The sequence below is a fragment of the Thalia democratica genome, chromosome 8 (genome assembly GCF_965202585.1).
Source record: "Thalia democratica chromosome 8, ktThaDemo2.hap1.1, whole genome shotgun sequence".
Lineage (NCBI taxonomy): Eukaryota > Metazoa > Chordata > Thaliacea > Salpida > Salpidae > Thalia > Thalia democratica.
Genome location: NC_139172.1, coordinates 48,988,943 through 49,061,031, shown reverse-complemented (window position 1 = coordinate 49,061,031; position 72,089 = coordinate 48,988,943). Strand labels below are relative to the sequence as shown.

Here is a 72,089-nt window from a genome sequence, read left to right as displayed (position 1 = left end):
TTTACATTTAAAACCTCGATTTTTTAATTCATTTTCGTACGGTGCTTTTATTTCGTTAAATATCTTTTCGTTCGAAGAGAGGGTACTTAGACGTTTTTGTGTCATTACCGGGAGGCATTTTTTTACATGGTAAGGGTGGTCAGAATTAATATTGATAAAGTTTAATAAAGAATTCGGTTTACGGTACGGACGGTAAGTATTATTAGATAAATTTAAAGTAACATCTAAAAAATTCGTTATTTGCGCTCCTATTTCTAAAGTTATTTTAAAACCGATATCAGACATCAATCTAAACGTTGACTTTTTAATTTTTTCGTAAACAAGAGGTTTTGAAAGATCAATAACACCGAGTCCATCATCTCTATACAACCCACAATTATCAAAAATACACTTTTATAACAAAATTTTTAATAGAAAGACAGTTAAAATTTCTTATAGTTGCATGAGTAATGTTAAAACTTTAATACAATCGCACAACAAAACAGTAATTTCAAATTTTAAAAATAGACATATCAAAGCTAATACAAATAATAACTCTAGTAATAAAGTTAGTAATAACGTAGATATGAACAATATTTCTAATTATACTAATCAAATTAATAATAACAGTAATAATAATAATAATAATAATTTTAATAACAGTAATAATAATAATAATCCTAATAGTAAAAATTTTAATTATGGTAAGAATAATGTAAAATATATTAAAACTTTAAACATTAAAGATATAAGCTATAATGATAACTTTAATATTAATGATAATGAAAATATCGATATCAATAATACTAACAATAATGTAGATTATAATAATCAACGTATAACTAGAAGTATTTCTAAAATGATAAAAGAAAACTTAGAACAAGTAAGTGATAATAGCGCTAAAAGTATAAGCAAAATGCATAACAATAAAACTATAAATAAATATTCAAAACCAGCTAACCCTAATAGTAATAAGTTAAGTAATATGCCTAAAACATGTAATTGCCGTAAATTAAACAAAGATAACTGCCCATTAAAAGGTAATTGCTTAATTAAAAATGTAATTTATAAAGTTAAAGTTGAAAGTAAGGGCCCAGATAAAATTTATATCGGAAGTACAGCAGGTAGTTTCAAGGATAGATATGCTAATCATAAACATACTTTTAAAAATATAAATAAAAAACAAAGCACGCGTTTATCGGATTATGTCTGGAGCTTTTTTCACAGGTACGGTAAAAGGCCAAACATGGAGTGGAGTATTGTTTCAAAGATAAAACATACATCCAACGGAGTAAGTAGAATTTGCCCAACTTGCAATACAGAAAGAGCAGTAATTGCAGCAGAAGATAAAGACCTACTTCTGAATAAGCGGCAAGATTTATCGAATATCTGTCCCCATAACCGACGATTCTACTTTAAATAACTCTGTCTATTTATGTACTAATTTATTTCACAAAACTTATATATTCTTGCAAGTTTAATACTTCATGTTTTCAAGCTGTATAAATTATTGAATAATTTGTTAAAATTATTATGACGTAACATTTCTGCACAACTCAATTTAATTTTCATTTTTAAAATCTGCCTATTCTTAGAGCTTTTTGAGGTTGGTGCCTACTTTTATTAAATTTGTTTTTTTTTGTAGACAATTTTATAATTTTACGCTTTTATCCCAAACTTTGTTTTTAAACCATAAAGTCCATTTATAGTTACTACCTAGATAAACACTATACATAATTATACATGCTTTTTTCTGCTTTTTTTCTAATGTGTGTTAACATTTTATAGACTCCGTAGATCTGTTCTTAAATTTATTTGAGAGCAGTGAAACGCCGTTAGTCGGAATAAAGTTTTAGCACAAGAACATCTGTGATATATTTTTAACTTATATTTTTTTGTAAAAATTTTAGTTTAAGAACTTAATATTTTTCAATTTATATTTAAAAACCAATTATGTCAATAAGTTATAAATTTTCAACTTCAGATTTGAAAAATTTAAGATATTTTTTAATCTAATTTCTATGTAACCAATCACTTAAAATTAAATTATAAACTTTAGTATTTTCATGTATACTAACCAATCATATAAGTTAGTTTTTAAATTATTTTACTTTTTCTTATTTACACTGACCATTAAAAGAAGTTTAAATTTAAACATAAAATATTTAAATTTTTTCTTATCTATTCTTATCTAACTAACCAATCAAAGAAGTCAAACCAGATGCGATTGAGTCTGAGACTGCCGACTGTTGCTGTTCTTGCACTATAATATTAATATCTATAAATCATTGCTATCATTAAAAATTTAAAGTATCATTTTTATTTTAACAATTTTTGTACTCAAAACAAAATTAATTCAAAACTATTAACTATTTATATCTTTGTGAACTTAAGTACCATTGTTAATTAATGTTTTTATAATGTTAAGTATATTTGTATTGATGTCTTGTAATTCTATATATTACTATCTATATTTAAGTAGTACAGTTTAACTGTTTTGTCATCTGAACAAAAAATTTAAGTTTATCAAATTTGAAATAAAAAATAAGTTTTATGTCAAATCAATATAATTATAGTACTATTTTGTAATTGTTTGAAATCAATAAATTTCATTTGTTGAAATTCTAAATAATTTACTTATTATTACATTTCACCGGGTTTAAATTTATGCTTGAAAATTTTAACACATTTTATAAAATCTTATAAAACATAACTGATTACAAAACACTTTTTATTTATAATATGTATATACGCTCTATGCACAATATATCATCTTTGGCACAAGTGCTACTACTTTTGAAGCGTAAGAGTATTTGAATAACAAGAACAAACATAATAAAACTAGTCGAATAACAATGCACAAAATAAAAGTGATATGTTTAAGTTTGAGTGTTTATGAAAATTATATGTTTGAGATTATTTATATAATGTTTTCAAAGGTATAATATAGTTATTCTTTTATAAATACTCAACAAACTTGAACATTTCACTTATATTTAATGCTTATATTATATTTTTTAGGCACTTATTTATACTAGACATATGATAAAATTTTGTTTTCAGTTTATAACTTGACAACTTCTGACTAAATGTTATAAAATTTAGAAGTAACATATTTTTAAACTAGAAAATATTGTTTTTGTATCAAGTATGAATAATACAGTACATGTAAAACGACAATGTCTGACTATATTTTTACATAATCAAATATATGAATAATGTTATGATTAATGTATGACGTTTTTTACGAGTAATATTGTGCATTGTTTAACATAAATTTGCTTAGTAAAACTAAACTAAATCTCATAACTTGTATTGTTGCCAGCAAGTTAAAACAATACTTACAAGTTGAATACTTTAATTTCTTATAAAAAACTTTAATACAGCTAATTACTTAGCGATAACAAATATTTTACTTAACATGCAATTTCTAAAACTTCATAGAAAAACTTCATTTTTTAATTAAAATTTTGTGTTTTAAATTAACATTATGCTAAATACACAAGCACTAAATTGTACTACAAAATTTAACAATTTAACACATAGGTAATGGTGGCTTTCTTATCTTTAAATGTCATTTATAGGATGTACCGGCCTTTAGCAAATAAAACATGAATTTAGCAAACAAACTAAATTAGACTATTAGTAATATTTTATTATGCGCTTAAAATTTTTTCAAGACCTTAATATTTTGTTCTTATACTCTTAATTTTTATAGTGATTCTGTACAACTTAAATAAACTTTTAGCAGTTGTATATTTTATTTTAACTTAATACAATAACTTTCAATTATAAAATCAGACTTATAAGCTGTAATTTTTAAGCTGTTTTAATAAGATCTAAACTAGTAAGGCAAAGACTTACACTCAAAACCACAAGGTTAATTATTATTTTTAAATATATATTTGGTTTTAAACAAATGCAAACTTTAAATAATACGAATCTAAGTTTTAAAATAAACAAACTTTTCTTTTTTTTGGATTATTTCATTTAAATTTTTTAAAACGGAGTTGCATTGGTATAACAGTAAAATTTATTGCTACTTTTTACATTTTATCGAAATTTAAATTTTTATACATTCAACTCATAACTCAAACTTTAGATAATTTTAAAGCGTCTTATATTTAAATAAAACTAATAAGTCATTATATAACTCCTAATAAAATTAGTTATTACGAGCTTGACTAACTTAATTTTACATGACCATAAATGTTTGTAAGATTTTATTTGCAGATTATTATCTTTATATTTAGCTGTTGAATTTAAGAAACTAAATTGAAGCTCCTTTTTTAGTTATTCAATTGGACTAATTATAAACAGTTGTTACATTTACTGATTTTAGATATCACAACCAACAACTAAAATTTTAAACATTTTGCAATTAGAAGGTAAGAACAATTTTGAGCATTTAATTATTACAACCTACAGTATCAACTTAACTTTGACTATAAACTTAATATTTTCTAAACTAGATTGTTCAAGTCAATTTAATCACTACTGCTTTCATAAACTTTTTTTTTATCTGTAAGCTTTATTTTAGTTCTAAAACTAAATAAAGAAATTTGTCTGAATATCTAGGTAAGTAACTTTCTAAATACAATCTATCTTAAAATTACAACTGACCACAACTTTCCATATCGTCCGAATCCGAGCTGGAAATCAAATACTCCCTGTGCTTGTCACTACCCTTCGCGCAAGTACCTCTTATCTCACTGAAACTGTCTTCCCTGCAACTATCTTCCGGCTCCAAACTCCTGTACGCTTCCCTTGTACTACGATCTTCTTCAAGCGACTTGTAGCTCATGTGTTCGAAAGTGTCCTTGTAAGTGTTCTTGCACTTGTCAAAAGTGTCCTGGCAACTTTCCTGGATGTCGCTGAACGTGTCTGATTTAAAAGCGTCCTTGCACTTGGTGGAACATTTTAAGACTGTCTGCGCTAAACTGTTGATCCCTGTGGCTGCGTTTTTGAATGCTAAATAAGCTACATGTGACTATTTTTACTAAAACTTAACTCACTAGCTACATCTGCTTATTTTACAACTTATACGTGAGCTAAATACTAACTTAACTACTGCTATTATTCTCAATAATTAACTGCATAGTGCAAAAGCTACTTGCAACTAAATATATGTACATTATTTCTATTTTAAAATTTCATTTTATTTTTTAAACCAACTTTAATTTTATATTTACATCTCAACACATCTTCACACTGTAAAATTTCACAACTGCAAATTCCTCTAATAGTTATTATTTAATTGTAATTCTTTATTTTTTTTATCTACTGTTTTTCAGGAAGCTTGTGATAAATATAATATTAAAACTTAATTACCAACCTTCACCAGCGAGTTTTCCAGCCTGATCAGACAAGACCCCGAGCGCTTCATCAATTTTGTCCTCGTTCTTCAGCACGAAAGGCCTGATGAACTTCTTGTAAATCAGTGTTGATCCGTTGCCCGCGAACGGGAGTGCGCCCATGCACCATCCGAGGAAGACGCACTGAAATATGGGCTTGAATAGAAACAAGAGAAAATATTGTTAAATGATTTTTTTTTACTCTATTGTATACTCTATATTTTTAGTATTTATTTTATAGTTTAACAAATAACAAAAAACACGCTCAAAATATTTGGTCTTGGGTAAGCCCATGCACCATCCGAGGAAGACGCACTGAAATATGGGCTGAGGTGAGAAACAAGAAGATAAATATTGTTATGACAGTAGTTTTTTAATAAACAATTTATCAAATATATTTGTTTTATCTATCTCCATACACCAACCCAGAAAAATGCATTTTAATTGTAATATTGGCTTCAATTAACAAGAAAAAAGTAAAATTGGCATTAGTTAATATAATTATGGAGATTATTTTTATGGTTTCACATACCCCATACACAAACCCAGGAAAATACAATGTAATATGGGTTTGAATAAGACAAGAGAAATAAATTGGAAGTTGATTTAATTTTTTTATTGTGTTGCACTCATATTTTCTAGTAGTTATATTATATACCCCATACAGTAACCCAGAAAGATGTACTGTAATATGGGCTAATAACAACAAAATAAATAAACTTTTAATTTGTTCATATAAACTTTAAAGTTATTAATCATTTATTTTTTAAGTATTATTTTCATTCACCAGCTGAGAAAGAATCTTGTATGTACAAGAAAAACAATATTTTCGTGTAAAAAATTAATATGTTATATTTGAATGTTTTAATCGTTGATTATCTGTTGTTGATTTACTTTATAGCTTATCAACGATTAATTATAAGCGTTTATAGATAAAGGTACTATAACAATCCACCATGACATACTTCTAAAATGTGGTTGATTTTAGCAAAGTGGATATCTTCTAGTTTTGATGAATAGAAGTATTATCTAACTTGAAAATCGGAAAACACTGGGAAATTAGCTTATAAAACAAGAAAAAACATTGTTAATAGTTTATTGTTTAGCACAAACGAAATTGGTTGTGGCAACTACTTGCAAGTGATTGTTTAATGCTTTGTTTACCAGTTAACGGTAAATCACCATCAGAGAAATGTTAAATAGTGATAAGAGAAAAAGATAGATATAACAAATGATAATATTATTAATGCTATAAAACATTGATACATTTTAGTTTTTTGTCAACTGTAAACAGTTTAGTTTTTCTCAAATGCAGCGCACCAACAACTTTTTCAATTTAGAAGTCAGGATGCAAAAAAAAAAACTAGATATTACTGATAGTTAAAACTGATATATTTGGTATAATTTATTTTTTGTCACTTAATTTTTTATTTGATACATTGGTTCTTTAAGCGGACTTTATAATGATGAGTAAGTTATTTTTATTTGGATTTAGTTCAGCTTACTATTTAACATTTTAAGTTTGGTATAATTTTATATTTTGCAAGAATGAACCTTGTTATTTTAGTTTAATTTGCAATTAAGTATTTAAGTTTGTATTAGCTTTCAATGTAAGTTTATTCAAATTAATCTGGAGACTATTCAAAACAACTGATATTAAAATAGCTTACTTTATAATTACGTAAATGCAAACGTAAATTTCGTTTAAACAATTATTTAACTTATTACTAATTGTGCAAATATATTACGTGTACTAATGTTAAGAAACTTTAAATTTTTGTAACTAGTTAAATATTGAAATGAGAAAGTTATGTATGTTGTGTAACATAACTTACAACACCTTATTGCAGTCATAAAACTTAATTATAATATCATTATTCTTCATAACAATTTTTTACTTGTATTATGTTAAAGCTATTTATATGTTGTTAATTAAAATTTGAAATATATAAACATATTTTCATATTTGTTCGTACTAATAAAAGAGTATTTTTGACAGATAAGTATAAATCACTTGAATGGTACAAACTAACACAACATCTATTCATGTTAAGTGAAGTGGTATAATGTATATGAAGATACTTTTGTATTCATTCAAATCTTGTTATTTGTTTTTATATTGTCATAAGCAAGTATAACATTTATTGTTGGATATAGGTTCCCAATTTTTATTTTTTTTTATTGCGACATTCCGTTAGTTTATAAAATGGTATTAATGAAGCACAGAGTGAAAGTAAAAAGTATTAAAGTAACAGTGAATTTTATATTTAACTGCTTGTAAAATTAATTTTTTATCAGTCGCATTAAAGTATGATATTTAAAACTATTTTTATAACATAATGAAACTATTAGACAGCCAATTATTTAAACAATATAGATGTACAATTAATTAATTAAGAAGTTTATGTTTATTTAGGTAATTAAAGTAATTAAATATACCAGAAACAAAATTAAACAAAAGTTTTATTAAAAGCATGTTTATTAACTATTTCAAAAAAGATTATTCAAAGCTAATAAATATTATAATTACTTTTTCAAACATACCATAAGTACATTAAGTTGCCTTTAGAACAAAGAAGTAATTTTAGACTACATACTATTTCAACACACACTCTTAAATATAATGACAATATTTCAAACTACAAGTGATCTTAATACCTTCAGAAAGTAGTAGAATGGCAACCAGGAGAGAATGATGTCGGAAAAGAACTCCAAACAGCTGAATGAGGAGTAGACGACCCAGTACATGAGCCACGCAGTATCATCACTAGTACCACGTGATTCAATTGCTTTCACACTATTGATATTAGAATCATGTATTGATTAAATTGCTATTACTTAATAGTACAATCTTTATACTCGAATGTTATAAAGTTGTTTAAAAAAACTTTCTTGTGCCTAAAAATGCCAATCAATATACAAAATTTATAGTTAATGCTATTTAGTCGTTAGTAAGTCTTGATTTAATTATTTTTACATTGAAGCATTACTAATTATAATAGGAAAGAATAAACAGTTAATCTAAAAGATATAAATTGTTTCACTTAAATGTTCATCACCTTGTGGTGAAATTCACAGTTCATTAATTTCAAATGGTTTTAGCTTTTTGCTTTTATAATAACTTATTGACTTAAAAAAATTTTATTCAATTTATTTTTTTCAAGTTTTTTTACTTAGTGCAAACATTTTAGTTTTATTATAATTCTTATCTATTAATACCAGAGTATTGAGTTAATTCAATTTAGTTGTTAAATAAAATTTAAAATACAGTCAGAAATGTTTATCAACTTAACTCAGAAAAATTAATGGTGAAAAAAAAATTATATTGACAGTTCACATGCATTTAAATATAAATTATAACCATATGTGATTGAAACATGCACGACTAATATTATTAAACATTTTGAATTTAATGTAAGACTTTAAATTTTACTAAAGTACTATTGCAGAGTAGGGTTGCCACTTTTCAAAGAAAATTTATCAAATTTTCATATACTTATTATTCATAAACTTATTATTCATGTATTCATTTTTTGTGCAATACAGGAAAAAACTTATTAACTCGAACAGAACATATTAAGAGACATTACTATATTTTGATAAAAACAGCTATATTTAAATTAAACTTAATCCAATAATTTCAAACAATAAAAATTTTGTTAACCAGGAAACTTAACTTTATTCCTTTAAAACAAACAATTAAAATTTACCCACATACTTAATTTTTTTAATAACTATATTGTACAATTTAAAAACAAAATTAATTGGATCTGATATCTAGTCACAATTTTAAAATACATTGTCATAGAAATATAAAAACAGAATTTTCAAACTACCAAAAGAGAATGTCCTAAAAAGTGACAACCCTGATAAAATGTAAAATAAACTTGAATGAAACTAACGATTGCCACAGTGGATACCCGATGAGTATGATATTGAAAATCATGTTTGAAAAGATGATAAACGCAAAGCCAAGGCAGATGCAAGAAGCTGAATTAACGTAAATCAAGTTATAAGTGATATTTCATGCAAATTATTGTGAAATAAAAATTAAACACCCTTAAATCAAAGTACTAACTATTTAAAAAAAAAAAAAAAGCTTTTGTTATATTACATGGATAAGTCTATTTTTTACTTACTTTTTTAGTAATCAAAGAAAAAACTATACTTTGTTTGAGCTTATAAAATGCCAAGCTTATGGATAACCAAAAAAAAGTTTAAAACATTAATAACAATCAATCAAGGTTTAACTAAAAAATTAACACATATTTAGTCCAAAACTTTGATTAACGTTATTACTCGCGTTAATAATTATTCTTCTCTTTATACAGAGTGAATAATCAAAAGCAGTCTACTTTTATAGCTAACCAATATTTTTTTGTAATCAAATCAAAAGCAGTTTAAAGTATTTATTGTGTTTACAATTACATTTTTATAAAATAAAATCACATATTTCTTTAGTAAAGTATCGAATTAGTAAGAAACTAATTAAGTCTTATAGGTGCGTCTAATAATTAATACAGCTTAAAAACAAATTGTAAAACACAAATGTTTAAATGTAAACTAAAACAGATTTAAGATTTATAATACCAAATGTATATTTTTTGTAATATTATGAACATAAAGAAAAGTTAAAACAAAATAAAATCTACAAACATATTAATTACACTAGAAAATTGAAAAAAAAATTATCAAAAATCATTGTGCAAAGACTATCCACACTACAAACATTCAACTTAAGCATTTGTTAACAATAGCTTAAGAACCAATTAAAATAATTATGTAATTCAGACTTTTAATGGATATCACCAGCATACTGACCAAATTATTGAGCAGTAAATGTAGTACAAAGAATACACTACTAGCTATCTACATGCAACTAAAGCAAAATGGCAAAAACTAAGTTTTGTTACAAAACTAGCACAAATCAATGATACAGTGAAACAAACTGGTGATAAATAAAAGCTTTCCTACAGATTCAACTTACGAGCAATATGCTGGGTACACGAATCCAATAAAATTACAAACCAGGGGAGCAGCATAACCGACAATCAAGTAGACAACCATGAGAAGCCATACAGCTGTTATTTACAATAAGTATTGTTAGTAGCAAGGTATTATTAGCTTGAAGTGGTAGGGTTTTTAATTTTTGTTATACTAATGGTATTTAATGTTTTAAACCTCATAGGTATTTTAGTGAAATTAATGACAATCTAACAACCATGATAAAATTTAGAATATTAATGTAAATTTTGTTAATAGGGTATCAATAGCAAGCTAGTATATTTAACAATGTATTAGTAACATTTAAGTTTTATAAAAATTAATGTATTATTCACATTTTGTTAGGGTGGTTTTAGTAACAAGACAATACATATAAGTCTAAACATTAAAAGTTGTTATGTATATATGTATATATAAATTAAATGATCTATAAAATTGAGGATTATGTTTGTAACAATACTTATTTGACCATTGAAAACTTAAAAAAGCTGAAGTAGTTCTTATAACTAGTTTGAAAAAACTTTAATGCTAAGAAGTAAGTGATTTATTAGCTGGATTTTGGTAAAAATTAAAATAGAAACTAGCTTAATACAGACATTTCCACTAATAAAAACAAATACATGTAATCTTAAAGCTTTACAAGATTGCAGTACAACAATGTTTACATAAATGAACTTAAAAACTATAACATTCTATTACATTCTCAAAAAATTACTAAGAGCTTCAAACAAACAATAAACTATCCATGAACTAAACAATCAACTATCTACAAACTTAAAAGCTATTTTTACATACAAACAATACTAACTCTGAAGATAATACAAATTGTGCTTCAAACACCTCAAACTTATATCAAAAACAAAACTAAACAACCTTAAGTAAACTGTATTTTTGTGTATAGTCTCAACTATAACAAATAAATAAGCAAACTAAGCTCTAATCCTAATAATAGCTCAAACCTACCAATCATTCCAAATGAGTTGGAGTATTCACCATGTGTGAAAGAGTAGTAATAATAGTTAGCTAACTGAAGTATTCTGTCAATATTGTTTGGTTCATTTTCAACTTCACTCATATCATAATAGTGATGATTGCGCTGAGTTCTATGGTATGTGGTCTGGTGCTCTGCCATGCTGATGTACTTTATACTAACAAAAACTGACAAACATTTACAAACTATCTGAAAAAATTAGTCAGGCTGGTTACAATCTACACTATTCAACTATCGTTATGCTTTGCTTTATACTAAGAAAAAATCTATTAACTAACTGATAGTGCTTGATCTAAATTAATGATATAACTGCTCTCATCACAATTGCTAACAATCATAGAAATTGCTTTATTTATTTGAAATTAAGCAATTGTTCCAACTACTATAAACTTACAAAAACCAACAAATATTTATAATTTAATTTAAATATTGGTCTTTCTATACAACCAGGTCCTTTGACAAAAATATTTGAGTCATTTTTATCCTGTTCAATAAAGTAATAAACAATAAATCAACTTTAATATCTGCTCTCATCATAATTGCTTCACTATGCTACAACTTAAAATAAGTATTGTATTTACTATGATACAAAAATTGAGGCAGGGAGGGGGGTAAAATCACTTTGTAAAAATTTAGTCTAATTTTTACATAAAAAGCTAAGCTACCAGTTGTTCTTAGTAAAATCTGTAAAAAGTATCTAGTAGCTTATTAAAAACTATATTATTTAAGATCAAATTTCAAAAAAAAAAAAGAGTTTTACCCCCTTATGCCCTTAATGAGTTTTGATATTTACAATATGGTTATACAACTACTTTATCTTTACACTCAAAAATGAAATTAGTACTTTTGCTACTTTTAACTTGCTATTTTTTATATTAGTTTTAGAACCTTAGTATATATTAATTAATCTAAAATTTTTACTTTGTTGATTCTAAAAAAAGTGAGTTTCAACAACCTGTAATTTCTGTAGTTTTCAACTAGTGTTTAAAGCTTTGGTATTTAAGGGCAAGGGGGGGGATAAAACACTTTTTTTGAAGTTTGATTTTATTTTATATAATTTTTACTGAGCTAAGAGATGTTTTTCACAGATTTAAAAAACGCAAAATAAATTTTGGAATATATCCGGTCAAAGTCAGAGGCAACAATAGGATCATTATGGGAGACGCATACTAAAGCAGCAAATAACTAGAAATCACTAAAAATCTATCTCCTTTTACGTTTTTTGAGATAACTACCTCAAATTTTCAGTCTCCTTGCAACATTTAGAAAATTCTGTGGAAAAAAAAAATTTTTAATTGAAAAATAAAAAATTTATGACAAAAAATTGTTTTTTGTTCATTTTTTATACAAAATTTATATATATTTTTTTAATTATTTCCGACAGAATTTTCTAAATATATCAAGGAACACCTCCTAAAATGTTGAGGTAGTTATCTCAAAAACCGCAGGAGAAGATAAATAGATTTTAGTGAAATAGCCTATTTTTGCTGTTTTAGTTTGCGCCTCCCATAAAGATCCTATTGTTTTCTCCAATTTTGACCGGTTATATATTAAAAATTATTTTGAATTTTTTAAATCAGTAAAAAGCATCTTGTAGCTAAGTAAAAACTATATAAAATAAGATAAAATTTTGAAAAAAGTGTTAACCCCCCTATGCCCTTAATTTAGTTGGGCATTATAGCATATCTTAGTTTGAAATATTATAAGATGTTACTGATTTAAAAAAAATTGTTTAAAACTTTGGAATGTGGTGTTTAAACTCATTTAATATTCATTTATTGTATTTCACACCTACCTAAGATAATGTATCTCCTCTTTACACCAATTTTCTGCTCAGCTTTGGCCAGACCAGTAGTGAGAGCATTTGGGTGGTCGTCCAAGTACTTCTCCGCTTTGTCAAGGTACTGATTTATTTTTTCCATTGTTTTGATCACCGGGCTATTTACAATACAAATGTCCTAAAAAATCAGTATTCAAATATAGTATAATGAAGAAAACTTCAAAGCTTTTAGTGTTTATTGATTTGCTTTGCAAACTGAGGGCACAATAAATACTATTCATAAATGAAAAATCTAGACTAGACACTAAAATATTTTATTACTTGCAAATAAAAAACTTACTCATAAGTATTCAACACATTACAAACTTAAAAATTTTGATTAACAAAATTAAAGTTATGAATGTTATCTGATGAAAGTTTCTGTTAATAACTTGGATAATAAAGCTTTAATACCTCTTTTAATCATTTTTGAGCACAACTTTTTTTTCTATGCATAGTAAGTTTGTTAAGTATTTTTTTCTAGCTTATTATTTTAATAACATTATTTTTATAAGAATACATTATTGTAAATTATAAATAAATAAATTAACTTTATTGAAATTGCCTTTTAATTTAAAATATTTTCTTCATAAATTTTTCAACAAAATATTTGTTGACCAACCATTATTGCAAAAACATATAAGTTTAAAATTTTCTTTTATAGTCAAATTAAATTTTTAACACAAAATCTCTGGTGTCAAACTTTTTATCATTATTTGTAACTTAATTAGTAACTTTGAATTTTATAGTCTTAGTTGTACCTCAAAATCATAGTCAAGATTTAAATCTAATCCACTACAATCACATTTATTACACTTTTTTTAATTTTGAATTTTAGTAAAAAATTGGTAATTTGAGTCATTATTGCTTCAGATTTCCACTACTTTTCTTGTGTGCTTGAGAAACTCTGAAAGTAATTTGCATATTTGCTTGCAAAATTGTCAGCAAATTTTTTTAAGCTTACATTTTTCTATTTATACCCTTATCCCTAACCCACTTTACCTTTATCCAATTATATAACCAAGAAATAAAGTTTTAGTAATTTAACTAAAATATTTTTTTTTGTTTACCCAGCAAATATTAGTTGTAAGTTTTACAAATTATTTGCAAGTTTCCTAAGCTACACAAAAAAGTAGTGGAAAGTTGAAGCTACCCCTTTTAATTTGATAAAACAAAAACAGTTAACAAGTTAAAGCTATGTATGATTAGTTTTTTATTGATTTTTTAAGAACATAATACTACTGAATTTGTAGGACTTAACAATTTACATTTTATTTCATATTTTTTTCCAAAGTACACATCTTTTTTATCTTTTTTGTTCTCAAGTAAACCTGAGACTAAATCTAGAAGTGGGAATAATTATTCTATATACTTATATAAATTAACACATTTTATCTGCTTTAGCTTATTTGTTATCCTTTTATCATATGTACTAATACTAATTCAACGTCAAGAATTCTAAAAGAAAATACAATTAAGAAATTAGTTAATTTTCATGACTTATATTTCTTACAACTGTGTAAATAATTTACATTTGGTCTGGGCAACTTTCATAAATTTACAGCATATTAACATGGGTTAAAAAATAACCTCAAAACTTTAAATACATAACAACTAAAATAATACTATTTTTTTGGTATATTTGTCAAGCATCGGAATTTGATCTTGCCACACTTAAATCAGAGTTTTCAAAATCTCATTACACCATCAGGCTACATAATCAAAACTTTATACAAAGACTTATTTATACATAGGGCTACAAAGGACTTCAGTGTTTAATGTAAGATGCCTACTTACTGCCACATTCGAATAAATAACTTGTTTGAAGAGCATAGATTATCAACTAAAGTTTTTTCATCATTGCAATCAAGTTGTTGTCCAATTTAAAAATAATTAATTTTCTTTTCCGAAGCAGCGCTAAAGAGCTTGAAAATAATAGATGAAAATATAGATTTTGATAATACCTTTATTGAACACAAACGAATAAAACAAAAATGTTTAAAAATATTTAAGGATCTGGTGTAGAGAAGACTTCTCAGAAAATTTTTAATCATAAATAGACTACAGCGAAAACTACAACGAAAATGAGTAAGCTTTAAAATTTAAAAAATTGAAAAAAATACAAAAAGATAATGACCGGATTCACCGGAAATTTGTATTCAAACATTTTTTTCTACTAAAAAACTTATTATTCTTAAAAGCATTAATGAAAGTAGTCAAGCTAAGTTTTCTAGATGTAAGATTTTAATATAAACAGTAAATATAGTTTAAATTACAATATTTAAATTAATTTTCTAGCATATTACAAAAGTCACTGTACTTAAATAATTTGTAAACCTTTTTTGCTTCTTTTGAAAAGCATGAATCAGAAATATTCTTACGATTCTATCTAAATAAATTAAAAATGTTTTAATAATGTATATTTTAATGAATATTTAATGTTTATGTTACAGATATATTCAACAAATTATAAAAACCGTTAAGTACAATCGTCTCGGCAAAATGGACACTGGTAATAAGCGTCCGAACCATTTTTCGGAATTTCAAACCATTTTCCCGCACAGTCTCTGCACAGCAAATGGTTGCATGGAAGTTGACATACTTCTTGGCCATTTTCAAAATCGTCAAAGCAGATGTCGCAAGACAACTTGCTTTTTGAAATTTTTATTGATTCGTCAAAGTTAAAGGACAGTTCATTAATTCTTTTTGATGACACTTGAGAGTTGCAGTAGTTTTCCACTCTTTCATTGGTATAATTTCGCAAGTCTTTATAATTCGAGCACTTTGTTTTTATTCCTATGTTGTCTACAAGAAAATGGTTTTCCAAAAAATTCTTTACATCTGCATCTTTGATCACGTCTTTATTCAATTGCAACTTAATCCTTTTAAAAATTTCATTATGATCTACATCCCAACAGAACTTTTTGTAAAATACTGTTTTTGATTCCACAAGTTCGATTATCTTTTCAACACTCTGAAGGAAATCATCTAAGTTAATAAAGTCTTCGCACGATTTGGAAACGTCAACATCAACTGAATACACAAGCGAATCATCGTTAAGATAAAGCGAAGCCTTTTTAAATCTGAAAAACTTTTCGTGTTTGATCAAAAACTCGTGCAGTTCTTTTCTGACTGCGCAAAATTTTCTTTTGTTAACTTCAACGTTCTTCTTGTCCCTTAGAGTTTCCACCCCAATTACTTGCAGGAAATGGATGTAGGTGACCACAACTTCGTCGAAAGTTCGGTTCGTGTTCTTGTACAATGGATTGTTTTCTTTGTTTGTTGTTGACATTGTGTTTGTTTTCTTAAAAAATATTCTAAAAAATAAATTTTATTGTTAGATGTGTTGCAAGATATTTTTACAAATTGAAACGAATGATTTTACAAATACAGAATCGAAACCACTTGAAATCAAAGGTAACAAAAACTTTTATAGTAATTTAAACATAAGCCTGCTTTATACTGTACTCAATAAAATAAATAAATCAGTTTTGAATTTACAATATGTTTTATCAGGTAAAATACAATTAAAACTAAACAAAAAAACAAAGTGTGTAACATTAATAATATTTTCTTCTCTGTAATACAAAAGTAAGTTTTATTTTTACACTAATGTGTAAAAATAATTCTTGTAGTTGTGTAATATGTGCTTTTTATTAAACATTTGTGAAAACTCCTAAACATGTTTATTATTTATAAAAAATTTTATTAGTATTTATACAGTATCATATGAAAAAAAGTTGTTAAATTAATATTTTGTTTAATATGACAAAAAAGTTTAAAAAACTTACGGACAAGTAAAATAAGCTTAAAAATACATTAAAAACATTTTTTTAGTTTTACAATAAACTTATATTAAGTTATACTCAATAACAGACATACTACAACCACCAAATTTAAATCCTATTTAAAGCTTTCTAGTTATTAGTATTTTTGTATAAATAAGCAAGTTTTATATTAACACTAGTGTGTTGATTTCATACCAATAGTTGTGTAAATTACTCATTCTTTGTTTATTTCTTTTCTTATATTTAGTTTAAACATAATAAAATAATAAATGAAATAAGTATAAACAAAATATATTTAGTTTTTTCATTTTTTTAAATATTTTTATGTTTTGCAAAAAGATTCTATAAAGACATACATAAATGATTAATTTCTCTTAGCATTTAAACGTGATATTAATGACACATGAAAACAAAGATGTTAATGGCTTGTAAAATTTTGAAAAAGTTACATAACTATAAAAATATTATTACGCAATAGCATATACTTTAATAAGTATAATAACTATTAAATATTTTTAATACATTATTTATTAATGTAGTTTAAAGATTAAAAGTCTATTAAAATTTGTTTCAAGTAATAAATGTCATAATCTTACGAGAATTTTAAGATTTAATATCGTTTAAAAAGCTTAAGTTTTGACTAAAATTTTGTTTTGTAACTAATACAGTTTTATATAATAATAAACGATAATAGAAAGTTCTGAAAATCTTAAATATTGATTGTTCAAATTTTTTTCTTTTCATTTACCATTGTTGTTTTTTTTTCTGAAAAACTTTACTAATATTTGAAACTAAAACAGACAAAACTAAATTAAAAGACAAAATATATTAAAACAGAAAGTAGTTTTAGTCGTTTTGTATACAAATATTAGCACACTTTGAGAAAAGTAATAATATGTATAAGTAATAAATAAACTATTTTTTAGTTATCTGTTTTCAAAATAATAAAAAAATTTTATAAGATCAAATTCTTTAAAACTTTAAGCAAAATGATATTCTAAAAAAAATTTAAGCATGAACTAGTTATTTAACTTATAAAAAATATAATTGCAATTATTTTATTGATATACTAGCCGTTCTTTCTTTTACAAAAAAACTCTTGATATCGAATAATTAATCCAGTTACTAATAGTATTTTTAATTCTTAAAACTAAGTTATTTTAAGTAAGTTTATAACTATATTAACTTAGTACTTGATAATAGTATTTAATATGTTAATTTTTGTGTGATCTCACGCTTATCACAACTTAAGCGTATTATCTTATAGTATTTCTGTAACTCATAAAATCTTCTTACTTTTCATATTAAATTTATATACTACTTTTTTATACTAAATACTTATGTTTATAGTCTTAAAGTTTGTTTTTAACTTATAAAACCTGCTTATTTTTTATACAAAAATAAATATCTTTTTGTACATTACATAAAAATTTAATATCTTAATCTTTTGAAACTACTTGTAATATTGTGTACATTTCAATACTTTAAAGTATATGTATTAAATAAAATGTTATATGTTTTTTTTATTTTATAAATCCTTACAATTTAAGAGTGTATAATAACATTTTGTAGTTTTTATGTATTAATAAGATCTTATATCATATATACAGATTTAAATATATTTTAAAGTTCCACTTATTAAATATGGTTTACTTGTTTATGCTTTGTATTAGTTCAACCACAACTCTATAAAAATTTACAACTAAGTAAATCGTTAATACTTCGCAATCGACCAAAAATAAACATTTAATCATCATCCTAACAGATGTTTTATACATTTGTACACTAGTGGCTTATTAATTTTGATATTTTATCACATTTTTACTTTCAATTGTTTTTATTGGTCACTTAAACTATATTAATATATATGTTGCACGCGAAAGACCTTTTTTACTAAAATTTGCTTGTAACTTAAAATAAGCTGCCGACATAAAAAGTTTAAAATACTCTGTTAAATTTTTAAATTAAAAGAGCTAAGTAAGCGTAAGCTAAACAAATTTAATATTCAATAACACATGTTTTTCAGTATTTAAGACGGTAATACTTTAAAAATACTATTTTAAAAAAAGTGACCTTTTTTTCAAAGGCAAGTAATCTACATTTGTAATTACCACAACAATTGACATCAGAAATAAATTTGACATCAGTAACAACTTTTTGTCCAGATTCGAAAAAAAACTTTTATAATTAAAGTACTGGTCCTAGAAGTGTGCTATAAATATGGTGATTTAATAAAAAAACATATTTTGACCAAGACAACGCCTAACCCGCTAAAAAAACTGTGGGAATTTTGAAATCTCTTTTATTAAATACTTTAAAAACATTTTTTTGTGCGATTTGCAAATTTGAGTTGTATTGGCTTTTTTTGAAAACGCTATTAATGATATTAAAATGCTTCTTTAGAAAATTCTTGTTCAAACAGATATTGCTATAAATAAGTAAATTAATAACGAGCGAGTTTTAACAGCAGTTAATCTTAAGTCATAAACATAAGAACAAAACATTTCATTATTAGCAACTAAATCTGCATAACTTATTTTAATTATAATAATAGTTATACATACTTTTTTACTGCAGCTAATTTATTTTAAAAAACGTGCTAAACTTTTTATTAGAAAGTTTTGGATCACAAATAAAAAGTTTATGCATTTGTATAAGTTTTATAATGCTTGAAAGATTTCTATCTTTAATTTTTTCAGACTAATGAAAATATACTGTATTTTACTGTGCAAAGTTCGTTGTTATAAAACTAATTGGCTTCAAACAAAAAGAGTAAACAATAAAGTTTCAAGTATTTTGCTAATTCGATGTAAAAAAAATAAATGATACTAGTCAGTATGGCTGAAAAAATGTTAAGTTGTAAGAATTCTTAGTGAAAATTAAGTATAATAAAACAGAAGTAACTAAATACTATTTCACTAAAAGTTTTGAATCTATTTAAAGAAAATTTAATTAGTTTTTTATCAAAATAATTTTTCTTGGTTTAAATTTATTTGTTTTTAAAATAGCTAGATATGCTGATTATGTAAATCCACAAACTTTATATTGAAGAATTTTAATGTTTTTTTAAAAACCTAAATAGTTATGAGCTAAAAAAGTTATGACTGGAATTATTCTAAATAGCATTACTTAAACAAAATTTTAAATTAGTGTACAAAAAAAGTAAATTAGACATATTAGTTCTTTCATTATGTACATAATAAACTTTATTGCATAAATAGACAACTATTTTAAGTTAAAGTAAAAGAACTAGAAACTGTAAAACTATTAAAACACATTTACTTAGTGTGCAACAAAAACTTATATCATACACAATTATAATTTTACTAGTTTGTTATCTTAGAAAAAAATTTGTATTAATAATACAACTTAAGTGTACACATTTATAAAAGCAATCCAACAAAAACTAAACTGACTTCGAATTAAAAAATACATACGTAATCTATATTTATAAACTTTTTTGTTTTTAATCATACCAAGTAATATTTTAAAACCTTTTAGCGAAAATCGTGTGCGTAAGGATTGATTTTTTTTTTGTGAAGTATTTTCAAAAGCAACTCAATAGAAAATAACAAACAGTAGATAAAAAAAAAGTTTGTACGTTTTTTGTATGTACAATCAAATTTATAGCATAAGTATACTGTTTAACGTTTAGTAAAAGCAATAAAAGTTGTTAAACTTTTAAAACATAGTGATTAACTGTGCAATAAACAGTTAATTATTACAAATTATGTTGTTAACCTAATTGTTTTTGTTTATTTGTTTCAGAATTACAATTTTCTTTCAAAGTAAAATATTTTCAAAAGCAATACTGAATATGATGAATGAGGAAGATATGAAAACTGAATTCAAGCCTACTTATAAACTAATCGACGAGGTGTAGTACTAATAAATTTTTTGATATTATTTATAATTATTTCATATTACCAAATAATCTCTAAGGTAGCTATAAAATACTAGTAATTCTATAAAGACTATTTAAATTATATTGTCCTGGACATGACTTTAAACAGTATCCTTGTGAATGACTCGATAACCGAAAGGTTTTTTCGTACACCAGGTCCTTGGACCAAATATTTGAGCACTTTTTTTCGTTCAAAAGACAATTACAGTATTAATTTATACTAATCAACAAATCAGGTAGCTAACAAATACGTTGATTTCTTGCACGCAATAGCTGGGGAGATCAAGCACACGTCGAAAGACCGGGAAATAAACAAAAGGAAGTACATTTCCGTTAAAACGGAATTCAAAACTTTTTTCGACAAGCACAATAAATACTTCGTGCTTTTAAGAGATTCGGTTTACTCGGATGACGACACTGTCGAGTACGTCATCAACCTGTCAGAGGGGGAATTTTATGAGTTGGATGACCTCACTGAGCGAATCAGAATGCACGAGGATTACTACTGTCAGGTAACCAACAAAAACAAAGATTTTTAGTAATTATTTTATTTGTTAAGCAAATTATTATATATTTTAAGTTGATCGTAAAAATCAAATAACTTTACTAACAACTATTAAATTTACTTAAATTTGATTACTTAATTTATTCAACTACAATAAATGATTTTATTCAGTTTGTATGGAGTTTAAACGCAAAAGAGGTTTTTGAAAGGGCCAAACAGATACTAGGAAAAGATGAAGTCAGTAACAAAGATGTGAAACAAATATTTGAAAGCCAATTCTTTGTAGATGATGTGGGGATTAAAACGAAATGCAAAAACTATAAAGAGTTAGTGGACCAAATAGAAAGAAGAACTGACGATTACTGCAGCTCTGAAGTTTCAGTTGCGAGAATTGATGAGTTGTCTTTTAGGTTCAGGGGTCCAACTTATCACTTTGAAGGTAAAAATTCGTGCAACATCTGCTACGAAGATTTCGAAAATGGTCAGGAAATCTGTCACTTGCCTTGCAACCATTTGTTGTGCAAAGAATGCGCGCTGAAATGGTTTAAAATTCCAGAAAATGATTCGGATGCGAATTTTCAGTGTCCGTTTTGCCGAGATGATTGCACTTAATCGTAAAACTATTTAATTTAGTGAATTAATTTAGTTTTAATCATGTGAAATGAATATTTTAGAAATATAAGTTGGTTTGTGATATTGTAAATTTAAATTTACATTAAAAAAAAAAACAACCACTAAGTTTAATCAAAAAAGTTATTTATTAAGTAATTTGATTACAGTTCTAAAAAAAGCTCCAAAACCTTTTTTTGATGATTATTGCTAATTACTCTAAAAATAACACAAATAATAAGTTTTTAAAGTTATTAAAAAAATAACATAAAAGAAGTTTTTAACGCAAAAAATGTTGTTAAAAAAATATATATAATGTTTTAGATAAAGTATATATTTATTAAACAAGACTAGTACTGTATGTGCTACTTTGTGTTCATTCGAGGTTGATTCACAAAATTATTCGTAAAAGAGTAATTCAAATTAAAATAAACAAACATTTATCAATTACACAGGGATTAGAAACCTTTTTAAAGACAGACTTAGATTGTGGTATAAGCCTTAATCTTGGTCTTGACTCATGTAAAAATGCCTTAGCCAAGGCCCTAGGTACTTGGTATTAAAAAACAAGATTTTGACTGGTAAAGTCCCTAAAGCAGTTTTTTTCCTACCTTAGCCTCACACAAACTTTGACTAACTTGAGGTAAAATAAGTTATTCTCAATCTTTACCTTTTAAAATTATAAATTTTCTCAGAACAAAAGTAATTGTGTTACACCATGTGTACATTCATCTGCCCTATTAATATTGAACTTTTAATTAATAAAACAAAAACTACCTTCAAACAAATAAAATAAACCCTTGGTGGCAAGCCATTTGGAGTACACTCTAAAGATTTAAATATCAATAACCAAAATATCTAAGTGAGGGAAAATCATGAAGTTTTAATCCCTAAGCAAATGTGCTACAACAAAAATTACACTAAAAATCAAACTATGTGATCATTGTATTGCTTCATTAAAAACCAATAAGTGGCTTGAACAAATCTGTTTTACTTTAGTTTTCCATAATTTTTTTTGATTTAGTTTTTACTCAAAGTAGTAAGTTTTGATTTAATTGGAAATATGAGTGTTGTTTTAAGATAAATTTTAACAGATTCACTTAACAAATAAACTATTTTATAACTAATTAAGTTAACTTAAACAAAGTTAGGTAGAAAATAAAAAAATATCATTTTAAAACTAGTTCAAAAAAAAAATCACCAAAAAACTCAAAAGTTTGCTGCTTGAACTTGCTTTTAAAAATCGATATATAACATAAAACACAATGGTTAAACTTTATAACAAAGTTGTAATTTTTCAACTAGTTTATTGTAACTACTTAGTTTGTTTTCCAGTTTTCAAACTAGGGCTTATAGTAAATCTTAATTTTAATCTTATGGCTGTAAAATTTGTAATGTTTAAGATAGATGCATAACAATCTGAATATAAGAAAGCAAAAAGTTACTAGGTTTACAAAATAAAAGTCAAGTACAATTTTAGATCATAAAAATCTAATGAACTCAGTGTATAGCAAAACTATCTGCAATACAATTGAAATTATATTATAAAAGTAATAAAAACTTATTATTATGGTTAATTAATTAAAAAATTTATAACTTCTAATTTTAAATTTTCATTATAGCCAAAAGTAAAACTAGCTAATCAGTTGTATAGTTTTATTAAGTTCTTCAAATAAACATTCTTAAATAAAACTTTGTTTATTCAACATATTATTATATATAAACTTATTGAATCTTTTTTAAATTTCACTGCTTGTGAGAATGTCAAAGCAGTTTTCATATTAAAGATTGTTTTAAGATTTTATATCTATATTTTTGTTAAACTTATGTTTTTGACTTCATGCATACTTAAAAAAAAAAAATTCATTTAGTTATTTCAAAACTAATAAATCAGTTTCATTACAATAATCCAATCGAATAAAGATTTGATATAGCTTGAATGTATTTATACAATTTTAATAAAATTGAGTATTAAATTTTAACCTCTGGTTTAACCATTACTGATTCTTCAGGTTGCATTATAATAAATCAATAATTTAAACAACTTATGTAATGACCATCAAAAGTTAATAGTAAATTATTTATATTTGAATAACTTACATATCTAAAACTCAACATAATTATGGATACTGATGCGGACTCAGAAGTTAGTTTTTATCTTCATTTATATAATATTTAGCTTAAGCTAAAAATTTATTTGAAACATTTAAGGTCATAGGGGGGGGGAAGTCCAACATTCTTTTTATAAAAATATTTTGGTTTTTATATGAAAGCTTTAAATACAAACTACAAGCCAGTTTTTATAGAATTCAAAAGTATCATTTAACTTTTGAGATATTTAATTTTTTGTAAAAAATTTCCAATATAAACGTATGGACCACAAATTTTTTGGGGTCAATTTTCTCTGAAATTTTAAAATTCACTAAAAATCTATCTCCTCCTTTATTTTTAAAGCAATCTTCTTTAAATTTTCAGGAAACATTCCTTATGATAAAAGAAAAAAACGTTACTTAAGAATTTTAAAAATTTAATAAAATAAAAATGATCACAAAAAAAAAAAAAAAATGTTTTTTTTTTCAAAAAAAAAAAACTTTTACAAGAATTTTTTTTAAATTTCAGTAACATTTTTTTGTTATTGTATAAAGATTAGATTGTGAAAGTTTGAAGAAGATTGCTTGAAAAATGTAGGAGGAGGTAGATTTTAAATAAAATAGTCTTTTTTAACTGTTTTAGTTTTTCCTTCCCACAAGGAACCTATTGTGCGGCCTGACTTTGACTGGTCATATCTCATAAAATAATTCAAAATTTTTAAAACAATAAAAAGCATCTCAAAGCTTAGAAAAAATTCTATAACATGAGATCAACTTGTAAAAAACATAGTTTACTTCCCCCCCCCTCCCCCATGACCTTAATAAGTTATTAAAAGTAAAAACATAAAAAAAAAACTACTGCTATAGTTCACTAATTTTGTTTTTGTAAATCTTGCTTTCAAAGCCTTTATTTAACAGCAAGAAACGGTTATTTAAAGTCAAGTATGGCTCAAGGTGATTTTTTTACAAAAAAAGTTATTACTGTCATATAAAACTTTTACATAATGAACTACAGGTGACTTTTTACTAAAATAAATTAGATTAACTTTTGAGATGTTTTCATTTTTTTTTAAAATCTTTACAAGTACAAAAACTAAGCTATATATATTTTTATTTTTTTCAAATTTAAATTTTCAATAAAAAGTATTTTATTTTTACTTTAAGCTAGTATTTTTTGGAATTTAAGCTTTCTTAAACAGTATATGTGAATAAGCATATTAAAATTAAAAAAAATAAAATGTTTAGGTATTAAAAAAAATTCAATTTTTCAAGTTTTTTTTTTTGCTTTAAGTTAAAAAAATTCTGCATTGTTAACTAAAAAACATAGCTTGAAAAAATAAAAAGATGATTGATTAAAAAGTAGAAGAGAAGATAGGTTTTTAGTAAAGCAGTGGGTTTCTCCTTTTATTGTAAACTTATTAAACTCCCTAACTTTGGTCCCTTATTATTTAAAAATTTACTTTTGATTTTATTTAGCAGTTAAAAAAGTGTGATAGCTAAGTTAAAAGTAGACAGAATAAGGCCAACTTGTAAAAACAAAGTAAACTCCCTTACAGAATATTATAATTTATTGATTTTATTAAAAAAATGTATAACAACTTTTAATTCTCACAGGCTCAAGGATTTTGTGAAGCTGAGTCAACATGTTACTACCTTCTTCTGATACCAAACACTTTTGTCGTGTTCTGCATCGCCTACTTTATGAATTGGTTTGGGTGGAAAATATTCACTCAGAACTGAGTATTTGTTTTATGAAATAAACTATATTTGGATTGAAATAACAGCCTTAGACTGTGTTTGATTTAACAACAACTGTGTAAAGTAAACTATAACAAATTATAACTGGAAATTATAACAAAACTGATTTTTGTTATTTTGATACTGTATAGCTTTTATTACTACTAATGTGATAATAGCACACATATTTTTCAAAAGTTTAAGTCTAACAATATCCTGCTTTGTTTATTTAAATATATTTAGTTTTTGATTTAGTTGAAGTTTAGTTCACTAAGTAAGCTAGTTGCTAAAAAATTTTTATGCTTAATTGAACAAAAATTTTAATTTAGTTTAAAGTTTTTTTTTTTTGTTTTTCAAGTATTTACAGTATTTATTAACCTTGTTAATTTTTTGTTTTATATTTTTCGTGTAATTTTAAGCTATACCTTTTCAAATTTTATTCAGTAATTTTTTGTAATGTTTTAAATACAGTTTTAAAACTACTAGTTAATATTTTTTAGATTTATCATTTTTAATAGTTGACTTAAAATGTTTACTTTAATTTTTTAAAACTTTTGTAAAGATAGGTTACTGTTTTTATTAAAGCTGCCTTAATTTTCTATACTTTGTCTTTTGTTAGATTGTAATTTAACTAAATTGCAAATACTTAAACATATTTAGGTCAAAATAGAATTTGACTTAAAAATAAAATTAGGTACTATAGCTGTTTTTCAATAGTAAAAGTTTTTTGGTGTTCTCATCTAGATTAATATTTATATTATGATTTCTTGTATAATACATATTAAGTTCTGCCCTTTTGTTATTTTATTTTTTTTTACAACAATGATAACTTTTCTGTTTTTGAATTTTCTAAAGCTTACAATATAGGATAAAGTTTTTTTTCAAGTTTAAACTTACTGTGCAGCAAGCACTTTTTTAGTCTGTTATTTAAAAAGATTTCAAATGATTTGTTTAATGATTTTACTCATAAATAAAATTTCGAAATATCAAAACAATTGTTAAATTAGGTAGAGTTTAGCTGTGAAAACAAATTTAGTTTATAAATTACAATTTTTTAAATAAGAATTCAAAACCGAAGAACTTCAAAACATTGAATTAAACAAGCATTGAAAAATTAAAAAAGTTATTATCATCACATGCCAAAAATGTTTTTATATTTTTTTTCATTACAGCAAATAATGCGCTATAAGATAATGGCAAGTACAGGAGTTAAAATAGGTGAGAGTTTGACAAATATCAGATTGAAGATGAAAGATGCTGTTGAAACAAGAAGTGTTGTGAGTTTCGTTTTTATAGTGGCTTGTCATGTTTCAATCAGATTTTTAACAAATGAAAATAAAACAAAACATAATTTAAAATATAAAGTATTAAAACCTTTATTGATTTTAAGTTGTAAAAAACATTTGGTTCAGCAGTTTATGATGAATATTATGGAATATTGCTTTTTTATTATTGTTCTACTCATTTTTCAAAATCATGTTTTCAGCAGTTTTTATAACCCTTTTTGATAACTGTCATTAATATGGAAGCCTTTGAACCAAAAACAATTAAAAAGTAAAAACCAAGCAATTATACCAATATTATAAATTGTAACATCACTATTGCTACTAAAAATGTATTAACTATTATTAGTAGCAATAAATCAAACAATTGGTAAGCCTTTGAACCAAAAAAAAATTAAAAAGTAAAAATTAAACAAATAAACCAGTAATTAATAATAAATGGTAACAGCACTAAGTCACACAGCGTTTTGACCTTTAAAGTAGTAACTATACATTTTACAACATAGTCTTATTGTTATTTAATTAAATTCTTTAAAAAGCTATTTTATTCACCAGAAATCAAAAGAGCCACTCTTAGTAGCAGTGAGCAAGACAAAACCCTTGGACCTTGTAAGAGAGGCTTATGAATGTGGGCAAAGACATTTTGGTGAAAATTACATGAAGGAACTGATAACCAAGTCCAATAACCCTGATGTTAGTTTTTTCTTGCAAAATGTTTTTAAAGTAGTTTTATGATTGTTCCAAAGTTCTTTATATTGAATTAATGATTTTTAAAAGTAGAGTATTGTTATTATACTGTTTAATATGTATAAAACTTCATAAAGATTACAAAAAATTTACTTTTTGAGCTGTTTTATAATTTAAATAAAATGTTGTTAACTTGAAATGATACATTTGCAATAGAATTCCTTCTTAACTAGCAGCATTTAGTAATATGACTTTCTAAAATCCAAGTAATCTTTACACTTATATCAAATACCTGAGCCAAAGATTCATTTAATACTATTAATACTGCAAAACTTATGAATAAACCTCAATCATTGTATATAATATAAATAAACATTATTAGAGTAAATAGACATGAACTTTATAAACAAATGTACTAATACAAAAAAAAAATACTATATTAGAGCTTGATTTTATATTTGTTATTAGCTTTTAGAGTTTGCGTCTGAATCAAATGACACTACTTTCAGCATTTCCTTTACAAAAGGCTGAAATAATTTACATTGCAATTGTATTGTAAAAGAAACAGTTTGCTAATAACAGTAGTTTTTAGTACAAAAAATTTAAACCAATAATTTTGCAGCTATTAGAACTGTGCCCCGACATCAAGTGGCATTACATCGGTAGTTTCACCAAGAAAATGGCCGCCCCATTGACCAGGGTGACCAATTTGCACATGGTTGAGACGATATCCAGTGTTCAGGACGCATCGGCCGTGGACAAGAGGTGGAAAGGTGGGGAGGGTTTGAAGGTTCTGGTACAAGTTAACACCAGTGGAGAAGAAAGTTAGTTGGAATTTTATATAGTTTTCATACACTTAATAAACAGCAGGTACGTTTATATATATTTAAAGTATTTGAAGGTTCTGGTACAAGTCAATACCAGTGGGTTAGAGAGTTTGTTTGATTATCTGAGTTTTTTCTTTGGATCTTCTTTATTTATTTATGCTTTGTAAATTTGTTTATTTGATAATTTGCATTTATTTTAAAGTGCTCGTTAAAAAGTTGAGAAGAAATTTTTTTGCTTTTATATTATTTCTACTTATTTATAAAGCTACTCTCCGTATTTTAAATCTAATTGTATTTAACGTATTAGTTTCAATTTTTTCACTTAATTTAATTCTTTTTTTTCAAGATTTTATTCTTTTTTTTTCAAGGCAAAAGCGGAGTATCACCAGAAGAGGCCATCAAGCTTGCCACCCACATCCACAAAAACTGTCCCAACCTCCAATTTTCAGGGCTGATGTCCATCGGATCCAGGGGTCACGATTACACAAAAGGTATAAAAAACAACTTTAACATATAAATTAACTAAAAAATAATATCTTGCAATCATATTAATCTGTATCTAAATGACTATTGGCTAATTTAAATTGTAAAGTTTTACTATTTTCAAATTTGTAATGAAGTATAAGACTTGTAATTACACTAAAGGTTAATATATATCTATAATCTATTAAAAATTATTAAAGTTTAAACTTTTGGTTATTCTAAAACATTTGTTTGCTTATAACTTGCATATCAATAGTTTTATGAACTTTTTTAAAAATACCAATATTTTTAAGGTCCCAACCCCGACTTCGTCAAGCTGGTTGAATTGAGGGGTCAGCTTGTAGGGGAAATCCCTGAATTGAAACAGGAAGAACTGGAGTTGAGCATGGGAATGTCAGGAGATTATACGCAGGCTGTTAGTTTATTTTGTTTGTTTTGTAAAAAAAAATAATGTTTTCTATTTGAACAAGTAACAAATAGTGATACAGTTTGGTCTACTATTGTTAATGAATAATAACACACTTTTTTGTTTGATTTTATATAAATTTTAGTGGTTTATATGCACACTATTAATTAGATTATTGTTTTTTCTTTTTTAAGTTGTCTTTAATAAATTATAATTTAATCATTAAAATGTTGGTAAACTTTCGTAGTTATTTTTTTGTTGTTTTCAAACTTTTTCAAATATATGAATTTAGTAAATTTATAAAATTTATTTATACAAATCATAACGTTTGTGTACATTTAAACTTTTAGTATTTATTTAAAATATTTAAATCACTTATTTTAAAAAAAGTGTTCAAATTTTATTTTTTTAACTGCTAATAAGTAATATTGTAACCCCTATGAGATTCATTTTTATTTTTAATTAAAACATTTTAACTGTTTCATTTATCAGCATATTACTGTTTAATTTTTTTAAAGATTGTTTTAAATTTAAACGCAAATATATAAACTTACTTGAACTTTTAAATTAAATTTTTTTAAAGTTTTGTTAACACACCCACACAAGTAGTTATAATGAATTGTTTTTAATTACATGACATACAAGTAATTTATACTCTTTTTCTAGGTGCTGAGTTTATTTAATAAACTTTTTTGTGTTAGAAAAAGTTCATTGGTAGTTATAGCTGATTATTTTACAACTTATTATTTTTATTCATGACAATTTTATAGTATACAAAATGATTTTTTTTGCTACAGACATTAAATTAATGCAGGGTTGCCACAAAACCTGGAATTCTAGAAGAATCTGGAATTTGATAGTTTGACTAAAAAATCTACAAAAAAAAACTGGAGTTTGAGAAGTTTGGAAAAATTTAGATAGGATATACCAGAAATTTTGAACAATTTTAACATGTTAAGTAATAAAACTTTGATTTGACACGATAAATCTATCATATACAGTAACCTCTCGGATCTTTACGCACTCGTGACGTTACGCACTCTCGTTTAGTTACGCATTTCAGAATTCTATAAAATTCAGAAAATAAAATTTTTAATTTTTTTTGATATATTGCACAAATTAGGTTTAATGTATATTTTTAAACTAAAATATGTTTTTGAATGCTAACAAACCTCTCTATATCTTTAGACTTTGTAAATTTATGTTCCTTGACTAATTGATAAACATTTAGTTATACCTCAGTATATCAGAAATTTTGTTAACAATAAGAGATTAAATCAAAATTCTGAAATAAACATGACTGTGTTTAATAATGAATGTATAATGAAATAATGAGAGTTTTTAAGACAAAGAAATAATACAGCAGTCTTGCCCTATATATTAATAAACACCATGTTATAAATGTAAAGAAATGCTTAATTATAAATTGAATTTGCTGAGTAGAATAGAATATAAATGTCACATATAAATAAAGATAATTTCTACTTATTATTAAAATAGTAAAATTATTTCTACTCGTATTATTATTATTTTAAAGAAAATCAAATCCTTTTTTTTAATATTTGTATAGTTTTATCTGTTGTTTTCATTTTTATAAATGAAGTAAACAAATAGTTAAAAGTGGGAAAGTGCCCAGTCTGCTTTTAACTAGAAGCAATATTAAAAAACAGCCATTATAGTGAGTATATTTGGTACCTCTCGTTTCTTTACGATCTCTCATATCTTTACGCACTTTTTCTGTGGACACAATGTGCGTAAATAAGCGAGAGGTTACTGTAGATAATTTTTTTTTGTCATAATCACAAATTTTTCATTTAAAAACATAAGTAGCTTTACCATACTTTTTAAATCTTGTAATACTACTTAATTTTTTTTTTGTTTTAAACTTTTTTAACTTTTTTGCTTTAAAGTCAAGTTTAAACTAAAGATAGACTCAAAAACGTCTACTAAAAAACCTGGAAGAAGTTCAAAAAAAGTGAAAGAAATTCCTTAAAAACTAGTGGCAACACTGTTAATGTTGTTTAAGCTAACAACTGGTTATAGTTAATGAACAGTTTGTGATATAATTTTTTACCATTCACATTAAAAGATCCATTTAAGTGTATTTTCATAATATTGTATAAAGTATTTAAGAAAATTGTTTTAATTTTATAATTCAATTTGACAAATGATAAGTTTTAAACTGATTTTTTTATTACCTTTTAAAAACTTTTTACAAAACAGAATTTAGAAGTATGTTTTTTGAATTTAAAATTATTAATATTTCATTTTTAACATTAATCACTTAAAGTTTATTTGAAACTATAAACTTGCAGTTCGCTGCAGTAAAACAGTTCTTATAAAATTTTTATTTTAAAACGATCAAATAATACACTGTTTAGCTTTTTAGGAAAGCGATTTTAATCTGTTATTTTGGTGTTATCAAAATTTTTGTCACTTATATCTAGGTTCATTTATATTTTTGAAATTATTGAGATACACTTTCTAATCGTTTGTATTTACAGAACTATTTTTTTTGTATTATTGAACATTTGTTTAATTTACCAAATGTAGTACAACTATAATAGTAACAATCAGCATTTTAGATATACATTATACAATTGTGTACAATACTTGCTGTAAATATAAAATTTGGTTATAAGAGGTTTTTCAGATCTGAAAAAATACTCAAAAAATCATTTTTTTTATCAGTTTTATCAGAAAAAATATTATGGTTTTTATCGAAAATATTGCGTTTAGTCCCATAGTATCCCTATAAAGACACGCCTAGCTTTTTTGTTAAATTTTTTAGCCAAAGTAGTTCACTTAACATTATAACATTTATTTTTACAGATCGATTCTGGAAGTACAATTATTAGAATTGGAACTCAAATATTTGGAGCCAGAGATTATCCCAATCCAACATAAAAATTATTTATTGTTTTTATTTATTTTGAAAATATTCAAGTTATTTTTATATTGTAATTCATCAGAGCCGTAGACGACATTTAATTTTATTCAAAGTATATCCTTTGATACAATTTTTTATCTTTATGAACAAATTACTGATTTTTAGACTGTATTTAATTTTTCTTATGGTTTAGGTTGGTTTGTAAAGTGGTTTTATACTGAAATAACAATACCAAGTACTAATTATGCAAAATTTTATTATAATTATAATAGTGAACTTTTTTATTGATTTACTCTTCGTGTTGTGTTTTAAACAAATGTTATGGTATTTTTAAGCATTTTATGAAGTATGAAGTACTTTATTATTCACAAAATTTTTTTGTTATCTAAGTTTAAATTAAAAAAATTTTTTTTTAACAGATAATTTACTGATAATTTTTATAACTTCTAAAAAATTTACATACCTACAAGTAAAATTTTAAATAAATTGTTAATATTTGGTAAAGTTGGATTTTAACTTTATTTTACTATTAGTAATACAAATACCATACATAGAACTCATTTATTTAGTAAATGAAATTTATAAAAGCTTGTTTAACAGCAATACACAGTTTTATGATTTACTAAAAATATAGTGGGTATTAAAATTAAAGCAATTTTGCATGTAGAAATAAAGTTTAATTTCCAAAAACTTGGTACATTAAATATATCTATAAGTACTAAATAAACTCTGAAAACAAAAGTAACTTTTAGGTTTGTAAAAACCTTCATTAAAGTTTAGTAACATTGCAAAAAAGTGCTAAATAAAAAACTGCTTAAGAAAAAAAAACTAACATGTATACATATATTAAAACAGTGTTAAATTGTAAAATCATTATTTACTTATAAAAGATAAATTTAAGGTGTATATTTTTTTGACAAAACTAAAAAAAATTATGGTCACGAAATAATGACGATTAGTTCACAATTATTTATATTAAAGGTAGAAAAGCCTAATTAATACCATAAAATTAAAAAAATTACTACACTAATAATATAAAAATTTGGTAAGTATTAAAATAGTTAAAAGGTTTGCTCAATAATTTTGATGCTTTTAAAGTTTGAATAATTTGCTTATTTTAATTGGTTTGAAACCGATTAGAAGCAAAATTAGTTTTAATTGTTACATAGTTGTCAAAGTAAATATTTTTTTTGGCTTAAGTAGTAAGCAATAGAACTTATTAATAATAAATTTTCTTAAAAAAAGTACCTACAAAGTCATAAATTTCTAAATGTTTAAATCGAACTAGGTGTCTACTTATTGTATAAAAAACGAATAATTTCATATATAAATACTTACATAAATTTAATCACTAAAACTGAAACATATTATGACAAAATCCTTGCCATGGAAAAAAGCATGAAAATCGTTAAAAAGTGAATGCTAATTAAAGCCGAACATGATTGTTTGTTAATTTCTTCTAAAAATTCTTCAAAGTATTTTTCAGTACAAGAATTCGATTGACAACATTTAAACTCCATACTGTAAACAGAAATTTCGACAAGTTTAAATTAATTAGTAAGTTGTGCTAAATCATTAAAGTCTTAACATCATTAATTGTTTCATTTTAAACTAATGTTAAACATGTAAAATTCTAACTTTTTCAATACTAAAAACTTTAGTTGCATAAATTTGATACATAGTGTTTCGAATAAAATGTTTAAAAGCTTAAACTGTTTTGTTTAAATTAGCAAATCAAGTTTTACCACTATAATAAACACATTTTCAGTTATATTTACTAAAAGTGGTAACAACATGCTTATTTAAAGTTAAATAACTATTTTTTAACTAAACATAGGTAAAACACATTACTTAATTTGTTTAGCATAAACTTATAAAGTTCATATACTAAACTAGATCAAAAATCCTTACGTAAAATTACTATCTTACCTTGTATACAAGAATTTAATCAAATTAAAAAGTACTTACAATTTAGTATTACATTAAATATGATGATCACTTTAGGATAGGCTAAAAAGTGTCATTTTTAAAATCAAACTTAACTATACTAGTTTGGTATAAATGAGATAATATTTATACCATACTAGCTTAATTAACCAATAATTTATGTTTATATTATTGAAAAAAACAAACATTATATAGTCTTACAAATCTACTTTTTTTAAGTATTCAGCTACTAGTAGTCAGATGCGTAATAAAAATCAGCAGCTTTTTATTAATTAAAGAAATTAATAAAAAAAAGTACTACTAAGAAGTTCTTTACTTTTAAGCTTTTTTAAGTTGTAAAAGTATTAAAAACAGTTGAAATTTCACGTAATTATTTTTAACCTTAAACAATAAAAATGTTTAAAAACACTCTTTCAAAAAAAATCTTTATTACAAAGGTAAACTTAAATAAAATAAAATTATACCAACTTTCCTTGTAATATATTTTTAACAATTTCAATTTGATATTCAGTATCGTTTTCAGTACCACCTATCTGTTTCGTTAAACTAGCAAATCTATTTCCGATTTCACTCAAACTGATTTTCTTCAAAATATCCGGATCGCAACCAATTTGCATGAAACAGTGTCCGTATGATACTTTTACATTAAGAAAAAGTTAACTTTATAAAAAATAAACTTTTCAAGTACATTTAATTGAAAATGAAAACAATTTACTTTTGGTTAGATACAATTTAGTTTAGGTTAAAAGTGTGTTTTATAAAAGTAATTTATAAGCATTTTGCAGTGCTTTAAATAGTTTATTTAAAAACTGTTTTTTCTATAACTAAAATATATTTTTTGTAAATAGTAACTAGGAAATTTATTTGTGCTCAAAACAACTTATTTATTTAGTGGAACACTAGCTACATATTTGCAAAAGTCGTAGAGCAAAGAAAAAAAATCAAAAGTAAAAGCAAGCAAAATTTTATCTTTTGAAAATTAATAAAAGTAAGTTTAAAAAAATTTCAAGTGGTATTTAGGACATTTAAAACATTAGTAATAAGTTACTTTAACTGATTCATAAAAAAAAACAAATGTTTTTCGAAATTTATGGATACTTGTCAACATGTATACCAAAGGATAAATGTAGAATATAAGCTTATTATTGTAGCAAACTGATTTTCATATTAAAATTCACAATTAATTAAACACTTTCACATACCAACTTGAGATTGCTTTTAAAAGACATTAATAAATCTAATAAAAGGAATACTTTTTGTGCAGTTTAAAAATAAATAAAACAAACTAACAATCCCACAGTTGTGGAACGAGAAAATTTTTGTCGTCACCTTTCAGGATTCCACTGGCGAAGAAACAGGAATCGGCTTCGGATTTGCACGTGACAGTTTTGGTGGTGTTGGTGACACTTTTACTGTAGTTGTCGACGTATATGGCGCCTTTGAGACATTCTATAGCGACACAAATTGATGATAAAAGTGTCGTTAGGATTATTATCAATGATTTCATTTCAACAAGCTGTGTTGTTTAAAAAAAAAAAAGTTGTTGTTTTATAATTTCACGTTATATGTTTTAAGTCTGAAAAAAGTTTATTGTCAAAAGTATTCTTAAAAATTATGCTATAAACAGTAAAACGATTCTACAAACAGAAGTGCAAAACATTTATTGAATTTTTATTATAAAGACTACTTAAAAGAAAAAACTTTGTATTGCTGTTATTGTTAATCTAATTTATGCAAAACTAGTTAAACATGTTTTTACAGCAAATTTATAAACCTCTTCTGTGTCAGGTTATTGTTTTTAATAAAAAAAGCAATTGAAAAAGTTATCTTAAGATTTTAAATAAAATATCATCATGCCAAACTACACACTTCAAACACTTAATAAATAGTTTGACCATCAATACGATTTATATGAAAAAAAATTAGTTTTACTTTATGTATTTTAATCAACATTTTAATTGATGTAAATTAAAAAAAGATCTGTTTTAAAAATTATAGCATTATTAAGTTTTCTATGAATTATGCTAAAAAACTTGTTTTAGTAAGTTTTTTAAATGTAACTAGTACATAATTATGTTTATAATGTATAGTTAAATATTGAGTTCTAATGAAAACTAATTCATTTTCAATTTTACTAAGTTCAAAAAAAGGTCAAGTCTTATAACTTAAACAAAACCAAAACTAATCTTAAAGACAAATCTTTAGATTGAATGAAGCATCTCAATATTTGTTTAAAACTTTGAAACTTGTATCTATAAACACAATTCTTAGTACATTTGATAGTTTCTCTATTTTTACACTAATTTAAAAAATAAACTTTATTCGTTTTCTGCGATATTTTTATTGCATGATTTAAAATAAAAAAAATATTTTTAAATAATTTAAAAGCTAAAGGTTGAACTAAATAACTTCCATAGTTTAGAATTGTTACTAAATGGCTATTTTTTACAAGGAAATGAAAATCTGCAGGTTATTTTTTTAGTTAAATGTAGTAATAAGTATTTACGTAAAGAAATTTAGACAAAATACATTTTCAACCTACGAAAAAATCTAGCAAGCAACACAAAGAACAAAAGCTTATTTTGTACTTAACAAAACACAGCAATAGCTCGACTAAATTTTGGAAAATTAAGCCTAATAAAAACAAGCTTGTTGAAACTAGTTAGTCATTGTTGAGTAATACTTGCAGTAAATAGAAAGCGTTTCATTAGCTAATTAAATTTTATATTCAATTTTATTTTGTTTTATTTAAGATAACAACGGTTTAAAACTTAAACTTATTTTGTTCATTCCTAATTAGATATACTGTGAGGTGTATTAATAAATATAAATTATTCAAATAAGTAAAAGGTCTGTAAGGGTTTTTTTTTTAAACTGTAAATTCGTAAGATTTTCTAATGAAACAGGTTAAATAAAAAATCTAAATAATCAGTTTTGTATTTATTGAAGGAAGACTTTTCTATTTATTTACTTTAACAGTTGTGCAAAAACATTTATCAAATTAACAAGCCAAAACCATAAAACTATAATAGTTTTAATTTTTACTATAGCCTGACTAGTTTATATAACATATGTTGTTAAAAAAATATATTAGAAATAACTTAGCACAAACACTTAATTTAAGTTATTTCTTATATATTTTTTATCTATATAGTTTATCTAACGTATGTTGTTAAATGAACTAGTCAGGCTATAGTTCTAGTAGTTTTAGTTTTTACTATAGCCATGTAATGTTTAAGATTTTGTGTTTTGCCAAAGGTGCTTAGGTATGCCTAAAACATATAATGAACGAATGTATTAAATAAATTATTCAGAACCATAAAATTTATAATAGTTGTAGTTTATAACTATATCATGTATTTATTTAAGTTATTTTGTTAAACCTAGACCGTTTTAAAGTTATTAAATTGCTTATAACTTTATTTATATCTCACTTGATTTATTTTAATAAACATGTGGGAAGCCTGAATTTTTTCATTAGTTAACAAAATAAAAGTTACAAGGTAGTAATAATGTTTATAAAAAGTATAATCCTACTGTTCTTTATATTTTTTAACTTTTTAAGTACAAACAGAAGTTTTTTAATGCAAGATAAGCAAAACAGTTGAATTGAAAATTGAAGTAATTGATCTATCCGAAATGAAATACTTCTTTTATAGATCTGTTACTTAAAAAACTAAAAATCAAAGAAAACATCAGCGAAGGTCTATTTAAACCTGGGCTTTAGTCTGGCGAGATAATCAGACTCGATCAAGAATTTATGTTAATAGAAAATGTAGAGTAATAGAAGTTTACTTATTATATAATAATTTCAATAAATATTAGCAAAACTCTATAAAATTGAACTAAATCAGTGGTTTTTATTTGTTTTTGAGCTCTAATAAGTATAATAAAAGTTCTCTTGAAACTTAATCAGCAACTCAGTATCATATAGCTCCTAGGTAGTTAGTTTTTAGAAGTAATGAGGTTTAATAAAATTTAATTTAACTTCCAGATTTAATGGTTATGATTGCGGGCTTTTTAAATTTTGAAAAACTTAAACCTACATATTATACTATGCGTATATTTTATACGTGATTTATAAATAAGCACTAACTTTTATTCACAGTTAATCTTAAATAAAATTTGTACTTTTATTATTACAAATCTTAAGTTTTCATGGTTTACATAATTTTTTTTTATAAGCTAAAAAATGTGCTGTGAGGCAACTATTTAGGTTTAGTGAACTTGAAGTTTGCCAACTCCTGTTATAGGAGAACCTTGTTCATCAACAAATTTATTTTGATCAAAATAGTTAACAAAAGCTTATCCAAAAGTAATAAATATGAAAACGTCTTTTAATTTAAGTTGTTTTAAACGTTCCAAAATGTAAAGAAAAGTATTAAAAAATTATTTTATATCTAAATTTGTTTCAATTATTAACCAGATTGATACTGCAAGATCTTGATTAAAATAAATAAAATTCATTAGAAAGAGCAGTGTGTTTTTTTCAATGACTTTTAAAGTAACCACACAATAATACAGAAAATATTCTCTGAAAAGAAACAAAATAGCTAATTTATAGGACCACCACTACAAATTATATTTGACTTGTAATATGAAGACTTACAAAAGTTTATTAGTCTTCTTTCCTGGCATAAAAAAAAAGATTTATTATTTACTTAACTTTATTGACATAGTTTTCTTTCATGGATCAGTAAAAGTGTTTTGTGTATTAGTTGTTTGCTTCTTTTTTATTGACTATCAGGTTTATTTTTTTTAAACTTATTAGTGAGAATCTACATTCTAGCTAGCTGATAAGCTAATGTAACTGAGAAAGTAATTTAGCGTTAAGTGTTAATTGATTAGATTCTTATAAAAAACAAACGTACGTTGAATCTGTTTTGCAATTGTCATGAAATTATAAATTTTCTTATTCACTACTACTTAAATATACAAACGTATTTAATGCTTCTTATTTATATTTTCTACTGTGGTTTTGATCCTTAATATTTTAAATCTTAAATTAAACTATATGATCGCTTACAAGGGTGCTTTTGTTCTGCTTAACATCATACTTTAAGGTAATAAACAGAAAACAAATCGAGCTTTAATTTTCGTTTATATATTTGATGCTTGATTATGCTAATATTAACTACACCTAACTTTTGTTTAGTAAAATAATTAATTCTGCACAATTAGTAAGTAATAATAAAAAGGATTGTCTGAATTCGTTGTCATTGTAAATAATTAGAGTTTGACGCCATTTTATTTTCATAATTAAATTTTAAACAAATTTTTGATTTAAGTATTATATTTAATGCATTATTGATAAATTTTGCTTAAATACTAACAAACCCTTTATTGAGATTAAGATTAAAATTTAACATGCTAAAGGTGTGAATTTGTAAAGAACCTAGAAAATGATTTTTAATTAATTGAACTTAACTATTTTTTCATAAATATAATACTGATGTAAAAGTAAGTTTAAAGAAATTTCAGATTAAGTTTAAACAAAACAAATTAGATATATAAACTTTATTTAAAAAATTTAATTTATTACAATTCTACAAAAAATAATTATTTTAAGTAATTTTATAAATACACAAAGTTGCATAAAAAACAATATATTTCAGTAATTTTTTTAATAGTTTATAGTAAATTTAAGTACATAAAAGTTGCATATTTAATAGTTTATTTAGGATTGAGCGGTCTTATCACAATATTTATTAATATTCAAGCAAGCAAAATAAAACAATTGTTTAATTTAATTTTTGTACAAAATAAAAATGTTTTACTATATTTTGTATTTGCTAGATTTTCAAATTTCAATTCACTACTTTCATTAAAAAAAACAAAACTAACTAAAAATGAAAAAAAAAAACAAATCAAAAGAACAAAAGCAGCATAAATGACTTAAAAGCAAAAAAAAAAAATTAAAACTTATATATTTGTCAGTTATGTTTTTGTATAAAAATATGAATTAAAAATGTATCAAAACTTGTCTTTGGTATTCGATTAACTCACTTAATTTGTAAGTTTCAACACATTTGGATTCAATTTTTAAAGTTAAAACAAGCTCAACAATAACTTTTAATTAAAAATTTACAAAAAGTAAACGTCAACAGACTTGTAATTAAAATCACTTTAAACTTTTAACACAGTAGGGAGTTTTTTATATTTCAAGAAAAAAACAAAAATATCAGCTAGTTTTTAAATTAAAATAAGCTAAATTTTAACCTTAAAAAGAAGCAAAAGTACTTTTAAGGAATGTAACAAACTAGTTTGTTTTTAAGTTCAGAGGTTTTTTATGAAACTGCATTAATTTCAAATGCATTTATAAAAACGGGCTTTGGAAATGTCAAAAAGTACAAAATCTCTAAGACACTTTGAAATAAAAACAAAAAAAGAATTTTTCTACTAATAGGAACGAATTTGCTTGCAAAAAATCGACAAAATAATTCAAAATTTGTTTTTGCTAAAAACCTCTTGTCAAAAGATGCAAGTATTTTCTTTAAATCTGAAACATAGGACAACAAATAGACTCAATATGAAAATATTCCAGATTTTATCTGGAAATATAATATCTGAAAAGATTAGATTCGTAAAACTAATACCAAACCGTAAATGAATTGTTTAATCAACAGTTTATTTTAAAATCTGAGAATTGATTTTTGAGCAAAAACAAAACTTTAGCTGAATATATCAGGGTTGCCAAATGTTTTTGGCAAATTTTCTCCAGGTTTTTAAAATTGCACATTTTTGAGTCTATTTTTAGTTTAAAGTTAAATTTATGGTAAATAACTATGTTAAATAGTATAAAAAAAATTGAAAAAATACTGTAAAGCTAGTTCAAATGTATTTTTTAATAATTTTTTTTTTGACAATGACAATTTTTTTAATCTATATGGTAGATTTTTTGTGTCAAATCAAAACTTTTCTACTTAACATGTAAAATTCTTTAAAATTCCAGGCTTTTTAATAATATATTTCAAAATTTCTCAAATTCTAGGTTTTTAAGTTTTTTTGGCGACCCTGATACATTAAAAACGGTTTTTATTAGTAATTACTAACATTATTATTTTATACAGTTGCCATAGCCCTGAACATTAAAAAACATGTTCAACCGTTTTTCGAATTTTGAAAAAAAGAGCATCTGATGACAAAAGGCCTTGCAAAAACGAGAGAACCAGTACCCTTATACATTTCGAGTGAACTCTCACATTTGAGAGACTCTCTCTCATATATTTTGAGAGAACTTTCACATTTGAGAGACTCTCATATACTAGATATCAACGACTTGAACCCTCTTTCTTCTCCTGATGAACTTGCTTATCCTCCATTTCTTGTGGTGCATAGTAGTTGGTCCGTTGTGCAAAATGTGTATGGCCATGTTTCTGCCATAAGTCAAGCCTCTGAGTAACTGTGTGAATAAAATTATGTTAATTATATACTTATATAGGTTTTTAAGTTGTCCAAAATATGAGTTGTCATGTTTTTACCTTACGTAAGGTCTTTTAAAGTCATTAAAAAAATCTATGTTTTTCTATATATAAAGAAACAAATAACTAATTAAATATGTATGTAAAAAGTATGAGCCAAAAAATGGAACTAATTACTGTTAATCAAGTTTGATTACTTTAATAACCGTACTTTTAAGAAAAGGAATTAACAACTAAAGGAAGAAATTATGTTTTTTAAGTTAAAAGTTGCACTCATAGTCATACAACATGAATTTATCAAAAAACCTCAAAAAACACATTAGCCTGTTTAAAATTGTGTGGCAACCAGTTATTGGCTACAAACTAATTTATAATTGATATGAACTAATGTGTATGTATTACTTTTTGAAATCATATTTAGCAATATTTATGATAATAACATTTAAGGGTCTATCTGCCATGTGTTTTATTAAGAAAGTCAAGTGCAAGCATTTACAGCCAGTCAAAAAAAAAAAACTCAACAATGGTGTACGTTTATCAGACTAAAACTTCAAAAGCAGCTACATAACTTAATTTTCAACCTAGAATTCAACTCTAAAACAAAAAGCTTTTGGCGAACTAAATATCTTAAACACCCAAATGGTTTTAAATGTAACAATTTAATTTATTTAATAAGAAAAAAATCTATCAAATAAAACAAACTTTGGGAGTAGCAAGAAATATTGTAAGAAATTTTCACGGTCAGATATTACTATAAAATACTAAATTTTTACAGTACAAATACATGGATCACAAAATAACTAATAAAAAAAACTTTAGGAGTAACAAAAATTATTGAGAAGTTTTCCTGTTCAATATTGTATAATACATAATTTGTTACTAAATAACAACAAACTTTAGGAGTGATGAGGAAATATTGTGAGAAATTTTCATGATCAGAACTTCTCACGATGACTTCAAAAACTCTTCTTTCATTGTTCGGATCCATACCCTGGAAAAATAAACAATATAAATACTATATTAAACTTATAGATTGAATTCAATTGCTATCCTGAAAAATAGCTACTTGTCTAACTTTGTAACTTAAAATAACGTGGCTCGTGAGTTAAAGGAGTCTCATCGAAATTAAAAAAAAACTACTAAATGATTTTTAACTTTTTATGGCAGATTTTTTTACCCAGAATTAAAAATTCAAAAAATAAGGGTAACATTAGGCGAACATTTTAGATCAAAGCTGTACCTCATTAAATACAAAGAACTAAAAATTAGTTTTACCTGATCAACCTCTACTTCTAGTCTGAAAGGATTAATTATGCTTGTTGAAATGCAATCAATCAAACAGAACGTTGTAAAAAATATTTATGTATAACAAAATATATTATAATAACCTGGTTAATTTCATCGACTAATCTGAAAGGATTCACGGATACTTGTTGTAATGCGATCAAATACAACATTGTTGAAACTGATCTCTCACCACCCGATTGTCTGTGCGGGTTGAGCTCCATCAGCTGGGTTTCAGCTCTGAACTTCACCCTGATCCTTATCCCGTACTTGTGGAAATCATCCTGTAATAGGGAAATTACCGAAGATGAGAATTGTAATACTAAAAGTTAATAAAAACGCGTTTCTTTTAATTTAAAAGTATATAAAACAAAATAACTAAACTATAGATGAATAAGATAGTATTATTAACTGATGATCTATTTATTTGAGTAAAACATTGTTTTGAAAATAAAATATTAAAATATTTGAAGGTACAAGTTGATCTTTAATCTAATCCTATAGTCTTAAGATCTCCTTATCAATATGTTGAGATCTTTGATTGGTATCTCTAAAGATATAAGTTTTACAAGGTTAAGGATCAGTATACTGCTGAATCAAACTTATAATATACAATTATATAAAATACCTGGTCATCTGAATGTAGATCTACTTCACCAACACATCCCATGTTTGCAAAATATTCGCTGAATTTCTCATTCACTCTGAAAAAGTAATATTTGTTAGTTATGTGTTAGAAATATTTCCAAAATATTCACTGAATTTTTCATTCACTCTGAAATATAAAGATAAGCTCAACGTGTATTACAATCATTTGAAGATCTAATTACTACTTATATTAAATAAGGGCACCCGAACACTAAAGTGCAATTTCTTTTGTTAAAAAATAAATATATACATGTACAAATAATCAAATACAAGTATTTGATATACAATATTTGCAATTTAAACACTCACTAGAACAAGTTCTTATATCAAGTACAAAAAATGGTACAAATGTATTGTCTTGATACGTGTAAAGCAAAATTAGTACATTTATTTTGAATCTTTATTAGCAAACGATTAAATTTAAATTTTGAATAGTTAAACTTATCTTGTCGAATTTACATGTATTCTTATTCAAAACTTTTTTATTCTAAACGTCACACGGGGTAGAATATTTTACCTAGCAACCAATTAATCATAGGTTGCATGTTGCTCTTACATGACCAACTAGTTGCCATACCTACTTACTACCTAGCAACAAGTTACTCACCTAGCAACCAATTTTTTCATTGGTTCCACCCATCTAGTCTTCACATGCTCCATATTGTTCTTGTTCTTCTTCAGTTGTTCCTCGTTCTTACTGAGTTCCTTCTTCAGTTTTTCGATCTTTTCCGTCACCTTGCGCGATTCTTCGAGTGCCTGTGTAAAAAAATGACATTAATAAATTATAAAAGAACTTTATTTGTATTTACATTTTATGAGTCAAAAAAAAATAAACAAAATTCAAAAAAAGTATGATTGAAAAAAATTCAAGTTTTTATAAACTATCAGCTTTTAATTGTTAACTTTTATGTTTTTTGAACCAAATAGAGCCCATAATTAAGACTTTAAAACTAAGAGCGCCTACAAAAATAATATATTAAACATTAAGAAATTTCTAGCTTTTCACCAGAATTAGTTTACCAAAGATATGTCCAAATGCAAACTTGACTTATTTTGCTCAAGGTGTTTCGAAATAGATGATAAATTATTATAATTAAATGATATATGTTAGAGTTTTATATGGAAAAGTTTAGGTCAATAACAGTTAGAGTTAAGGTGATTATCAATTTAAAACTATGAGTTCAAAATTTAATATTTTTAGGCCATTAATTGGTTTTATTATATTGTGTATAGAGTTTATACTTTAAGTTTTAAATTTTAGTATTTAATGATAAAACATTAGGAGTTAAGAATTCATTTTCTGGTTATACATGATGGAAATTGATTTTTCACCTACTAAGTATTTTATTTTTGATAACATTATAAATATAAACTTACATCAATTTCAAATCTTCTAATTTTATTAACAAACAAACTAAAAAACAACTTACATCATCATTAATATCACCACCGAAGCTAAGTTGCGATTTCAAATCTTCTAATTGATCTTCGAGACTGCTCAGTTCTTTAGGAAGAGCCAAGTAATCCTTAAAAGTATTATTTTTATTAAATATTTGGTTTTGATTAATTACACCTTTGAAAATATTACAAAAACAAAGGACAAAACGAAATGTGTGTTTGATTGTGAGAAACGCATATTATTAGATGTTATTATCAATAAAGCTTATATTTATTACGGTTTAACAAAACTTGTTAGAAGTAACAAAATTGTATAATTCAAAGTGTTGTTAGTTTTGAATAAGTTCGATTCAATTAAATTCCATTTAAAAAAAATAACTTTTGTTATTTAATTCAATTTATACTGTAAAATATTTTATATAACTAATCACAAATCTTCAACTAATTGTTGCACTTTTTACATTTAATAATTTTGAAATTTCAAAATAATAAACTATTGTAGTACTAAAAACTATTACAAAAGAACAAAACTAATCTAAAAACCAAACTGAAGTTAATTACAGTTAATTAAAATATTCGTATAAAACTTATTGATCAGATTATTTTTTTATTATATTGAATAGGCGTCCTTATTAGGATAACTTAATCATATTTTATAAGGCAGCATAACCCAGTTTAACGTATTATAATGATAATAAAAACATTAAAAATTGCTAAAAAATACTTTTCATGTATTTTATTTTAATGTTTTCCCACTTAAAAAATCTTGATTAATGTTTAATAAATTAATTTAAGACAAAACATTTATTAACTACACAAAACATCATATAGACAAAACGAAACATTGTGGTCAGTATCACACATACAGCTGTCTTGTACTTTTAACTATCAAAGTATTTATCACAACTTAACATTTATAATCAAACATCATGTAAATTATTTTCACACAATCTAACATTTAAGCAATTGTTTTCAAACAAGTTTCAAACATATTACGCAAAATAACATTTTACTAGTTGAATATTTTTTAATTACTTACTACTTCCTTAAATAATTTATTTAATTTACTTTTTTTTGTAGGTTCTAATCCATCTGGTATAAAATGCTCGCATAAGCAACGAATTTCTTATAACTTTTTTATCATTTATTTTATTTACAACTAATTTACCTCATCCGTAGGTTGCGTCCCATCTGGGGTAAGACTGCTGAAATACTTGAAAAGTTTCTTGGAACTTTCCTTCTGAGATTTCACATGGTGACCCGCCCTTTCTATGTGCCTGTAAAAACATATAGTATTGCTTATAAAACTTTACGTATATTTATTTGTTAATTTTAATATTTAAATGTTTAAGTTTCACATGTTCAAAGAAACTGAATACATTTGAAAAGTGTTTTCAAATCATTGCATCGTTGTATTAATTTTTAAATAACTATCTGCATTAGATCAAGACTATAATGTATATAGTTGTTGTTACTAAATACATGAGTTCAAGATTAATAAAAAACCTCATGAGGTCATAATTAGTATATCATTTATTATGCCTTAAATCTAAGTTATATTGTTTATTTATTTTATTAATACTAACTGCATCAAATCCAGGTTGTTATATTCCCATCCGTCAACTTCTGACTTGAGAAATTTGTGGTGTTCGTTTATTTGCATCAATTTCGCCATCTTCACAAATTTTTCACGTTCTAATTTTGTAAGTGTCTGTAAATAATAATTATTTTATTAAAGAAAATTACTAGTATATATATGTAAAACAAAATACAAATAACTTATAAAAATTAATACCTCAAATCTTCCCTTTTTCATAACCTTGTTTATTTATTTAAAAATTAAGAATAATATTCATATAAAAATTTATATATATTTTTTAATTTAGTCAGTGCTGTAAACAATAATAATTTTTTTTAATAAAGTGACATTTTTAATAAATTTCTTTTTATTTGCATTAATTTCGCCATATTTACAAATTTATCCCTTTCTAATTTGTTCAGTATCTGATAACATAAAAATTACAATTAAAGCTTAATATATAATATGACTATTATTTTTTAAAACTTAAAATAACATTGGCTCTTACATGAAAGCTTTATGTACAAACTACAAGCTAGTTTTTATAGAATTAAAATAACTTATTTAACTTTTGAGATATTGTAATTTTTGTAAACAAATACAAACGGATAGACCGCAAATTTTTTGGGGTTAATTTTGTCGGAAATTTTAAAACCACAAAAAATCTATCTTTTCCTTCATTGTTTGAGCTAGAGACCTCAAACTTTTAGGAAACGTTACTTTTATAGTTTATAATACTTTGAATGTTGTGATTTTTAAAACATTAAAAAATAAAAATTTTAGACAAAAAAAGGAGGTTTTTTTTAATAAAAATTCGTAAATTAAAATTATTCAAAACTAAAAAAATCTGCATTCAATCGTTTTTAAATTAATAATAAGCTTTCTGTGAAAATTTGAAGAAGATTGGTTAAAAATGAAGGAGAAGATAGATTTTTAATGAAATAGTCTTGTTTCGCGTTTTTGGTTGGCGCCTTCCATTAGGAACCTATTGAGGTCACCAACTTTGATCGCTCATATCTCAAAAAATACTTTGAATTTTTTCAAGCGGTTAAAAGTTTCTGATAGCTCAGATAAAACTCTATAAAATATGATCAACTTGTAAAAATCAAGGTGGACCCCCCTATGCCCTTTAAGACACAAGCTTTCTAGGCGAGATTTAAATAGTTTATGATGGTACATTAACTTTTTTTTAAAAGGCCTACTTCAAATTTTACTTTATTTACCAACAACTTTTGTCTAATTTTTATCTTATTTTTTATTAGGTCATTTACATATAATTCTCCAATTCTATATTATGTAATAAATATTAAACTTACACTAGCATGCTTGGCAAACTGCACTGCAAGTAAAGCTTTCTTCTTGGCGATATTTTTGTAATCGTTTCCAGTAGATTGTTGTTTCTTCTTCAAATTGTTAATCTGCTGGTTCAATTCTTCCACACTGTATGAGAATAAATATAAAGCATAGTACATATTATAACAGCAATTTAAAATTTAAAACGATTCTTTTTGTTAACTAATACGTTCTTAAAACTCTAGTTTTGTTAATATTTTTTTTGTTTCAAAGTTTTGAACATTAAAGTGAGAAAAAAAAGAAACAACTAAATATGTGAATTTAATAACAGTAAACAAATATAACTTGAAGTTATGGTTTGATAAACAGTTTTGATCAACTAATGTTTTACATATAGCAATAAAGTAAAAATGTTAAAAGCTAAACATTTTACTTGAACACAATTTTATTCACAAACGTGCTTTCTGATTTCTTTCTATAACTTATAAATCAACTAATACAAACTTTTTTTCCTTCAGCATGATCTTGTTGACCAGTGTTTTTCTGGTCCCCTTCCTCCTATGTATTTCCTTCAGCTCTGTTCTTATCTCGTTGTCTTTGTACTCGACGTCCCTCAACTTCTTCTTGATCTCCGTCTCCTGTCTCTCCAACTCAGCTAACTGGTCTCTCAAATTCTGTTATTAAATTATAAAAATTGAAGAAATAATACTAAAAACCCACATTTAGCTAAGTTTAGTTAAACTGAGTACTACTCCGTTAAGTGGTCTCTCAAGTCCTTGATAAAATATTAAATTTTAAAAATATTATTAGAAATGTATACTAAGTTAAGTTTAACTGAGTACTATTTTAGTCAGTTGGACTCTCACGTTCTGTTAATGATGGTATAGGGGGGTAAACACCCTTTTTTGGTTTTTGATCTTATTTTATATAGTTTTTACTAAGCTACAAAATGCTTTTCACAGATTTAAAAAATTCAAAATAATTTTTGAGATATAGCCGGTCAAAGTCGGTGGCAACAATAGGTTCCTTATGGGAGGCGCAAACTAAAACAGCAAATAACTAGAAATCACTAAAAATCTATCTCCTCCTACGTTTTTTGAGATAACTACCTCAAATTTTTAGGAAATGTTCCTTGCAATATTTAAAAAACTCTGTCAGAACACAATTTAAAAAAAAAAAAAATGAAAATTTTACATTAAAAAAACAAAAATAAAACTGTTTTTTTTTGTTTATTATTTATATAAAATTTTTATTTTTTAACTTTTTAAAATTTCCTTCAGACAGAATTTTCTAAATATATCAAGGAACATGTCCTGAAAATTTGAGGTAGTTATCTCAAAAAACGTAGGAAAAGATAGATTTTTAGTGAAATAGTCTATTTTTGCCGTTTTAGTTTGCTAGTTTGCGCCTCCCATAAGGATCCTACTGTTGCCTCTGACTTTGACCGGCTATAGTTAAAAAAATATTTTGAATTTTTAAAATCTGTAAAAAACCTTTTGTAGCTTAGTAAAAACTATATAAAATAAGATCAAAAACCAAAAAAAGGTGTTTACCCCCCTATGCCCTTTAGCTAGTAAGTCTTAAGTTTAGTGAATTTTTCATAGTACTAAAATTAAATCATCTGAAGTACAAAAAAATAATCATACAATATTATCATTGTCAAGTGGCCAATTGATTAAACAATTACTTTATAAGTTATGTCGTATGTGGTAAATTCATTAAAATTTGTTAAAATATAATCTTACGTACTTCTACTTAAGCTGTTTTTTTTTCGCTTTTCGGTGTATATGGTTTATCAGAAAAGAACATCATATATTCTTATAAGTTGTAAACTGTAGTTTAAGTTAAAAAAGTAAAAATCTTAAAGTCACCTGAATAGTTTTGAGAACTGTGTCTACTTCTTTCTGATTGGTTGTTACTAAATTGAGAAATTCTGCTTGTTTCAAACAGTGGTTTCCTGTTAATTAATTAAATTGATATTATTATTTTCATAAATATCTTGTTTGCTGTAAATGAAACTATATTGAATTATATTGCTTATTTTGCTGTAGATGTCTAATAGTTGTTTGTTGAAAATAACACATTGTATATCAGTTATGAAATAGTGTTTATCAATTTTCAATCTATATTCAATCATACACTACTTACAACATAATAAGACAACACAAAAAAATTGCATATACTTGTTAATATTTATTATTATTATTATCAAAAAAGGATTATGTGTATATCAAACAAACATATTTACCTGTGGAAGTGTTCCCGGAATACTTGGATTTTTTAATTTGTATTCTGGTTCCTCTTTTGTTACCGTTTGAAATAATGAAGAAAATAGTTATATTTCCATAGTTTACAATCTGAAATGAAACGTTTTATTTAGCAGTAGTTTTTATAGTAGTAATTACTTAAATTAAGTGTTGAATAATTTTAACATAGTTTATATATTCTTCTGAACTTTTTTTTTCTGTTTTAAAAATCTAAGTGAATTTGAAAAAAATAAATTGCAGTTTATTATGTTTTTTTTTAATGTAATCATTTCCAAAACAAATTTGTCTTATATAGTTTTTGCTTCAATAAAAAATATTTTATCTAATATATAAAGTATTGTGACAAATTATACTTTTTAAACAAACCTGTCTCATGCAATTCCTAGTTTTTTCACTTCCAATGGGAATTCTGTGCACACCAAATTTGTCACACAAATAACTCATGACTCCGTCTGGTGCACTGAAAGTTTCTCGCATGAATGTGTGGAATCCGAACTGCCTAAAAAATTATTAGAATTAAACCAAATTGTACTTTAAACAAATATAAACAATGATAAAAATTATGGCTATTGCTTTACTCGTAGAAGTTTGGAACTAGAATTGTCTTTTAATTAAAAAAATATCCTTATAAATTTATTTAAACCTAATTACCTGTTGAATAATGTATATCTTTTATGAACAAATGTAGTTTAAAATAACAAAAAATGAACAAAAAGTTAGGTTATTTCTGCTGAATAAAAAGATGAAAGAATTAAAATACTGATCACACGAAAGTCAACGACAATAGTCCCAGATAGCTTTAAAATAGTTTTGTTTAAGTTTTGCTATATTTTCAACTTTAATTTATGAATTTTTAATTAAGACTTATCATAATCTAAAAAAATATATAATTGTTGTCCCAGCTATATTTGAACTGTAGCTATATTTAACTTTACGTTCAAATACTTCTTATTCTTGTAATTTATGTATATGAGCTACAAGCAAGATATATGATCATAATAACATTGAAAGATTAAGTCAAAAATAAACTTGGTTAATTAATATATTCAAAAATATATCAGTACAGTTCTCAGATAAACTTATACAAAACTTATAGTAAAGATTATTTACAAACAAACAACAGACCTCAATTTATTGTTGAGTTCACCACTTGGCTGGTAACTTTCGCTTTTAATAATTTGTCCGTTTCTATCTCTCGGTATCAAAACTGAATTTATGTGGCAATTACGACCACCGCTTCTCATCATTTTTATGAATCTGTTAATTAAGAAATTATAATATTCTAAATTAAACTTAAATATTAAAACTGAATTTATTTGGCAATTACGACCACCGCTTCTCATCATTTTTATAAATCTGTAGATTAAAAAATTAATAATGTATATTTTTAATTAGATTATCAAAACTGAATTTATGTGGCAATTACGACCACCGCTTCTCATCATTTTTATAAATCTGTAGATTAAAAAATTAATAATGTATATTTTTAATTAGATTATCAAAACTGAATTTATGTGGCAATTACGACCCCCTGACCTCATCATTTTGATGAATCTGTTAATTAAAAAATAATAATGTATATTTTTAATTAGATTATCAAAACTGAATTTATGTGGCAATTACGACCCCCAGACCTCATCATTTTAATAAATCTGTTAATTAAAAAATAATAATGTATATTTTTAATTAGATTATCAAAACTGAATTTATGTGGCAATTACGACCCCCAGACCTCATCATTTTGATGAATCTGTTAATTAAAAAATAATAATGTATATTTTTAATTAGATTATCAAAACTGAATTTATGTGGCAATTACGACCCCCAGACCTCATCATTTTAATAAATCTGTTAATTAAAAAATAATAATGTATATTTTTAATTAGATTATCAAAACTGAATTTATGTGGCAATTACGACCCCCTGACCTCATCATTTTGATGAATCTGTTAATTAAAAAATAATAATGTATATTTTTAATTAGATTATTAAAACTGAATTTATGTGGCAATTACGGCCCCCTGACCTCATCATTTTGATAAATCTGTTAATTAAAAAATTAATAATGTATATTTTTAATTAGATTATCAAAACTGAATTTATGTGGCAATTACGACCCCCTGACCTCATCATTTTGATAAATCTGTAGATTAATTAATCAAATAAATCTATACTATAAAAAGTTAAACTATCCAGCAACCTCTACAACCCATCATTAGAATTTATCTGTGTTTTTTTAAATTTTAAGTCAAACTTGATAGCCGAAAGGTTTTTTAATACACCAGGTACTTAGAGCAAACTTACTGTGTGTTTTTTTTTTATCATTCAACAAACAATAAATTATATGATAAATTTTATTTAAATAAAAAAGGAACAGCTTGGGCATCTTAAGAAATAGTTGTTTACAATTTTAGGCTAGAGTTTTAACAAAAATCATAACAAACTATCGTTAAATGATATATATATATATATGTATATAAAATAAGGTTAATGTAGGCTGTGCTTAAAAGAATCAACAGACGTTATGTATGCGTTAAAAGAGGAAGGTTGTTTAAATAAGAGGAGCGAATTTATATCGTCTTGTCGACATATGAAAAAGCTCCTCTTAAAATACAACAAATTTTGAAGTATTTTATAGTCAATTAACTGTTGTTTTCGTTAATTTTAGTTGTTTGACTAGTTAGATGGTAGATCGATTTTTATACTGAATATTTGTAATGTACAATGTTCAATTCTTACGTCATATTGTTTTTGTTTTTTTGTAAACTTTTGCATCTTTGTTTACCAAAGTGCTTTTATTTTAAATTTTAACTGGCTGAAGATTAGAGACAATCTTTTTTGTCTTTATGAAACATATGTTCCAGCATTTTTAAAAACGTCATTTCAATAAATTATATATATATATAATTCACTAGGATAGTTACTTCAATAATTACTTCACTAGGATCTTTTGTTAGCAAACGATTAAACCTATATTTTTGAACAGTTACATATATATATATATATATATATATATATATATATATATATATATATATATAAATATGTAACTGTTCAAAAATATAGGTTTAATCGTTTGCTAACAAAAGATCCTAGTGAAGTAACTTCACTAAAATATAAATAAAAACAAATTGTACAGTAATCATCCTTTATTGTACCAACACATGCTTATGTGTGTTAACAATTCAACACACTTCAACTGGGTTCTGTAAAAAAATAATAACTGTAATGAAAGAATAGAAGCATAGAATTAAGTAGGTGTATACATGTTTTCATTAAAATAAACTATGTTTTCATTAAATACAATACTTTATTAAGTATTTTACCTATTATTAAATATTATCTGCAGAAAATATTTTGTTTTAATGAAAAAATGTATACACCTACTTTATTCTATGCTTCTATTCTTTCATTACAGTAATTATTTTATTACAGAACCCAGTTGAAGTCTGTTGATTCGTTAACACACAGAAACATATGTTGGTACAATAAAGGAAGATTACTGTACAATTTGTTTATACATATATATATGCAATCATAACACAGATTTTCTCAATAAACTTATTATAACACTAATTCAAACTAATTATTTAACAACTTACTTTGTACTGTCTTCTTGATATTCACAAACAAATGCAATCATGTCTCTAAACGCTATGAAGTTTTCAATCACTTCGGCAAACTTTTCGTTTGATGCATCAATCTAAGTAAATATATGCATTTATATTTATCAAATCTTATTTTGTATGCAACTTTAATCTAAAAAAGCAGGTTTTGTAAAATAACAGGGTCAATATCGCCCACGTTGGGACAGTTTTAGTTAACTGTGGGCGATAAATAGTAAAGCGAAAAAAAAGTAAATTGGTATAAAATATTAAAGGCACATAATCTAATAAAGTTGAGGGTTTTTTTTAATTAATTTTTATATTTTTTTTCTGAAAACTACCTCCAACACAATAGGTCCGAATATTTTCCCCTTGAAAACGTTCCTGTTATTTTCCAGCCATCTGAGAGCGTCATAAGCATCTCTGTTCTTTCTACTCAGTTGTAATAATCTCTGTGATGATCTCTGCTTCAAGACATTGCATGTCTGGATAGATTCTGTTAAAAAAACATTTATAGTTTGTTATTTATATACTGAGTTTTAATAATCACAGTGAAAGTCTCTGTATACCTGTATCGATTCTGTCGGAAATGTTTGTTTTAATGAAAATAATGGATAACTTTGTTGATGTTTAAAAATAAGGGAAATAGACATTTAAAGGTTCTTAACATATAACTACATGAAAAACAGAGCCCTCGTATAAAAATAAAAATAAACAGGAAATTGAGAAAAAAAATTCTGATTAGCACTTTGATATGAAGATTTGCACTTAAAAATAGTTCAATTTTTTTAAAAGACAAACCATTCAAAGTCTCATTAATTGGATATTTCTAGATTCTATGTTGATGGATTTCATGGTAGCACTTTCCAATATTAAATAAAAAAATAAAACATTATGATGGAACTAAATGAGAATAAGAATGTATTGGATATGCTTATGTTTGATGTACATTAGCAAAAAACTCACCATTCAATGTCTCATTCAAAAATATTTCTGATTTGATGAAGCTCCTGGTTGCATTTCCCAATTTAAAAGTTGGAAAATGAAAATATTTAATGATATTTAATGGGTATAAATGACGAATTTCATTATGGAGAAAGGACAAAAACTATTGATTAATTTCTAACAAACGAAACAAACCATTCAATGCTTCATTCAACGGGTACTTTTGATTCCTGCACTAGTGCAATCTATTGTTGGACTTATAATTAGAAAGAACATATAAAGAAGCATAAACAATACCATATAAAATAACAGGTATAAAACTAGATAGAAATTTAAGAAACAAACAATTCAGCGCCTCATTCAACGGGTACTTCTGGTTCCTGCACTGGTTCAGCGCATGGTTGCACTAATCATTAGATTATCAAGTAGAAATCAGTATGAAAGACGTATGAACAAGACATTAAAAAATAAAATTTAACATATACAAAACAACTCACCATTTAGCGCCTCATTCAACGGGTACTTCTGGTTCCTGCATTGGTTCAACTCGTGGTTGCATTTCCCAATATCGTTTTTCACCACTTGGTGTCGCTGCTGGCACTCCTCCAGTTCCAACTGGACCCTGTCATCTCCTTCCAGCTTGTTCATTTCCAACTTCCACGACGCTATCATCGTCTCCTCGTTCTTTATTCTGTGAAATTATATTGATTTAATATTTAATATGTTATTGTTTTTATTTTTCATTTCCAGCTAGCTATCATTGTTTCTTGGTTTTTTAACCTGTTGGTGAGAAAATTTTTGATTTTTTCAATATTTCCAAGTTAATAATTAACACAATTTAGTTTTACATTGCTTTAGATTTATTTTCAATTTTCATCTTTCAACTAGCTATCATAGTTCTTTCTTTCTTTATCCTTTGAAAACATCATGTAACCAGTTATTTATTTATCATTGATCATTTCCAACTTCAAGAACAAGCTATCAATGACTCTTGTTTTACATCCGCTAAAAATAATTATCATAATTTTTATTTGAATAATTTAGCTTGTTGTTAAATAGGACTGTTTTAATTTCGATAAGGTCAATGATCAAAATGTTTTTTTACGCACCAGCTAATTTGACAAAAAATTTTAGCGCTAATATTCTATCGTGTTCAATAAATTAATTAAAACAAAAATAATTTTGAAAATTAATGTTTCAAATGAATAGTTCTACTAATATGGTTTACTAACTTGGCAACTATTCTGAATCATTCCCTATATCTTAATGTCAAATATATCAAATAATACAATAAATTAATAATAACTTATTTCAACTAACTTGGCAACTATTCTGAAACCTTCCCTATATCTTAATGTGAAATATATCAAATAATAGTATAAATTAATAACTATTTATTTCAAATAACTTGGCAACTATTCTGAATTCTTCCCTATATCTTAATATGAAATATATCAAATAATAATATAAATTAATATCAATTTATTTCAAATAACTTTGCGACAGTTCTGAATTCTTCTTGATACAATTCTCTTTTACCCACTTGTTAGATGCAACACAAAAAATGCATATAAAAAATTCATTAGCATATCAACTTATAATAAACTAACTTGTCGACTATTCTGAATTCTTCCTGGTACAGTTCCCTGTACCTCAAAGTGAGGTCGTTCAAATTCGAGCTTCCCGCATTAAGCTGCTGGTGAAATCTGGCCGACTTTTTCTTCTTTCCTTCCAGAAATTCAATCTGCATACATAAAATATTATAACAACTACTAATCATACATTTCAGTTTCATTTTTATATGTGCCGATAATTCAAAATGTAACTTTGAAACAAATAATTAGAGAATAGGGTGACGGTATGCTATCAAAATCCACCCGATCAAAATCTACCCGCGTTCAAAATCCACCCGGTTTTTTTTCTTTATTAATCTATTTCATACTTTTTTTGGATTTTTCAATTTATTATTAACTATCACTGTTACCCCTAAACCTTGGCCTCGATCGGTAAGCGGTTCTCGAATTTGACCGGGTGGATTTTGAACGCGCCCAGAGTGATGGTGTGACATTCAAGTACTGTTTTATCGATGCTCTTTAACTTGTTGATCAAATAATAAAAATAAAACAATCCAAAATAATAAAACAATTAGCTTGTCAATGCTCTTGTTATAAACTTAATTCATATTATTCACATTGTTAAATTATTAATAAATTACAAATTGAATGATATACGAAAACCATATTTATGTTTTTATTTTAAACCACTATTGGTCAAATAATAAAATTAATAAAAATCGAATCGTTTTATCAATGGTCTAATTAAAAATTTTACTTTTATTGCTAAGAAGATAATAAATTATATTTAACATATTTTCATCGTTTTATCTTCTTAAAAACTTCATTGTCGTTATCAATTAAATAAATACAGACAAATTAAAAAATAACCGTTCTATCAATGCTCTTCTTAACAATTCTTATAGTAAAACTAATTAATAAAAATGAAATAAAAAAATATATTTATCATTAATGTTGCAACAACTAAGAAACTATTTTAAACAAAATTGATCTAACAGTTTTGTCGATGCTCTTCGTCACAATTTAATTTACTAATTAAATAAGTTGAATTTAAACTGATATATAAAAACCAACCGTTTTATCAATACTTTTCTTAATAATTTACTCTCTTTATTACTTAAATGAATTGAATTTCAAACAATATACAAAAACCAACCGTTTTGTCGATGTTCTTCTTAACGACTTCCTTCTCTCTATCCAGCTGTAGCATCTTGGCTTTCAGCGGCACCAGAGTCTTCTGCCTCTCCTCTTTGGTGTTGTGCAAAGTGTTCAATCTGTCCTTCGCGGTCAAGTACGCTTGCCTCGCTAAGTCGAATTTCTGAAAAGTTGAAAAAAATTAACGATGAACAGTTTAATATTGAAAAATATTATGAAATAATAAAAACTATATAGCTCAGAAATAAACTGTCATTAATAACGCAAAAGACCTTTTTTTAGCTTTTCATTTATGAACTCTAGAATATCTAATGTAAGTTTCAAATTATGGTCTTGTGGTCCCCTAAACTTCCTAAATTTTTTCCATAATGTCTAGTATAATTTTCAACACTACCATTAAGGGCATAGGGGGGGTAAACACCCTTTTTTGGTTTTTGATGTTATTTTATAAAGTTTTTACTAAGCTACAAGATGTTTTTTACAGATTTTGAAATTCAAAATAATTTTTGAGATATAGCCGGTCAAAGTCCGAGGCAACAATAGGATCCTTATGGAAGGCGCAAACTAAAACAACAAAAATAGACTATTTCACTAAAAATCTATCTCCTCCTATGTTTTTTGAGATAACTACCTCAAATTTTTAGGAAATGTTCCTCGATATATTTAGAAAATTCTGTCAAAAGGAACTTTTGAAAAATTAAAAAATAAAAATTTTATATGAAAAATAAACAAAAGAAAAGTTTTTTTTAAATCTGTTCCGACAGAATTTTTTAAATATTGCAAGCAACATTTTCTGAAAATTTGAGGTAGTTATCTCAAAAAACGTAGGAGGAGATAGATTTTTAGTGATTTCTTGTTATTTGCCGTTTTAGTTTGCGCCTCCCATTAGGATCCTATTGTTGCCACCGACTTTGACCGGCTATATCTCAAAAATTATTTTGAACTTTTAAAATCTGTAAAAAGCATCTTGTAGCTTAGTAAAAACTATATAAAATAAGATCAAAAACCTAAAAAGAGTGTTTACCCCCCCCCCTATGCCCTTAATGGTAGTTTTGAAAATTATACTAGACATCATGGAAAAAATTTAGGAAGTTTAGGGGACCACAAGACCATAATTTGAAACTTACATTAGATATTCTAGAGTTCATAAATGAAAAGCTAAAAAAAAGGTTTTAGGCGTTTATAATGGTGCTTTTTTGAGAAATCATGTTGGAGGGGGCCCATAGCTTTTTTAATTTATTTTAGGGGGCATTTTGATAAAAAGTTTGGGAAACCTTGGTCTCAACGTTTTTTTAAACTAAAGCTTTCTTAAAATTAATTAAAACACACTCGAATTTATTTATAAAGATAATTGAAGCTCAGTTAATTTTTACGAGCTTTTGCTCATCTCTTACTCCCCCTATCTTCATTCAGAAAACTAATTTCATGGGTTGAGTAATAAAAAACTTTTGTTACAGTTCTTTTTTACATACTACCAACTGTTTCAAAATAAAACTATCTTTGACTTGTTGAAATTTGTACGGAAATAAAAAATTGTTTAATCATTTAAGTATCAAAATATTTTTTTATTTTTACTAATAGTAATACTTGATTTCTTTTACTGTCTTTAGTGTGCGTTTCAGATGACAGTTTTATTTAATGAGTTACTCTCATCGGTATTTTTAATTTATTTGTTTAATATGTTAAAATTCTCATTTTAATGTAATTTGTGATGATTTTATTTCAATGTATTAACATATCTACTTTTACAATTTTGTTTTGTTTAACTTTAAATAGCTAATACCAAATTTTAACTCGTTACTTAATGTTTTTTACCACTTTATGGACTCATTCTTTTGAAATACGTTCACAAAATCCAAAAAATATCAAGTTAAACATTTACATGTTAAATATATTACAAACCATTTTGCCTGAAAAATGAAGATTAAAAAAAAACTATTTGAGCTAAATTATGTTTTTTGAATAATATATACTTGAATTTTAAAAGCTCATAGCTACTTTGTTCAAATCAAAAATATGCTAACCCAAACATAGATGAAAGTTCAGTTGAACCAAATTTATTTGTTAAACAACTTTTTTCAAATAGAATTTATTAAACAAAAGAAACTTATTTATGAAACAAATTGTGACACAAACTTAGATATTGTTGGGTTTTGTTTAATTAATTTTATTGTAATTTTAAACTAATTTATTAGTTTCTAACATTTAAAGTTTTCTATTAACAATTAATTTCTTACAGTTTATTATGAGCAAATAAGTAAAAAATATGTTTAAATTTACAAACTGACTTCGAAGGCAACTTTTATTTGGTAGAGTTTTATTTTTCGTTGTATAACTTTCCTTTCCATGAACCTAAAAATTAAACATTTACTTTTTTGACTTAAATCTTCAACAACTCAAATAAAATAATGTAAATCAGTTCAGTTTAAATAAATTATCAGAAAAACTTTAATTACAATAATTCAAATGTTTTAAATATCAAAATAACTAAAAAGAACTAATGACATCAGTAATTTACCTACATTTATATTTTCCTACATAGGGTACAAAATATTTTTTAATTTAAAGTGAGCTTTACCTATTGTTTAATAATATACAGTCTGTCAGAGTTTTGTAATAAATATTTTTCAACATATGAATCTTAATATTATTTTGAATTGAATTCTTTGCTAAATATGTTTCAACCTCATATTTAATATAAAACGTATATAAAGCAAGAAGCTATATGGTCATTTCAAAATACAGTAGTATTACTACAGTCTTTTATTTCAAAAACAAACTTATTGTAACTTTTTATTATCATATTTGATATGAGAATTATAGTTGGTTTTTTATTTTGTTTTTATAAACTGTTTAAATAAAAAGCTTCTAATACATATCTAAAATAAAAATTTAATAAATGGAAAAAATAATTATAATTTATGGCTTTTCTTTTCAAAGTTAATATCCCAAGTAATTTTCGTTTAATTCTTATATAATTGATGCTTAGTAAGTAACCATTGTAATATATATTTATTAGTTTGGATATCTGCTTTTATCACGCCTATCTTATAATAGTAAACTGACCAATAAAATAAAATAAACGTTATTATCACCACTAACTCCCAAACCGGCATGTTGTTTTATAGTTTCAAATAATCTCTTTTATACTTTACTGTATGCGCCCAAATGAATTTTATGTTTACTTGGACACTAGCAAGCTTTAAATAACGCAACTGTAGTTAATAACTTTTCGCTTATATACTTATATAAAATTTCACACAAAATATTTAATACCTTTTAACATTATTCTTTTTAATTTATAAACCTCTCTTTTATTAGTCTTGTTTATTACAGGGTTCTTGCGCGAAAAATTTTTCTTTTAGCCTGACTGAGACCAATTTAGCCTGACATTTTTCAAAGTAAGGAAAATCCCCTTTAGAAGTAATTTTAGGTATTGGGAGTCTTGATTAGTACTTTATAGTCTCTGACTTCAATCAGCTTTATCTCAAAAATATTTTGAGCTTTAAAAATCTGCAAAAAGCAACTCATAGCTTAGTTATAATTCTATAAAACAAGGCTAAATTGTGAAAAAGGTGATTGCCCCCCCTATGCCCTTAACATAACAAATTCAGTTAAAAGTTTTAAAATATCTAAACGATATCATACAAATGTTATATCTAATGTATTACTAGTGTAAAAAACTAATATATATTACTAAACACAATTGTTTAATTTAATTAAGAACATTTAAGAATTTAATTTAAGTAAAAAAATTATAACCAGAAGATTTATATTAAAACGACGTGCATTGACGTGTTTTATTAAAATTCAAAATGAAACGCTTACACGAGTATTAAAATTCAAACAAACAGCTAAGTTGTTGAACTAAACTGTAATGTTTAAACTGTATTTGTTTAATGAATTTTCATAATTATGATGTATATAATCTACTCAAAACCAAACGATAAAGATTTTTAAAATTTTTTTAGAGATTCAAAAAACGGTTTTAAGCATTTATTTTTACAAATACTGACTGATTTTGTCTCTAATAACTAAATCTTTATAAAGAAATAAATTCACACCTCAATTTGATCTTTAAAGATTTCTCAAATTTTTTAATCAAAAATTTTTAAGCATTTGAACTTAAAAAAACTGATATTCTCAAGTTTTTAAATAAAAAACTGATTTAGCCTGACGCGCACGAACCCTGTTATTAGTAAACAATACAACAACATTATATACACGTAACTTTTATTTTTACAACCTCATAAAAATATTTATTATCAATATATTTTTTACAGTACTAATATATATTGAATATTAATTAATTTTCAACCTTTCTTTTATTAGTTTCGTTCATAACTTCTTTAATATAAAACACATTAAATTTATTTATTTTTATTACCTTTCAACCTCTCTTTTATTAGTTTTTTTATTTCATTATCATAATACAATATGTTTTTTATCTTTCAACCTCCCTTTTAATAGTTTAGTTTATTTCTTTTACAATAACATAAAATATTTTATTACTAATAATCATTTTTATTACCTTTAAACTTCTCTCTTGTTAGTTTTGTTTAATTAATTATCATAACAATACATTATTTTAATTTATTTTTTTACCTTTCTACTTCACGCTTGTTGGTTTCGTTCATTTTAATAAAACAATATCTAAATTAAATATTTTTTATCACCTCTCAACTTCTCTCTTATTAGTTTCGTTCATGGCCTTCAGTTTTTCTTCTTCCGCTCCCAGCGCCTCCTGCTTCTTCATGATCTCCGTTTGCTCGTCGTTGAAGTTGGCCAGCCACAACCTGTCCTCGATCATCTGACGGGGACATATCTGGATAAAAAACATTATGAAGAATTAAACAAATAACAGTATTAATTAAAAAATTAAATTTTCAAAGACAACTAAATAAATAATCTATTATCATAAATTAGTAGAAACTAAACTTGTCCTCGGTCATCTGACATTGAATTGATACATTGAAGTTAAATAAAAAACACTATTTTATTAGGATAGTTAAATAAATATGTCCTCAATAATCTGACGGGGACAGATCTGGATAAAGTACATATAATATCGAATCAAACTAAAATGTCCTTATTTATCATTAAGATAGTTAATAGTACATTTGTACCATGTAGATTTTACAATATTAACAAGAATTAAATAAATAACATCAAAAATTATAAAGATAGTTAATTTTGTATTTGTCCTCGATCGTTTGACGGGACAGATCTGGATAATATAAACATAAAATTTTCAAAAATAACTAAATAAATAAACTATTATTACCAATTAGTAGAAACTAAATATGTCCTCATTTTACATTTATGTCTCATTTAAAGTAGTCTATCATTTGAAATTGAATTGATACATTGGCTTAAATAAAAACACTATTTCATTATTACTTTATTTAATTTATTTTTAAAGATACTTAATTTAACATGTCCTCGATCATCTGACGGGGACTGATCTGGATAATGTAAAATTTTCAAATATAACTAAATAAACTTTTGTTATTAATTAGTAAATATTAAATCTGTCCTCAATCATTTGGCGGGGACATATCTCAATAGAAATAAATAAATTTAAAGATAACTAAATAATCTTTTCTTATTAATTAGTAGAAATTAAATATTTCTTCGATCATTTGACATTGTATTGATACATTGAAGTTAAATAAAAAACACTATTTTATTTAGATAGTTAATTTAACATGTCTTCTATCATTTGAAGGGGACAGATCTGAATTATAAAAAATAATCAAAGATAACTAAATAAATAACTAATTGTTATAAATTAGTAGAAATTAAACATGCCCTCGATTATTTGACATGGACAGATCTATAAGAAAACAAAACATTGAATAAAACTAAATAAAAGATAATTATTTAGATATTTAATTTTGTATCTGTCCTCTATCATTTGACGGGGACATATCTGGAAAAACATTGAATAAAGCTAAAAAAAAATATCATTATTTATCATTAAAAAAGTTGATATTGTACTTGTCTGCTACCATTTGACGAAGGTAGACCTGTATAATTAAATTACAAAAATTTATAACTTCTTATTAAGGTAATTTAAGTTATATCATGCTATCATTTGACATGGGCAGATCTAAAAGGAAATTTTAACAATAACCAAACTGTATTATTTAAAACTATACTTATAGAAAAAAACAAAGACAATCTACATTTTAATGGTGTTAGACTTTGACATTTATTGTCACTTTTAAAAAACTTTAAGAACCTCAACTCTCTAATTCAGGGTTTCCTAAAACATTGGTAGTAGCTTATAGGCCAAAAAGTACTGATGCAAATAAAGTTTTAACTAAAAATCATCAGTATACTAAGGTGGGTGGGGACCATTTCTTAGTTTTTAAATTTTTGCCTAACTTTTAAACCTATTTTAATTCAAGATCATAGATCTCTGAAATTTGAATTCGATTGTTAGTTCCTAAACCTAACTACTCGTATAATAACAATTATCAAATGTCCCGGACAAGACGTTAAAGGGTATCCACGTGATGTACGACTCGATAACCGAAAGGTTTTTTCGTGCACTAGGTTCTAAGACTAAATATTTTGAGCGCTTTTTGTGGTTCAATAGAAAAAAATCAAACTTACAGCCTCTACTGTGCTTTTTAGCAGGTCAATTTTGTTCGTTTTAAAATATCAATTTATAAACAATAGCTATAAACAAGACCATATGTAAATAAACTATTATATAAAAAATAACTTACAGCCTCTTCTGTGCTTTTTAGCAGGTCGATTTTGTTCATTTTTGCGAAATCAGTCACTTTTTCCTGAGGCATGAACTGGCACAAGTTTGTCAGGTTTATGTTGAGTTTCCTCACGAATTCCTCTACACATCTTTCAGACACCTACAAAATTTGAATTATTGCTTATTTATAAATTATTATTCATTTTAAAATAAATTTGTAAAATTTGTATTGAGTTTCTTCACAAACTCTTTATTATATTCTTCAGATACAGAAAATGAAATAAATCAATTTGTTTTTTTCGATTTTTATAAACCATTTAAACTATGGATTTATACTTATGAAAATTTGATGTTTTATTTTGACTGAGTTTTGATTGAAATGTTATTTAACTAGTGGTGGGCAACTTTTTAAGTCAGCAAACCAGATTAACAAGAAAAATTCTTTCCGGTACCGGTTTCGATAAAAAAATCATATCAAGTCAAAAAAACTAAACATATAATTTGCTAAACTGTTTACTAAAATTCAAAACAATAGATTACAAAACATCATTTAATAAAATACTTATATTTCTTTGTTTACATGTGTTACATTTAAGAATAAAAATGCATTGCGAGCCAGAGAATTCTGTTGGCGGGCCGGACTCGGCAAATACATTAGAGTGATAAATAAACACATGTTTAAACGCTTATAAACTAGCTTAATTTTAAAATTTCAAGTTGTTTTTTTTTGCATTTTTATAATAACATATTTCAAAAACTAGGTTAGTTCTTTACATCAACTATTAAAACAATTAAACCTTCGGCTAAAAATAAAGAGCTTTAATATTTATTTCAAGTACTACTAACTTTTCTAGTGAAATAAACAATTTTTTTTGTTACCTAAAATGACAACTTACAAACACATCATAGGTATACCAGATTGACAAAACGTTAGTGAAAAAATTAAAAAATAATATTTAAATTAAAACAATTATTTTTTTTCTAAAGAAATAAAACTTACACTTGAGTCATTTATTCTCCAATTTGATGAACCGTTCAAGTAAATAGTTCTTTTAATAACATCGTTTTGAGATTTCTTGCTTTTTCTAACACAAGTTTAAAAAATTTTTATTAATTTAATAAAATATTTTTATTTAAAATACGTTAATAATTTTTCTAATCACATCGTTTTGAGCCATTAAAAAAAAAACTGCTTAATTATACTTTTTTTTACATAAGCTAAGTATAATAATTGTTTTGTATTTGATTGACTGATGTTACAATAAGTTATGTTTTAAGTTAATTAAGCTAATCTTAAAAAGACTTTTTTATTTGATACTTAAACAGATAGCAACTTAAATAGTCTTTTTTAGTAACAAGTACGTATATTTATTTAATTAAGTATTTAAAAGTATATACACACAACTTACAAAGTAATCTGGATACTAGCTTCGTCTTTTTCGAATTTGATGTAGTCTTTTATGCTTTTGGCTCTGGACAGGTAACCTGTGAAAATTATTTAGAGAAATATTGATAGCAATAAATGATTAAAATAATTATTACCTGTTAAAAAAAGCTTAAAATTCTCATAACTATTGCAAAAAATAAACAGTTTTGTTTTTTAAATTCAAGTCTAGGAAAAAAACTTGAATTAAAACGAAATTAAGCCTTTAGTTTAAAAGATCAAACTTTTAATTTACTTTTGTTTAACTCTTAATTTTATTGAACATATTTGTTTACTTCAAAACATTCTACTAACCACAAACGAAAAACAATGTCTTAAGCACGTTTGATCTAAAAATAAAACCAGTTACGAGTTTTGGTTTTGACTGTAAACAGCTTGTTATGCGTGTAGTATTTAAACTAACGCCGGAAAAAACCAAACGACATGTTATTATTTAAGTAATTTTCTGCTTTACTTTGCTTTATAATGATATCAAAAGCACGAAATTTAAATAAAATGCAGCAACATCGGCCTGAACTTATTTAATCTCTCATGGTATTTAATTGTTCTTTGTTAAAGCTCAATTAATGGCATATTTTTGACCAAGCTCTTATTTGGATGAAAATTTCTACTTAAATTATCAAAGATATTCAAACTTTAGCAACTACAATGTTTTTCCTGTATCTGTATGGCTTTAGTTTTTTAACTTTAAGAATGATCAGATATCTGTTGATAAAATAGAGAGATGAACATATATGTATATCTATGTAGCTTTTCATATGTGCATGAAAATCACAACATAAAAAAGTGTTTTTGGTTGAACTTGAGTTTTCAACAATTTTTTTTATTTGTATATAAAACACTACTATATTTAGTAAAAATAAACTATATTTATATAAAATTAACGTTGTTATTTACAGGAGAAACTGAAAGCTTTTTAAACTTTTGTAACTTTTTATAAGAACAAAAAAATGTTTTATGTTTTAAATAATTAAAACATTCCAAATAAAACTGATAACCACTTACTTAAAATATTCTTTTCGAAAAATGTTGCGTATTGTATAAAAATCTTAAAAAAATACAAAAAAAAGAGAAGATCAAAAGAGTGAAATGAACTTATTTAAAATTCAAATGTCAACATTTAAATGTTTAAACTTTATGTGTAGTTTAGTTGATATTTAAAACGTGCTTTTACAATGTATCTTAACATTTAAGTAAAAGTGTAAGAGCTGTTATACTTTAGTTAAAGATAAGTTGGAAAGAAAAACTTTTGTAAAAACTTTTTTATACTATGATCAATAAACTTTGAAATGAAACAAACATGGTACTTGTTAAAAAGTAAAACAAAACTTAAACGAAAATAATATATTAGATAAAAATGAACAAAAAAAAAAAATAACATTAAATTTATCTGAAAATTTTTGCATAAGTTTAAGTTAATGATACATGAAAAATAATTTAAAATAGTAAACAAATTCACAACACCAAATAGTTCAAGTTCAAATCAACCAAAATTGTTATAAGTAGAAAATAAACTAAGTCGCATGGTAAAACATACCTAGACATAAAATGTGTTTAATTGGTCAAAAGAATAAGAAACAAATACAGAAAAATTATATTTATTATTCTTAATACGTTGCTTGTTATTAACGCTCAAAATACGGCCTGAAAAATAAACTAGGCCTGATGAGACGGCTTTGGTTTTTAAAAGACCTCAAAATTTAAACAATTTTTTTAGATATGAGTCCTAGTGAGTGAGCCCCTAGTTCCTATAGTTTTAGGTTTTTAGTTTGCCCTAATGTAAGTCATTCTTATTTTAGTAATTATAAGGTCAAACAAAAAGCCTTAAACTATGACAAGTTTGAGAAGATCTGTATCAAACAACCTAAGCTAGTTTTACCACCTTTAAACATTAGACTGTGCAAAAATGCACAGCAATAATTAAATAATAGTAAATGTAAACTAGCATTAATTCTTTATTCTATGATGTTTATGCTATATGCATAAAGCCTGAAAAATATGTAAGCTAGATTTTGTTTTATTAAACACACATGTTGCTCTGTTTCATCTATAAGGTGTATAACACTCTAAAACAATGTAATATATTATACAACTAGATATGCACTAAAATACTTACTAGTTTTTCCTGCCAGTCCCAGGCAAATTGCACACACAATTGAACTTTTTCCGGAGCCGTTTGGACCGATGACCACGTTTAAGCGAGGATGCATCTTGAATTCTATGTCATCATATGTTCTGTAGTAAATAAATTTTTATAAGTTGTACAAAATATTAAATTAATTAAACACATCATAAATTCTATGTCATCATATGTTCTGTAATTAATAAGAAATAAAATATAATTTATAAAAAAAAAATTATTTATGTCACATGCATATTAAATTCAACTTAATCACTGGTACTGTAGTAAAAAATATATGAGATATTTCATAAAATTAAAAATTACGTGCATCTTGAATTCAAGTTAATAACAGTTTCTGTATAGGTAAACTATATAGTATAATTTAATTTAAACTTATTCTTATTATAACTTCTATAAATACTGCATATTAAGGTTAATTAATATATACTGTATATTACAAAAAGTTATTTAGGTTTATTTTTTAAATAATATCAAACAAAACTAACAAAAAGTAGTTCAGATTTATTTTTCTATATGATATCAATTTAAACTTACAAAAAGTTGTTCATAAATATCTTTATATAATACCAAATAAAACTTACAATAAACTTTTAAGCTTTATTTTATATGTACTTTTTATTTAAAATCAACAAATAATTGTTCATCATAATTTTATTTATATATTTTTTTTTATTAAACTTACAAAAAGTTATTTAGCTTTGTTTATTTTTTTATATTATTTAAATTTAAACTTACAAAAAGTTGTTAAGCTTTATGCTCACGATGGAGCCAACTTTGAACTCCGGTGGCGCCATTCAAAAATTAATTAGCTAAATTCCTGAAAAACATACAATTTATCTATTTAAACTTTGTATCTTTATATTCTTCAACGTAATACACAAATTCATTCAAAAATAAACAGCTAAATTCTTGATTAACAAAAAAGTAATTAAAAAACTTGTTATGACATTAATGTTAGTAAAACCAAATAGATTAAAAAATGATTAGCTAAATAGCTGTTTAACATATATTTAATTTGCTAATTTAAATTATTATCATATTTAAAAAATAAAAACATGAGGTAAAAGTTATATCAATTATTTATTATATTTTATTGAAAACTCATCTTTAGCATTTTGAATTGTTATTATATTAAACAGGGTTGCTACACACTCAGACTTTTTCAGGCCAGAGTAATTTTTTATCTTTTTAATTAGGTCGGTTTTTTTAAAGATTTTGAATGATAATTTAATAGAAGATATTGTCATTTTATAACACATTTTGATGAATAAATTTACATTTATTGATACAGAAAGAGAACACATTTTCAATATTAAAAACTAAAGATAAATTAGGACAGTTTTAGGTCACTGAAGACAATTTTTTTATTCAAAGAGTGGCAACCTTGTTAAAAACTCGTCTACTTCTTATTTTTAAACTTGATAATTCAAATATTTTGGAAGTAGTTTTTTAACAATATTTTTTTTATGATAACAAAGATTTTTTGTCTATATGATAGGTTTTGCGTGTTTAAGGGCATAGAGGGGGGAGGGTAAAAAAAAATTTGTTTGAAATTTGTTCTTTATTTATATAGTTTTTACTAAGCTACAAGATGCTTTTTACAGATAATAAAAAATCAAAATAATTTTTGAGATATAACCGGTTAAAATCAGAGGCAACAACAGGTTCCTTATGGGAGGCGCAAACACGGCAAAAATAGACTAATTCACATAAAATATATTTTTTCCTGCGTTTTTTGAGATAATTACCTAAAAATTTCAGGAAGTGTTCCTTGATATATTTAAAAAATTTGGTCGGAAAAAATTTTAAAAAAATTAAAAAATAAATTTATTTTGTTATTAAACTTATATTTTTTTAAATTTTTTTCCAACAGAACTTTCTAAATATTGCAAGGAACAAAATCCAAAAATTTGAGGTATTTATATCAAATAACGTAGAAGAAGATAGATTTTTAGTGATTTCTAGTTATTTGCAGTTTTAGTTTGTGGCTCCCATGAGGATCCTATTGTTGCCTCCAACTTTGACCCATTATGTCTCAAAATTTGTTTTGAATTTTTTAAATCTGTAAAAAACATCTTGTAGCTTAGTAAAAACTATATGAAATTAGATAAAAAAAAAGTGTTTTACTCTCCCTCTATGCCCTTAATAAATTTACGGTCTATGATGTAAAATTGTTTAAATTTTCAGTTATTAGTGATTTTTGTTCAAAATTTCAGGTTTTTCCAGGTCTTTTTTTTTTTAATTTCTCAAAATCCAGGATTCCAGGTTTAATGGCCACCCTATACAACTATGTAGTAGTATAAAATAGTTATTTATTTTCTGACCCTTAGAGGCATAAAGGAGCCCACCTTGATTTTTACAACTTGATCTTATCTTATATAGTTTTATCAGAGGTATCAGACATTTATAACCACTTGAAAAAATTCAAAATAATTTTTGAGATATGAGCAATCAAAGTCGGTGACCTCAATAGGTTCATAATGGAAGACACAAACCAAAAACACAAAAAAGAGATCTTTTTACTAAAAATCTATTTTGACCTTCATTTTTTAGCAATCTTATTCAAATCAGAAAGTCCATTGCATAAAATGTGAACTAATTAACTAAGTAATTTATGATTAAGTTTGTAAATAAAAAAAATCATTTAATTACATATTGTAATTAATCAAACTTTTAGGTTATTTATTGTCTAAAATAGACTGACCATTAATCTACCATAAATAAATCCAGGTAAAATGATCAAGCTGTTAAGTACAGTACGCAAATTGAACCCGACCAAAAAGTGCGTACTTAGCACGGGTAGCGCGTACTTTTTAAAGACATAGTATAATATGAACTTTAGTTGTTTGTTTTCTTTCTTAAAACTAGCCACCAAATAATTAAGCCAAATAAACAAGTATTTTTATTTTAAATAAAATTTAATACATAATTCTAATCCGCAAAACTTTTTATCAGATTAAAAAAAAAATTATTTTGTCTATAAAAATTTTCTACATATTTAATACATACTATTAATAGAGAAAGTCAATGTCAGTCAATGGTATAAAAAAGAATATTGAGCCATATTTTGTTTTGTTAGAAGTAAAGTACCAAACTTCATTGTGTTTACCAAACATTTTGAAAACATCAATGTTTGTACATTTAAATTAAGTTATGACTTAACTATATTGTATTTGTAGGTTTTTTTAGATTTGTCATCTAGATTTATTAATTTAATAGCATTACAACTCAAATATCATTATTCTTTTCACTTTTCTGCAACCACTACATAAGTATTTAGTTTATTAACATTTAGCAACAGGACTGTCACAATTGGCCACTTAGACTACTCAGGATTACTCACCCTAATTTAAAATTTGTGAAAGTCTTAGGCTAACTCAGCAGGTTGGCCATTCTACCTTTCTTGATAAGTGCGTACTTAAGGCGTGATGCATACCAAAAAAAGTGCGTACTTAAACGGTAGTCTACTGTATTTATGAAAAAATAAACCTAAAAATGCTGATTCATGCTTGATATTTAGTTTATTTTGAAAAAAAATAGTATTTTATCTAGGAAGTATTTTCCTAGTTACAAATATAGTTTATATTGTGGCCATAACAATTTTTTTTTATTTAGTAGTTACTTTTTTATAGATTTTTTACCAAATTATTATTTGCATTTTCCTGTTTTATTAAAACAAATGTAACTTTTTCAGGATTGCAAAAACTTTTTATAAACTTTCTTAAATTCCAGGTTTTTTAAGTTTATTTTGCCTAAGTTGTCAAATTCCAGGTTTTTCCAGGTATTTTGGTAACCCTCATTTTGAGATATAACGGATCAAAATTTAAAACAACTATAACAATAAGAAACAAATATAAACTGCTAACATGACAAATTACAATAAAAAAATATCTTTAACACCTTTAAGCAATGGCTTTTACTTGCTTACAAAGTTTAGTTCTTATAATTAAATTAAATACCTATTTAAGTGTATGGTTATTTAAAAGTGATCTACATATTCAACTATCCAGTCTTTTTCACTAACATCCTGATCTGGCCTGATCATAATTATTTAAAATTAATCTGGATCAAGCTGGATAATAACTTTAAAATAAATTCAAATGTGGTTTTAGCCTGATTTTAATTTTGTGAATTTAGTAGATCACTAACTGTTTATTTTTTCAGTTAAAAAGACAAGTTATTTTAACTTAAGGGCATATGGAGTAAACAACATTGAGGTAGCTATCTCAAAAAACGTAAAAGAAGACAGACTATTAGTGATATAGTTTATTTTTGCTGCTTTAGTTTGCGCCTCCCATAAGGAACCTATTGT

The 72,089-nt window shown here is 25.0% G+C and overlaps 3 protein-coding genes across 5 annotated transcripts in view; 1 reads left to right on the top strand and 2 right to left on the bottom strand.

Annotated features, from left to right (window-relative positions):
* Positions 1-13,282, bottom strand: part of LOC145842057 (receptor expression-enhancing protein 5-like) — a 17,741-nt gene extending 4,459 nt beyond the window's left edge. The window contains exons 1-5 of one of the 3 annotated variants that reach the window (XM_082949419.1): positions 13,124-13,282; positions 10,321-10,414; positions 7,992-8,130; positions 5,315-5,477; positions 2,180-2,257 (exon numbers count right to left, since the gene is read on the bottom strand). In XM_082949419.1, the coding sequence (XP_082805545.1) occupies positions 2,180-2,257; positions 5,315-5,477; positions 7,992-8,130; positions 10,321-10,414; positions 13,124-13,250 (601 nt within the window). In that variant the 5' untranslated portion in view covers positions 13,251-13,282. The remainder of the gene's footprint in view (positions 1-2,179; positions 2,258-5,314; positions 5,478-7,991; positions 8,131-10,320; positions 10,415-13,123) is intronic. The other 2 variants (XM_082949420.1, XM_082949421.1) reach the window with 2 other exon arrangements.
* Positions 13,283-26,956: 13,674 nt separating this feature from the next.
* On the top strand, positions 26,957-32,586 carry LOC145842436 (pyridoxal phosphate homeostasis protein-like). Its single transcript, XM_082949883.1, has 6 exons — positions 26,957-27,057; positions 27,619-27,756; positions 28,373-28,574; positions 28,946-29,068; positions 29,354-29,475; positions 32,299-32,586. Exons 1-6 carry the CDS (start codon positions 26,959-26,961, stop codon positions 32,371-32,373), a joined length of 759 nt encoding a protein of 252 aa, XP_082806009.1. The 5' UTR covers positions 26,957-26,958; the 3' UTR covers positions 32,374-32,586.
* A 2,175-nt stretch (positions 32,587-34,761) lies between these two features.
* On the bottom strand, positions 34,762-68,596 carry LOC145843286 (structural maintenance of chromosomes protein 5-like). The gene is made up of 28 exons (XM_082950749.1): positions 68,513-68,596; positions 67,751-67,869; positions 65,600-65,675; positions 65,191-65,275; positions 64,210-64,350; positions 62,149-62,297; positions 59,761-59,824; positions 57,474-57,635; positions 56,354-56,487; positions 55,241-55,434; positions 54,140-54,294; positions 53,796-53,896; positions 51,319-51,450; positions 50,560-50,692; positions 50,175-50,283; positions 49,798-49,883; positions 48,431-48,600; positions 47,950-48,073; positions 46,641-46,765; positions 46,223-46,331; positions 45,087-45,182; positions 44,264-44,412; positions 43,637-43,712; positions 43,113-43,292; positions 42,620-42,715; positions 41,580-41,705; positions 35,594-35,819; positions 34,762-34,940 (listed from the first exon to the last, which is right to left on the bottom strand). Exons 1-28 carry the CDS (start codon positions 68,569-68,571, stop codon positions 34,762-34,764), a joined length of 3,555 nt encoding a protein of 1,184 aa, XP_082806875.1. The 5' UTR covers positions 68,572-68,596.
* Positions 68,597-72,089: the final 3,493 nt, after the last annotated feature.

Coding starts and splice junctions, on each gene's coding strand:
- LOC145843286 (XM_082950749.1), bottom strand. CDS start 68,571: ATGGCGCCACCGGAGTTCAAAGTTGGCTCCATCGTGAGCATAAAGCTT. Junction 59,825..62,148: donor AATAAGAGAGAAGTTGAGAG/GTGATAAAAAAT, acceptor TTTAATTTTTAG/GTTCATGGAAAGGAAAGTTA. Junction 41,706..42,619: donor ATTTCCTCATCACTCCTAAA/GTTTGTTGTTAT, acceptor TTATTCACACAG/TTACTCAGAGGCTTGACTTA.
- LOC145842436 (XM_082949883.1), top strand. CDS start 26,959: ATGCGCTATAAGATAATGGCAAGTACAGGAGTTAAAATAGGTGAGAGT. Junction 28,575..28,945: donor TAACACCAGTGGAGAAGAAA/GTTAGTTGGAAT, acceptor TTTTTTTTCAAG/GCAAAAGCGGAGTATCACCA. Junction 29,069..29,353: donor GGGTCACGATTACACAAAAG/GTATAAAAAACA, acceptor AATATTTTTAAG/GTCCCAACCCCGACTTCGTC.